Raw genomic sequence first — 72,089 nt, 5'->3', positions numbered from 1 at the left:
GTCACCATGGGGGTAGTGAAGGAGCAGTGCTGACAGTCCCTTGGGTATGGACTTGAGTCACACTGCTACCATGTGGATGTTAATGGGACTGGCATTCCACATCACCCTTCCCGTGCAAGGTGTACACCCTTTTGTGTCACACACCAACTCTGTTTGCTGTCCTGTCTGTCTGCAAAGCTTCCTCACCTTCCCAACTTACCTCCCCCGCATGTATCTGTGTCCCTTCCCCAACATTCGACTCTCACCTTTAAAAAAAATGGACAACTGTCCCAAAAAATATCATCCCATACATAGCTCTCCATTTTGCACATGTCCATTGGACACAATTTGGTCTAATTGGCTTGACAATGCAGTTTGGTTGTCATCACCCCTCTCTGGGGGTGACGGTCCAAATTCAGCTAAAGAATTTGCACAGTGCATAGTTGGTGATAAAATAGACAGCTATGGTTATTTCCTACACCTGTCCTGCACATCCCTACCAGTCTTTCACTAATTTCTTCTCCTGTTTGTACCTGTTTTCACCACTGTCCTATCTCCCCATTTTTCTTTAAAGATTTTTTGTGCAATGCAATGCAAAGTGACGCATCACTTAGCTATGCTAAATGGTGCTATACTGATATGTGCTTTTGGAACAATATTAACTGCATTCAAAAAGTAGACCTACACCCTATTTTGAACCCACAACCATCCAACCTACAGAATAATGGATAATCCCTGCAAGCCACACAGCTGCTAATGAAAGCAGGTGTTTTAAGCAAACCGTACTAATGCTGAAGTTCTGCTCATTAAGCACATTTAGACGGTGCTGTGCCTCATGCCGCACCACTCAAATCAGCTAACAGAATTATACAAAAATAGTACTGTAATTGGCACTCTAGTACACAAATACATCACTATAAAGGCAAACACATAAGCTTAGATGTAAGTGAGGTATCTGATAGCAGGTAACCCTGCAATTATGTCTATAACATGAAAGAACACACTTGATAACATATTAATGGAAAATAGGATTTTAACTGGGACTCTGGTATACAACTTCAGGACTATAAAGCCATACACATAACAATAGATGTAAGTGTGGTATTTAACAGTAGGTAACTGTGGAATGATAACTACACCTTGTAAAACTTCACCTGCTTTAACTGTAACATTGGAGTTCAGTCTGTAAAAGGCATTGACAACCTAACTTTTTCATACACAAGGTCTTGGATTCTAGTACAGCTGAGTCTACCAATGAAAATACATGTATGTGGCCATCAGTGTTATAAACTGTGATATGTATGTCTGTCTCACCACCTATTTATCCACCCAAAGCAGTACAGTTGGAATGTCTGCATCTATATAATACAGGGCAAAGGCCTGCAGATACACACACACACACACAGTTGCCAGTATTGAGATTAGACCCCCTGCCTCTCCAGTTATGTATACTACAGTATTATCACACACACCACAGAGTTTATAGGATTTAACAGTGTCACAAGGTATGTCTAAGGTGATTACATCGAGAGACCTTGTAAAGTATAACAATGGGAAATGTACTGGGTGGGAAGGGCATCAAAATACATTACCCTACAAACATACATGCTTACAAACACCTTCACACACACACACACACACACACACACACACACACACACACACACACACACACACACACACACACACACACACACACACACACACACACACACACACATACACACACACACACACACACACACACACACAGTTGCCAGTATTGAGATTAGACCCCCTGCCTCTCCAGTTATGTATACTACAGTATTATCACACACACCACAGAGTTTATAGGATTTAACAGTGTCACAAGGTATGTCTAAGGTGATTACATCGAGAGACCTTGTAAAGTATAACAATGGGAAATGTACTGGGTGGGAAGGGCATCAAAATACATTACCCTACAAACATACATGCTTACAAACACCTTCACACACACACACACACACACACACACACACACACACACACACACACACACACACACACATTTGCTACAGCTGAGAATAGAATCTGCCTAACTAGTTGTCTGTACTATACTTTTAAACTTAGTTATTACACATGCCATGGAACTTACAGGGCTGAGTGCTTTCCAAAAGTACTTTAAGCAACATGACATCAGCAGGACTGCTAAAGTAGACACTGGAAAGTGTTATGGGTGTGAAAGTCCTCAAAATACTTTGTCCTACATAAATACACACTTACAAATCCTTGTACATACACTTACACACACACACACACACACACACACACACACACACACACACACACACACACACACCACACACACACACACACACACACACACATACACACACACACACACACACACACACACACACACACACAGACGACGCACACACACACACACACAAATACACACATTTGCCAGACCTGAGACTAGAACCCTGCCTATCTAGTAATTTATATTATAGCATTAAGCAGTTATTGCATGTGCAGAGCTTACAGGGCTGACAAGTCCCCAAAGGTACTTCTAAGGTGAATGACATCGGCAGAACTGCTAAAGTAGGGCACTGGTTTGTAAAGCCCTCAAAATACATACTTATAGAGATCTCTAGTACACTATTATGCATTTCACCTGTCTAGAATGTGATTAACTTAATTTAATGGTTCTACTTTAGTGCAGTGCTGCACATCATAGCTTATACACATTAGTAAATATTCATTGACAATGCCTGCTTTCCATTCATTGCTGCCTACGTCATCACTGTCACATGGGTGGTGTGCCACACAAATATGCTCAGCTATGCACCATGCCATGTAGTATAGGTTACACAAAAGCCAAAATCAATAGTTGAATACATACTGTTGCCTACATCATCATTGTGAACTGGGTGGTCTTTCCGTGTGAACACTCTCAGCTATGCAACGCACAGTGCAAACACTCACACCAGGAATTAAGCAATCCTAAAAGTAACTGGACACACCTCCACTGGGAACATGGTGTCGGAACCTACACGAGGTGGCTATGCAAACACGATTACTCCATTTTGCTCTTCAAAGCATTCACTTCGTTTGCATACATATCTGTGCTGACAGCCTGGAAACTACATGGTTCAGAGCTGTATGACCTGGGCAACAGCACCAATGCACCATTGTATGGCACAGATGCAGGGAGCTATAGTACATGTCTGACATACATTGTAAAATGCACATTTTTTATTTTATTTATTTATTTTTTTGATTAAGCATGTTTGCACACTGCAGCACGCAATGCAAACAAGATGAGATTATTAAAGAAAATAAAATATTATTTTAACTTATGCACTCCCTCTTCCTGACATCCACAACATTATTTTTGCACATAGCTGTATGTGGTCATGGGTCCCCCAATAGAATTTCAAAGCTGAAAACTTTGAAATTCATATGCTCAAAGATCATATGATCAAAGTTTTAAAACTCTGAAATCCTGAATGGAGATCAGCAAACAGTGCAAAATAGGAGATTTCCCTTTTCCTCACTGTAGTGCGATCTCGGAGTTGGTATATTTGAGTAGCGGGGGGGGGTGCAGGGGGCTTGTCCATCTGCAAAAACATGTTTTGTGATGTGTTGACTGCTTTTTGGGAGGGTGGGGTTCTTAATTTCAAGATCCCAAGATCTTGAGGTTCTGGATTTGATATTCTGAAATTCGGTATTTTGGTCTTTCGAAACTGAGAAGGGAATTCCTAGTCATACATTTTTAGTGGATGTATGTCCACCGTTCTTCTGTTTTACATCCACTTTTCTCTGTGTAGACCGCTGTCTGCAGAAAATTCTATGTACACTATGGAGACTGCCACGGGGTCCACATGGATGCCTTTTCACGTGTTGGATTGCTCAACCTACCTCATTTGCAAAAAATTCACCTGCTTATCAAGTAATTTGCATTCCTCGATATTTTCCCTGTTTGTCCATGTGTGCATGCTACTAAGTGGCGCTTACTGAATCTAACATTGTTCACACTGGTGTATGCATCACGGAGTGATGCATACATAGAATAAAAAAATCATGTAGGCTTTACTGAATTCCCCTGATAGTCTTCTATAATTGCCCATAAAGTTCATATTGCACTGTATTAAATGCTTTATTTAAATCTCATATCAAGATCTTGGTTTCATCAGTCCTGTTCATAATATCATTAACAATTCCTGACATCTTTTTCCCTTTAAGCACATACGTACGCATATATATATATATATATATATATGTATATATAATTCTCCTTTATAATCATGAAATACTAAAATCTCGAATTTCAGTATTTCGCGACCATAAAGGTGAAATCTTCAAATACCGAACTTTCACAATCCTAAAACTACAAATCCCGAACACACAGCATAAACCACACCACACATAAACCACAACACCACACTGCAAAACAAATAAAAACACAAAAACAAAACTCCACACATCCACATACCTACACTACACATAAGCAGGAGGGCAAGCACCCCTGCACCACCCATGTGGGGGGCTGCCCCCCCACACCTCCCTACTTATATATACTAACTCCAAGATCAAACAAACAGTAAAAGACAGTCCACTCACACCCAGACATTCCACAGTCAGACACACACACACACACACAAACACACAGACACACACACACACACACACACACACACACACACACACACACACACACACACACACACACACACACACACACACACACACACATACACACACACACACACACACACACAAACACACACACACACACACACACACACACATATCACACATAGACAAACACCAACACATCCAACAATTACACCCTCATAAGTTCACCTTCCTACCCAACCCACACATATAAGTTAAATCTCGCATTCACTCAAACTCCCACCCAAAACCTTTACAAAACACTCACTTACCTTAGATTCCACGTAAATCAATACACTACACCGAACAACATCCAAACCAAACAGTGCACGTCACATAACGTAAAGCTATAACCTCAAATTTGAAATATTCAAATTCACGATTATGCACTTTCAACATTTTAAAAATTTGCCTTTATGGTCATGAAATACTGAAATTTGAGATTTCAGTATTTCGCAATAATAAAGGGGAACTATATATATATATATATATATATATATATATATATATATATATATATACATACACACACACACACACACACACACACACACACACACACACACACACACACACACTTCTTCCATAATACATATCACTTTCCATTCTCTTCTGAATTATTTTCTTAAAAATCTTATAGTCTGCATTGTTCAGTACTAGAGGGCTCCAGTTTTCAATTTTATTTTTATCTTCCTTTTTCCATTCAGATTTAAGGATACTACTATATAAATCTTTATACATAAAAGCTTAATTTAGCTAGTAAGTCATAACTTTTAAGAAGTGCTTTTTCTGCCAATCCATAACAATTTTATAAAATTTGTATTCTATTCCATCTGGTTCTCTAACTGACTATAAATTAATTTTTCCAAGTACCTTATCTAATTCATATAAGAAAGTCTAATTTTCCATTTTTTTAATTTATCTTTTTGTTTTATTAGTTTTTAACATGCCATTCTTAATATTGTACTTTCTTTCTATCTTGAAACACTTACTTTAGATAATTTATTACAATATTCATAATTTGTTCCTGAGATCTTCTTACCTGTCTTCTCATATTTCTCTCATTATATTAGCATTCTTTAACTATGCTACTCAAATAACCTCTTCTCTTTTATATTATAAGTAATATCTTTGCTTAAATAATAATTCTTTAATTTTCTCTTTATTCTTGTCATAACTTCAGCATTCTTTCACATAATATTCTCTATTATTCCTTTCCAAATCCTTTAAAGCATCTATGCACATTGTTTTATAATTTGTTTTTTTTCTACTTTTCTTATACCTGACTGTCATTCTAAAAAAAAAAACATTTTTTATATTTTTCTTTAAAAGCTAGCCACCACTCAGGCCAGTTTTTATAACACACTAGTAGTAATGTGATCTTTCCATAACTGCATACTTATTTTCTTTCCATTTTCATCCCATCATTTTTCATTTATTCTTTTTATTCCTTTTCCCAATCTGATATACTTCTTATTTCCTGTATCTCTATCAATATGGCTGAATGACCTAAAAAGCCTGTTACAAGTGTCTCTCCCTCAGCTATATTTAAACCTTGTGATACAATAAAATATTTTTGCTTATATATACTTCAGCTATATGCCCACAAATTATTATTCCAAATCTTTAACTTGCCACATTTTGTAACTTCAAAATTTTCTTAACATCATTTCCTCTCTTCTTTTCTTCTCTCAAATTGCAATTAAAATATCCCATTAATATTATATTCATATGAAATACTACATAATCCAGAATTTTATTTAATACATTTTTCCTTTCTTTACCTGTAAGATAGGCATACAATGGTATAATTCTATTTACCTGATTATGCCATCTGAGATCTGCAATAGATAATCTTCCCATCATTACCAATGTTATGTTCAATATTGTCACTGGCTTCCTACAAAGTACAACTGTGCCAGAACATAGTTCTTTTCCTAAGCTCCATATTGTATCTCCTCCCAAAAAGTTTCTTTGTAATCTCTCTTCTTGTGTCAAAAATCTTACATCTTCCAATATTATTATGTCAGCATCAGACTTAGTACACCAATGTGCGATGTCTATTGTTCTATTTATATTTTAATACTATTTTAATACTATTTACATTTACTGAAAGAACTCTAAAATTGTCATTATGTCTATGTTGTAGTTTACCAGAAATAATGTAAATTTGAAGTATTTATCTCATTTGCATTATCCATTTCCTTTCTTTTTGTCTTTTTCAATTGTCCCTTTAAACTTTCTTTTTCTGTTATCTTACTCCTTTGCCAATAGAATTCTTTTTACCTTTCATATTTTCCAGTTTATAGCTTCCTCATCATTTATTTCAGAACCTTCTATAATATCTTGTTTCATTTTTCTTTTTATCTTTATCTTTGTTTTACTCTGATCTTGCTTCTCTAATTTCTCTTTATCTTTTATTGGGACTGTTCTCCATACACTGTCCTCACTTTTTGTTTTCTTCTTGTTTATTCCTTTTCTCTAGATTATAATCCATCCATAAAGGCTCAGTTGCATTACATTATAACATTTCAAATCACACTTTTGTGCATCACAACCTGTTTCTTCACAAATGTAACATTTCCTGTTATCATGGCTACTTATCAAATGATCATTATTTTTCACAGAAAAACATGTTGTCCTTAGTATTTTACAACACCCGTTACCTTCTAAATTATGAATTTTTTCCTTTCTCTATTTTCAGTATAATATGACAGCTCCACCCACCAGTCCATAATCCTCTGTTATCATACACTTTGCTAATGTCCATAACTTCTTTACAAAGTTTAAACATTTTCATCTTGTAAAAACTTCATCAGATGTGAGCATACCAGTTTAATAAAATAAATTATTGTTTGTACAACATATTGGACAACTGAATAAGCATTACAATAATTTGTTTTATTATATACATAAAAATGGTGCTTTTTATTTGGTTTTTATTTTGATTTTATTTTTAAATTTTGTTTCCTTGACAATGATTTATCAGAAGTTGGATATAATTACAACTTTGCTTTTATGACTATTTAAACAGCTATTTTAATATTATGATGGTTGTTTTCTTCTCCCTGTTTTTATGTATAAATGTTATTTTTTGGCTTGTAATAGTGATTGGTTAATTGCTATATTGGGAAGTTTAATTAACCTATATAAGTTAGTTGTAAATTGGTACTCCCATATCTCATGAAGTTTTTACAAGATGAAAATGCGGTGAAAATGTTGTGTTCATGTCTATTTGTTTTAATGGATTTTATCACAAGTATCATTAAAGTTTGGATTTGGATCATGGTTGTCTCTCCAGATGCCTTTTCTTTTATATTTATTTAATTTTAACATTTGGGCACTTTTTATCCACTTAGTTTACTTGGTTTTGGTCTCTACAAAGTTTGCTTAAATGTTTCTTAAAGTCTATTTTTCAATTTTAGTTCACAATTGAGCATGTACTTTTTCTATGTTTCTCCGTGAAATGATTTAACAACATAAGAGTTCCATGCACAACAGTTCTTTTTCTCATACTCCCCCAAAAAACTTTCCATGACAAAAATCAGTCTCAAAAAATGTCACAAAATGTCTTCTTTATAAATAAGAATAAAAGCTTTTACCTCATGAGCCTTCACTCCCAATGAGATTGTTAAATTATCCCAGATACCATACCTGTATATTTCTTTTTCTTCCTTGTTCTGAATTTTTACCACAAATTTCTTTTGATTGCTGACATTTCATTTCCTCTGTTCATCTCTTATCACTTTCCCTGCAGTTTCTTTAATAGTCTTAGCATATAATTTCTTTTTCAGCAATCTTTAAATGACTTCCGATTCCTCTGATTTGATTTTGTTCATAATTTCACCACATGAAACATCTTTCCAACTTTCTGGCTTGCTCTGTAACAACAATTCACACAAAATATTGTCATGTAACCCTCCCATCTGGAGGGTTATAATAAAACATCCACCATTGTTTTGAACATTTGTTTCTGATGAAGCAAGCAAATTTTGCTGAAACAGTTCCTCAGAATCCAGTAATGCCTCAAACACCACACTGGCATTCACCTCTGTGCTATTCACTGTCTTGGATCTGTTTAAGCTCTGTTCTTCTAGCCACCACTGTGCTAGAATCAGAATAAGCACTCTCCTAATAAGGGGAAGTTCCCTGGTATTTTGACCAAATTTCCTCTAGTCAATATGAATACTACCTCAGGGTGTACCCAGAAAAGAGGCCATTGGCCTAGTAGGACTAATCCAGTCAACAAAGTGCAAATAAATAAAACAATAAATAAAACAAAATCCTTCATTATTAAATTTAATGGATTTTTTATAGTACATTCTGATTATATTTTAAGTAATTTATTCATATAAAATAAACAAAAAATCTACTCATCTTTCTATTAAACTATGCATCATCCATTGACTGATATTTCTTTCAGTTATACCATATTTTTAGTTTATGATATATACATTATTCTTTTAATATAAACTGAGTCATCTCTAAAAGTTATTAGTAGCCTATAATTTCGTCAAAGTCCCTCCTGCTAAAGCAAAAAAAGCTGATATTGATTAATCAAATCTTTCCAAAATGGCAGTTCTCTGAAAGTTTTGTAAACACAATCATTACTTTTGCTAAGACAATTTCTTCCTTCTTCTGAACTGGGACAGTTCAGACTTGATCATATTAGTTTGCATAGAGTATAGGTGATACCCAGGTGGTTGCAGGCTCTTGTCCACCACATTTAATTTAATTTCTGACTCTGTTATTTCTTGTGCTATTTCTTTTAAGTAAACAGTACTTTGGAAGTAGTAGTTATGAATATGACATGTACTTATCTTGTTTATATCTTGTACTTTAAGCACCTGCAGTACATTGTAAAGGGCACACACACACACACACACACACACACACACACACACACACACACACACACACACACACACACACACACACACAGATGCACACACACACACACACACACACACACACACACACACACACACGCACGCACGCACACACATACACACACACACACACACACACACACACACACACACACACACACACACACACACACACACACACACACACATATACATGGAACTGAGGATACGGTGCAGCTATCAGTTGTGGTGGACAATACAAATAACTTGCAAACTGTTGTTGGCTTAATAGCAAGTAAAAGGACATTCAGTAATTACATAGAAATTGGTAAAGAGAAAAGCAGGTTTAAAGATCAACTGCAAAGTTTTTTAATTTCTTTTTGTTCTAATTATGCCCTCATCTTGTAAAGTGGGCTTTCTTATTCTAAAATACTTAGTTTTACTTTAGTTATTTCAGTGGACCTATATTTATTAAGTTTAATAAACTGGTGTTTCTATTTACTGTATGATGAACGATTATCCAATTAAATCCTGATTCCATGTCATCCAGCCCTACCTCCTGATGATGAAATAGAGGGGTTTGTAGTTGGTAAGCATGTTTTCTTTAATCTTCAGTAGAATTTATTGCATGGAAATCATAATGCAGCACAGTCAGTTAGTCAGGCAATAAATCAATAAATAAACAGCTATATTCAAGTGAAAAGTAACAAAAGTAAGATGGAACATGATAATATTCTTAGTAAGATGTATAGTGCTTGGTGTACATTGTAATAAAACAGATGTAAAACTAATAAATCATTGTCTTCCAAAGGACTGACGTGTGAATCCCCTGAATGACAGCCTTACTGTAAAGGAGTTCATTTGTAATACCACAAGGAATTAGTGCTGGAAAGAAAACATTTGGAATAATTAAAACATTAGTACAGTTCACTGTTTCAGAGTTTGCAGTTTCCTTGGAACTGTGGTAGAGCATAAAAATTGCCTACAAAAATGTCCAAACAAAAGTGATGGTCTGCTATCACAAAACCACCTCAGTATTCTTTTCTTCTCATAAATAACTATATGTTCTCATTGTCTGTTTTGGATTTAAAGTGATTCAAGTCAAGTTTATTGATTCAGTTAGTTATTTAGTTAGTTCAGTGGTGGTCAGAGGTAGGAAAGCTCCAGCAAAAGTAGCAATATATAAATAGTCATTTAACATTTTTTAAATTAATACATAGGTTACATATAGGTTTTAAGAATTTTTGAGGTAGCACATTTCATTTCAATTATAAAAGGATTGATAGTTTTAGCAGCATTGATAATTTTTGAAGTATAGAATAAATAAGCAGTGGAGAATTTAGGCATACAGTTAACAGTCTACCATTTTACACACAAAAAAGGATACATCAATGTATAGTGTTTGTAGCTGAAAAACAGCCTATCTATAGCTGTACAGCTACATTTCCAGCCTAAGCTGATGTGTTTCTTTAGTGCTAGGCCAGTAGTTTGTGGATGTTTTCACTTCTGGGAGATAAACTAGGTTGTTCCAAGACCTGGATAAAGGACTGAGAAATGAGTCCCTATGCCAGTTACTGGGGAGTAGGGGTTTGATGAATAATTTGTTAGAAGAACTAAATTATTGAAGCAGGTTGCACAATTTAGCAGATAATGATGAGATGGATATTTTTCAGGATTTGTAGTACACCATGTGCTATTTTTAGGACATAGAATGTTACTTTATTGTCTATTTCAAGCCAGTTATTAAATCTGAGAGATATGTAGTGATGGATGGATTTTATATGTGTGACTGGAGGCTGTGGTGCCCCTGCACTGGCCCATTAATCAAGGAGCCTCAATCCTCACCACTAGCACCAGCAAGGGATGTGCACATTGGGAGGATAACAAGTGCACACACAGTAAAGTACAATTTCCCTTAAGAGCACACAGAGATCACAGTCAGTCTGGGGCTGGTTTCTCCCTCTTACTCCAGATCCCCAATAAGACTCCCCACTGGCACAGCTATAGGGTTAAGATCTCAGCTGAGTGGTCAAGCCAAAACCTCCAGCACTCTCTCTGTCCAACCAGTGCTTCGTGTCCCTGCCCAAGTAGCTGACACATGCACACACTTTGATATTTGATTTATATACAAATACACAGACACTCCTGGGGAAGGCTGGTACAGGTTCACTAACTATGCCCCCTTCTGCCCGACTATAAGGTAGTACCAGCTGCCACCAACCACCCTTACTTATCAGCTACTATAAGGTCCTTACCAAAGGGTGACCAATTCTACTGTGTAATGTACTATTATCCAAATGGTAAGTGTGACCAAAACTTTTAAGGCTATTTAAGAGTGGTCTGTACAGTGTCACCAAATGCATATGCAAGTGCTCTAAGAGCTTAAATATCTCTAAATAAACCATCCAGATTTAAAAGGTTTAAATATATCCAATAATAAATAATAAAAGCACAAGACAGTACTCATTAACTCAACACAGTGACAACAGAGTTCAGAATCACATGAATTATTTTAAAACAACATTGCAGAACAGTCTCAAATAAATGCAGAAAACATCTAAACTAATCTTACTATATTCTTATCTATCTCTAGGAGAAATCAGTATAATCTAGTGCTTACTATTAGCAAGGCAACTGCAAGTGCTGAATGGATGTTTCTAGGTAAAAAGACTAATACAAAATGCACAGACTTTCTCTGAGAGATAGTTCTTAAATTACTATCAAACATTTCTGATGGGTTGTCTCAAATTAAATCATTCTTTTCACCTCTGCTTTTAGTTCCCAGACTAACAGGAACTTAAAATATAACACATCTGTGTTAAAAATACTTATCTGACAGAAGTTTTGCCTAAAACTGGAAGTTAAAACTGTTAAAGACTTTTACCTTAGAAACCTGTAATTATTTCTGTTTCCAGACTATAGAAAGAATTTCTAGCTGCAGACATTCTGTCTCTAAGCTGAAACTGAGAGCTACCACAGTCGTAAACAATTTCAACTTATTTTCTTAGAGTTTTGCAAGTTAACTCTGTATTTTCCAGCTTCTTACTAATGAAACATACATTTGCATAGGCATATAGTTCATATATATTTATGTTTTTTTGCAGTAGGGTACACTGTGGTGGGTCTATATCATATTGTCGAAGTCTGACAACTTTGAAGCTCTTAAGGTCGAACTGGAATGTTTGAAGTGTCAGAACTTTGAATGTAAAAAAAAAACAAACATTTAAAACCCAAAAACAAAACCACTCTATGCAGGGGAGCAAGCCCCCCTGCACCCCACACATTCCTTGCTACTTAAATATACCAACTCCGAGATCACACTATAGTGCAGTAAAGGGAAATCCTCCCTTCCAGCACTCTATGGAGAGCTACGCTATATGTTTTGAAGTTCTAACACTTCGAACGTTCAAGTTCGACTTTTAGTGCTTCAAACTTGTCAGAGTTCAACATTATGATATAGACCCCACTATGGTTGCATTCTTGAAGCTCAGTACATAACATACAGTTTAACATAACATATGGTTTTCTTACATTTGTAAGATAAGCATACAAACCATATTACTATTCACACATAACATAGAATTATTTACAAAATTCCAGCTAGCTGGGCTGGCAGCCTTCACAGAGGCAACAAGGGATTTGAATCAGTCGACTTATTTGAGTTTACCTCTCAGCTGCTATGATTTAGGCATATAGCTTTGGTTTTAGTCCTCAGATTTAGCATTATTTCTCCTAGATTTATGATATTCCTCATAAAAATCAAACCTATTTATGGGTAAACACATTATTAAATAAATAAACTACGCATAAAAAACATTTACTACTACTAACTTTATATGGTCTAATATAGCAAAAACAGTATTGTAAAAATAAGAAAGTGTTCCTCTTTTTGATCTTTTGCTATGATCTTTGAAGGCTATTGCAGAGTAAGAGTCCATCTTGGGATGTCAGGGGTTGACATACAGTATATTACACAAAAAGCCTAGCTTTCACTTATCCTTGCATGCCACTTTGGTGGCCAGATTTTATCATGGAATCAAATGTAACCCAAAGTAGTTTAAATTTTTAGAATAACTCAAGGGGTGACTGGTCCTCATCCAGTATGATTAGTTCAGTTGAGCTTGTTGACTGCCCTAGACATGGATGAAAATGATGAGTTTATTTGTTTAGACTTTTTGTGAATCTCAGATTCTCATATTCAAGTCTGTATGAAGCTAAAAGCATTATGGATTGCTTGTCTGATATTATAGTGAGTGCTGTAAAATGTAATGTGGTATCTTTGGCACATTTGATGACAATAATGGAGCTGCAGACTGTGGGAATGTTACTTACAAATATAGTGAATAAAATGGGACTAAAAGTTGAGCCTTGAGAGACTCTATGGTGAATCATTTGAGCAGGTGATCTTTGGGTAAACTGAGAAAGTTGGAGAATCAGTTCAATGTGGGAATAGTAAAACAGAGTTTAGAGAAGTGAGAGATAAGAATAATGTGCTTTATTTTCTAAAAGGTTTTGCTGGGCCTACACAGATGGTATTGACATACTGATTATTGCTGAGCTGTTATCTAACGTGATTTGTGAATGTGAGTTAGGCAGTCTTCTTTCCATAACTTGGCCTAAAGGCATGTGACTGTAAGAGCTGATGATTGATTGCATTTTCTCTGACATCAGTAAAGTATGAAATGATTGCATAGTGAGGTATGAAATGATTCCATTTGGTATGTATTGTCCTAAATTAGTGGATACACTACCTATACTTAAATGGATAATAACAGAAGACAAACAGAAAGCAGAGACATAGCTTTCTTGCATTCATTTTTTCACTGGTATTGAAACCGAACAATTTCATTAGCACTAAGTTTGAGATAAGGTAGGGGATATTATTTGAAGACAGTGAAATTATTTTGTGCTTTTTTTTCCATTAGTTTTCAAATTATGGAGCTGTTCAGTTATGAGAGATTTAATAAAAACTACAAGAAAAAAACAGCCAAGCTAGAGTTTTCACTGTGTGATTCTGTAAACCTCCTATAATGGAGGCCCAAGGGATATATGCAAATGACCTCTTACGAACATTGAGTGTTTTAGCCACATGGCGTCTGAATGTCCCTGACTTTTTTTACCTTTTAAGTGTTTCACACAGGCCTCCATTACAGGAAGTTTAAGGTATCACACAGTGAAACATCTAGCTTGGCTGCACTTTTCATGTACTTTTTACCGAATGCTTTGCCTGTGTGACCTTTCTATCCTTTGGTTTGGATGTTAGTTGTGGTATCTTGCAGGCACTTTAATGTTTATGGGCATCGGCCAGGTTTAAAGACTCTGTCTTTCTGAAGTATAGTCAAACTATCCACTTATGATGTGCTAATGAAGTTAATAAAAAGTCTGAAACATGCATGTCTTCGGCTAGTGAGGTTTAGCTTTATTAGCCTAAATGTAACCATAAAGACTTTAAAAAGTTAAAAAAGGTCTGGACATTCAGGAGCCATGTAGCTAAAACACTCAATGTCAAGGTGTAATTTGCATATATCCCATGGGCCTCCATTACTTGAATTTTAAGGTACAACACATACCTCTCAATCTCTCAGCAGAAAAAATCTGGATGAAGCCAGAATAATGGGGGACAAAGGCCCAAAAATAGGAATAGATTTTAAAAATTGCTTATATAAATTTAGAAAGCTGCTAGACTAACAGGCTGTGAATTACTTTGTATTTTCTGAAGGATATGAAGTCTGAAACTCAAGTGTGTGTCATTATTTAGTATTATTTAGCAACTTCAAATCTCAATAATTTGCTAGAAAACCACAAAATTTATGAAGAAAACAAAAACATGAGGCAAAAATATGGATATTCTGCAAAACTCTAGGCAGTTGAGAGGTATGGCACTACATAGTGAAAACTCTAGCTTGGCTTGTTTTTTCTTGTAGTTTTTATTGAATGGTTTGTCTGTGTGAAGTTTTTATCCTTTTGGTTTTAATGACAGATTTAGGGTATTTATGTGAACATATTAGTCATTTATTAATATAGGTAAGCATAGTGATTGAGGTACAGGGGGAATGGCAACAATTGTGTTGTAGTAATGAATGGGATGTCAAATGGATAGGGGTTTATCATATGCCATTGTCTAAGTGATGAGGGAAATGTGAGTTTGTCATAAAGTATTTCAATTGTGCTAGCAAAGCCTGTTGTTGAGTAATGTAAAGGTATTTTTGCTTTCTGATAACAAGGGATTTGTTACTGATAAGTATGTACTGTCATCAGTCTTTCTCATTTAGAATACAAACAAAAATTAAAATTGTCAAGTCAAACTAATTCAGAGTAGCTTCTGTGTTGACGGAAAACTAGAAGAAACAGAATTATTCAGATTCCATTTAGGCATCTGATGAATGCTGCAAAGAACATACCCTTCAGCTTTCTTGACACATATGGCAAGCAGTAAAATATTCTGTTTATCACAGATGGCCACAGGCAGAATCTAAAAACTCACTTTGGTCAAAAGAAAGTTTCAGAAAAGGTACAGAGAAAAATAATCTTTAAGGTTATGTGTTAAAAATGTAAATATTAAAAAAAATGCAGTTGTAATTAGCTTAGTGCTATATTTAGTTTGAGTAAGCTGGTCATAACTTGAAAGTCATTTCTGTCTGACAAGTTAATTTTTACCTGAAATAACAGCATGATCCAATACCATCTCACTTTAAAAGATCATCTACTGCTTTGTAATGCATTTCTGGTTTGGCTTGGTAACAGTGAAAAGACTTGCTGGACTGTGTGGTTATTACTTTTCATTACAAATTTACTCAAATGACATTTTGACTTTCAATGAGAACAGAAATAAAATCTTCAGTTGCATCTTTTTTATCTGCTACATCACCTTATTAAATTTGTTTATGAGGTTGTGTCCTTCTTATTTCCTGCTTGAAAACATCTTTTAAGATACTCCCATAACATTTATGCAGAATAACTGCAAAAGATGGCCATTATTGGACAGCAGTCTTTCTTTTAAATATAGATCATGACAACAGGTATGAACCACTGTTACCCACCACAGACAGCTGCCGTTATAATATACTTTGCATTCGACGTACTGAAGGATAAGATTAATATGAAGCAAGATATAGTATAATGGCTTCTGCCTGGGTTGTGTACAGCTGTAGTTCTTAATCCTGTTTTGTGCTGTCTTGAATGATTCTACTGTTCTGAACTTACTACATTTTGTGGGAAGGCTGTTCCATGTATCTGCAGCCTTGTCAATGAAAAACACACACACACATATATATATATATATATATATATATATATATATATATATATATATATATATATATATATATATATATATATATATGTATATATTATATATATATATATACACACACACACACACACACACACACACACACACACACACACACACACACACACACACACATATATATATATATATATATATATATATGTATATGTGTGTGTGTAAATCTGCCTAAAGTCAGCTTCCCTGTTTTTTTCAAAATGTTCCCCTTTTTCCTTATGCAGTTCCTCTTCCAAATGATTCTGTCATCCTGCTGCAAATTACTAATTATTTTAAGACATTTAAAACTCTGTGTTACACCTTCTCTTTCCCTCCTAACCTTGCATTAAAAGAGAACCTGTAAGTCACTTTATTTGTTCCTCTTGTGGCTTCTGGAGCAGAAACACTGTAGCACTGCACTGTTTTTTGAATCACTCCTCATAATTCACTGAGCATTCGTGCTTGAAACAAGATTGTGCACTATGTTACCTTGCTGGCGTCCCAACAGCAAAGAATTCCATATGTGTTTTAGAGGTTGGACTTCACTACTGTTTACACGTTTCATGTTGTGCTTTCACCCCTTATTTGTATTGAGTCAAAACATGAGGAATTTATTTTCTAGATCCCATATGATACCGTTTCATTTTCCCCCTACTATTATGTAGTTAATAGCAGGAGCATGAAGAAGAAGCAGAGCTAACACAGCATGCAGAGAAGCAACCACTTCAGTTACAGAATGAGGCAAGACATTTGGTGCAAGATAAAACAAGTATTTGTCAATGTTAAATACTGACTTGAACTGCTAGTAGGCTGTACAGATTACAGGCATTAGAGAATTGGAAACTTGTACATCACCAAGGGTGGTAATGCGCAGGTAATGTCCACTGAAAAATGAGTCAGCTGTGGAGATAGGACTGTAACTGAGATAAAATCTGCCATTATTTTATGCTCTCTAAACAGTGTTTTCAATTAAAAAAAAAGAAAAAAGAAAATTAAAAAAAAATCAGTGTGAGTGTGTGTGTGTGTGTGTGTGTGTGTGTGTGTGTGTGTGTGTGTGTGTGTGTGTGTGTATAAGTATGAGTGTGTTTATGTTTCTGTAGTGTGTGTGTGTGTGTGTGTGTGTGTGTGTGTGTGTGTGTGTGTGTGTGTGTGTGTGTGTGTGACAGAGATATATATATTGATTGAGCAATGGATGCAAGTCTTGAAAGGTATGCATACCTCTCAACCTCTTATCTCAAGAAATCTGGATAAAGCCAAAAATAATGGGGGAACAAAGGCTTAAAAATAAGGACAGATTTTAAACATTGCTCTTATAAAATTAGAAAGTTGTTATAATAACATGATTTATGTTAACATGCATTTTCTGTTGGATATGAAGTCCATATGTCTCACCTGACTCCTGATTTGAGCTCAAATTGTAGCTCTGCCTCCCTTAATCCCTCCTTAAATTGGGGACTTTTGGAGAAAAGGTAGTGAATTACACTTAATAAACAATGACAATAAATAGAGTTACAGATTTTTTACTTTAGAAAATGTATATTAAATCACATTCTCTTATTTTGTCAATATCTCACATTTGTATTATTAATATTTTAAAAGTGTCCCGGATTACTTCCTAGTTTGTCCCTGATTAATTGAAAGCTATGATAAAGTCTGAAACTCAAATGCAACTCATTAATTAGTGACTTCATCCTCAATGATTTACCAGCATACACTACAGCAAGTTTGAAACAGTAGGCAGAGGAAGTATTTTACATCAAAATTATTCAAAATTATTAAAAAGTATATATATATATATATATATATATATATATATATATATATATATATATATATACATATAGCTAAAAAAATACAAAACAATTGAACAGATAGCCCATTCTTCAATTGCAATAATGCCCTCCAGAGTGTGTGCTATTGTGCAAATAATTCTCTTCTGGGGGTGTAGAGGTCCTATGCCTAGGGCATTGGGCCTCATAACACCCCCAGGTGGACGTTATTTACACAATAACACACACCCTGCCAGGCATTATTGCTTGTGTATTATGACAGGAAGAGGAGAGGATGAAACTGAAAGATGATAAACTATGTGTAGCATCTAAGAGACAGAATAGAACAGTAGCACACAGCAGAAAAAAGCATCCACTTATAAAAATTAACTATTTGGTAGACTTTGTTATGCAAATGGAATGCATGAGTTTTATTGACAAAAGGTTGAACTAAGTACTGCAGATTTACCCCTTGCCATGGTTTATTTCCTACAAAGAAGATGAGTTCACAGTTACAGTGCAAGAAATGGGGGATATTTAAAGACATTATCACTGTGGCAATACTAGTGCTTAACTAGTGATCTCTAGTAATGCTCCAGTGATAATAAGTGACTCACAGACATAAAACAGGTGGTCTTGTTAAGCAAAAGCTCATTAGTGACTCATTTCCATGTCTTGGATTTAAACACTTGTTAAATGTTTCCCCAGCTACACGACAGATATACATAATGACATTGATACAAAGTCACATGTACAACTCACCCTATACAGTTCCACACATGCACACACACACACACACACACACACACACACACACACACACACACACGCACACACACATACACACACGCGCACTTGCGCGCGCACTCGTGGACACAAACACGCACAGCTTTGCAGTAACCTACTGTACTACCAGGTGCACTGCTGTCATTGACAATAGTGGGTGTACATTCCTATCACTTTGCACTAAAATAGTGTAAAAGAGCTTGTGATGCCCCAGCACTGGCCCAGTAATCAAGGAGTCTCAATCCTCTCCACTGGCAACAATGGGGAATGCACACACTGGGAGGATGACAAGTACACACACAGTAAAGTGCAATTTCCCTTAAGAGCACACAGAGATCACAGTTAGTCTGGGGCTGGTTTCTCCCTCTTTCTCCAGATCCCCAATAAGACTCCCCACTGGCACATCTATAGGGTTGAGATCTCAGCTGAGTGGCTAAACCAAAATCTCCAGTACCCTCTCTGTCCAACCAGTGCTTCTTGTCCCTGCCCAAGTAGCTGACACACACACTGTTTGAGATTTGATTTATATACAAACACACACATGCACACACACACATAAACACAAACACACACACACACACACACACACACACACACACACACACACACACACACACACACACACACACACACACACACACACACACACACACACACAGTCCTAGGAAATGCTGGCACAGGTTTACTAGCTATGCCCCCTTCTACCCAGACTATAAGGTAGCTCTGACTGCCACCAACCACTCTTTATCAGCTACTTTAAGGCCCTTAACAAAGGGTATCCATGCCTGCTGTGTAATGTTACTATTAATCCAAATGGTAGTTTGACCAAGGACCAGGCTATTAGGAGAGCCTGTACAGTGTCACCAAATAGATATGGAAGTACTCTAAGAGCTTAAATATCTCTAAACTGACCAGCCACAATTGAAAGATTTAAATATATTTAATAATAAATAATAAAAGAACAAGACAATACTCAGTAAGTAACCAGTTACATCAGAGTTCAGAATCACAGGAAATAATTAAAACAACATTGCAGGACAGTCTCAAATAAAGAAACATCTAAGCTATACTTTGCTATATTCCTATCTGAATCTAAAAGAGTTACTATACCCTAAAACGTGCTTACAGCAAGGCAAGTTGATGTTTCCCAGCTAATGCTGTCAGGTCAAAGACAAATACAAAATGCCCCCCCTCTCCGAGAGAGTTCTTAAATAAATATCAAATATTACTGCTGGGTTAGCTTGGATGACACCATTTTTTGTCACCTGACTTTAGTTCCCAAGCTAAACCCCCATTGTCAGAAACTATCAGCATTTTAGCATCTCCCTGTGAAAAATATATATCTCTCAGATTTTTCCAACTGCTGGAAGAAATAAAATAATAAAACACTTGCAGAAGACACCCTAGTTCTAGACATCCTGTCTCCTTGCTGTATAGAAACTAACTTTTATAGCACAATCATAAAACAATTTAATTTCAGCAATTTTTTTAAGTTTTGCAAGTTAACCCTCTATCTTCTAGTTCTCACTGTTAAAACATATACATTTACACAATTACAGCAGCTTATAAACATTCCTGTTCTAAGCCAGCAGGGCATGCTGTGGTTACATTTTAGCTCAGTACATAACTTACAGTTCTGACACTGTAGCACAAGCATCTTACATGAAGCATGTTGACATTCACAAATGACACATAACCACTTACAAAATTCCAGATAGCTGGTCTAGCAGTATCTCCTTCTGTCACACTTCTATATACATTATATTGTTCTTCTTTCGGCTTTTCCTGGTTAGGGGTCACCACATGGTTGGCAGTAGATTTTTATGGTGCCAAGATGCCAGCTCGATGCCCAACCTTCAACGAAGGCATGCCCATTCATTCATGTCTTTCGAATGCCACTCGACTGCAGGGAGGACATGCAGACTCCACACAGAAGGCACTCCAGTCGAGAATCGAATGGGAGAACCTCTTGCTGTGAGGTGACAACACTACCACTGCACCACAGCGACTTCTATATAAATCGTATTAATATTCTCAAATGGCATATACTTATTTACAAAATTCCAGAAAGCTGGGCTAGCAGTATCTCCTTCTGTTACATTTCTATATAAATCATATTAATATTCACATTAATAGTCACAAATGACATAGAATTATTTACAAAATTCCAGCTAGCTGGCCTGGAAGTATTTCCCTTTGTCACAGAGCTTGTGTTTGAATCTCTCTGCTTTGTTATTTCAGTCACTATGTACAGTTCCATAGCAGAGAACATGGCTAATTCACATTAGCTGTGCCCCCAGATTTCCAAAATGTACACGAGATGATATCCAGTGAAACCATTGTAGTACTATTTAATGGGGCCTTCATACCACTGAACCACTACAGTATTCTTTGAATCACTTCCTCATCGTGCTTTGAGCAATCATGCTTGGAACAGGATTGTGCAGCATATTATGTATTTCTCAGTTGTCCCTAATGTTGTCCATCAAAAATCACCTTTTTGAAACAGAAATGTGCAGTGACAGTGCAACTGTTCACAACATGAGATTCTGTTGATAGAATTTTGTGTATCTGGGGTTAAAATGCAGAATTTCAGTACATTTACAAGGAAATGTATGCCAAATTAAAAGCAGACGCATAGGTTTTGTACCATGAAGTCACTGAGGTCCCAAATATGCCATTTTTCAGTGTATGTGTAAAAATGCTCAACATTTTTAGAGCTCTAAGGAAACAATCATCAACTTGAATAGACTCTTCACTCTGTTAGTAAAATTTCAGGATAGAACTATAATTATATTCATTTTACATGTTAAATATTGACATCTGATGTGTCATTGGACATTTCATCTTGAAGGGTGATTTTTTTAGTTACTGTGTGAAATAATTTTACTTGTCCAAAGTCAAAGTTTGGGATAAAAATATGCAAGAATAGTGAAGCTTGTTCATGAGTTGCAAGCATACCTCTCAATCTCTTATCACAAGAAATCTGGACAAAGTCTAAAACAATGGGTAGACAAAGACCCTAAAATAAGGACACATTTTAAATATTGCTCTTATAAATATATTGGGCAGTGCAGTGGTGCAGTGGTTAACATTGTCATCTCACAGCAAGAGGTTCCCCAGTTCGATTCTTGGCTGGGGTGCCTTCTGTGCAGAGTCTGCATGTCCTCCCTGCATTTGCGTGGGTTTCCTTTGGGTACTTCGGTTCCTCCCTCATTCCAAAGACATGCATCTGGAGCATTTCTCCCAGGGCCTCTGCTGAAAATAGGCTCTGTCCTAGTCAGACTTTCACAGTCAACAAATGTTAAATAAATAAACTTAGAAAGTTTCTAGAATAATGGGGTTTTGGTTAGCATGCATTTTATGAAGGATCTTCAGTCTGTAACTCAAATTTGTGTCATTATTTAGTAACTTCAATCAGCAGTGAATTGCCAGAAAATTACAAATTTTATCAAGAGCAGACCAAAAATACAAGGCAAAATCTAGACATTCTGCACAAATCTGGATAGCTGAAATGTATGGTTGCAAGGTTATAGCTTGCAAGTTGCAAATTTCCTGTAAAATATTAAATTTTCCTAAAATTACAGGGATGCTCACCAAATGAAATACAAATACAGACTCATCACTCTTGATTTACTCTCCATTGTGCTTGTCTCAGACAAATAAAAAGAGATAGAGAATAAGTTCATTCTCTTTGCTGATGACACAAGTAGTGGTATAGCAGTAGAGGATTGTGGTAGGATTCTAAGAAATGATCAAACCAAGGCACTTTTTTGGAAGTTGTGGATCCGATCCATGGCTCTGACTTCTCCTCTACCCACAATTCTCTATGTTTCCCCAAGGTACCTCAGATCTTATTTGTTGCTTCTCTCAGAAAGAAGTGGTCTCTGAGAGCTCTGATCTACTTTGGAAAGATAGGTGGTATCCTTTCTGTTTTGCTGCTAGGTTTGTTTCAGGGTTTTTCCTATATAGTTTTCCTCTAAACTCCTTTAAATCTCCTCCCCATGAAAAAAAATTCTTTTCAGGGGACTTCTGTCTTTTTGACTGGTACTGAGCAGCTAGTTTGTCCTTTGCTGTAATTGTCATTGTTGTAGTTATTATTTGTGGTCTTAGTGTCACCCTAAGATCCATTCTGCCTTCCTGCAGGAGAGGCATTCTTCCTGACCACCCTCAGTGGCTTCATCCATGAGGTCCATCCATTCATCTAGGAGCCTTACCAAAGTGGACACTGACAGGATGATACAGAGGTTCCTCTTGATTTAGATTCAAATGAAGGTCTTCATGGTGCCATCTCCTTCAGGCACTCTGGATTTAGCCTTATCTAACCCTCCACTGGTGTCTCTAATTCTGATCTAACCTTTAGATCTGAAGTCAGAGGATCTGAGCCACTTCTCAGACCACCTATGTCAGAGCCAGTATTCCTTTCAACTTTGACCCTGACTGTATTCCTTACTCATTCAAATTTGATTTTGTCAGACTGGGACAAGTCCCAGAGCCAAAGCCTCAACAAGGCTCAAGGGGTGAGATCAACTTCAAAGTTATCAGAGCTGTCTCTCCTTTATGTCTTTGTGCAGCATATCTTGGCTCCACTGTCAGCATCAGCTCTGGGGCAGATGGTGCTCCACCTGTCCATTTTTTGGATAGGAGGAGTGCTTCTTCTGCTCCTTTCATGGCAGCAGCTTTTGAGGCATTTGAAAGGGTTCTGTCTAGACTGAGAGAAGAGGTGTCTCTGCTATGGTCAGCTGTATCCCAATCCCCCCAGATACTGCGACTGAGCTCCTAGATCCTGATTGACAGGGACAGTCAGTCTGTTATAGCTTTGGGGGTACTCGTCATATGAATTCCCAGTCAGATTTTGATCCTTCTTTGGAAGTCTAAATGCATTAGAGTCCTAGGAAACAGACATGTGAAAGGAAACATTTGAATTCCTCCCCAGAGTCAGTCACAGAAGACACAGACTTGGATTATGTTGAAGAATCCCTACAATCTCCACTGGAAGGCATCACTTTTTGCAATATTCTGGAACTGATGAAACAGCAAGGAGGTTGTTCCACTGATATGCTATCATAGATCTGGTGACTCAGTGGGCACAGAAGGATCCTGATGTGGTGGAGCCATTTCCAAGGAAACCAGACAAGATCTTGGTTATCCCAAAGGACAGAGAACATTGGAGCAATGGTTTCCTGGTCATGGCAATGGACACAATGAAGGAACTATCAAAAGAGAGTACATCTGTTCATCCACTTAACAGGGAGTCAAGGGCATTGGTCAGGACTGGAAAATGGATGCATGCCTCAGCAATTTTTGCACTTAGAGTACTGAGCTACCTTCCTCTGATGACATATTTTTAGCGGCACCTGACCAAGGAGCTCAACAAGTCCCTCTTGGGTAACTTACCAGCAGACATCCAGAAAACAGTGGGGTCCTAGTTGTCTATCTTATAATTGATATCCAATGTATCCATATGTTGTTTTCTAATGCAGCTGATGGTACGGTTAGAGCAGCAGGCACCAGCATAGCCATCTGCTGGTATCCCTGGATGTGATTATGTGACTTTGTGGAAGGCTTCTACATGTTCATCCTTAATGCCTCTTTTGACAGTTCAACAATCTTCAGACAAAACATTAATGACGCTGTCATCGGGAGTGAGCAAGATGGTAAGACCTTGTCTGTTATTGGGATCTGTTTCTCCGCCCTTCAAAGAACCTTTTCTATGAACAAGAACAGTGGGAAGAAGATGTGGTTTTGGAAATAATAGGGTTTTATCCAGGGTGCTTCTGTGGACAAACCCTCCTGAGGCAGAGGATGGGGCAATTTCCATGGACATCGCCCTAGAAGCAGGAGGACCACAGAAAATGGATTTCATGGTTCTTTCACCAAGATATCCTATTAGTGCTTCTGAAGGGGTGCCAGACTGCTGCACTCTGAAGGCAGTCAGGGAGCACTTATCCCTGCATCCTCAAGTCTGTCAGGCCATCACACAAGGCAATTGGATGCTTGGGACAATCACCAGAGGCTATACTATTCCTTTTGTTATCCCTTCTCAGAAAAAGAAAAGGATTCCCACCATACCACACAGTCAGTTAGAATCTGCAGCAGAAGTAAAAAGGCTGCTAGAAAAAAAAGTCATCCAGCATGTCCCCACAGACAAGTTAGGATACAGAGTTTATTCCAGATTCTTTTTAGTTCTGAAAAAGACAGGGGGCATCAGGCCAATTTTGAACTTAAACTACCTAGATAAATTTATAAAGCAGTAGAAGGTCTGGATGGTCACTGTTCAATCCATTCTGTCTGTTTTGAGAAAGGACAACTGGATGTGCTCCTTAGATCCATAGGATGCCTGCTGTCATAACAACAGCACGGTGATCCAGGGGATTTCTCCATTTCCAACTGCGGGACAATCATTTTTCAATTCAGAGCACTGCCCTTTGGCCTCGCCACAGCCCCTTGGGTGTTCACAAAAATGCATGACAGTGGTAGCAGAGACTCTCAGACTGCTAGAGTTCCAGATGTTCCCATATTTAGATGATTGGCTCCTCACTGCTCCAAATAGTGGTCTTCTAGTCCAACAAAGATACTTCTAGCTCCATTTTGCCCAATGACTGGGAAGTAACAGTCAACCAAAAAAAAAAAGTCACTTGACACCTACACAACAGATAGAATTCATTAGATGCCACCTGAATATGATTAGTCAAATGGCCAAATTTTCAAAGTCTAGGATATCATCCCTGCATCAGGTAATTTTTCAAGTTCTTCACAACCCATCTCCTCCAGAAAGACTCATTCTCTGGCTGCTGATGGCCGCAGCAATCAAGCTATTTCCCTAGAAAGATATTACATGATAGTTCTTCAGAAGACCCTGTTGATACAATGATCCCTAATATTACATCTACTACCTGCTCAAACTTGCATAACACCCTTCTGCAATATGCATATCAGGTGGTGGTTGACCTCCCCAGTGGTGTTGTATGGTTGTCCATTCTTCCCAACACCTCCAATGTGAACAGTAACCATGGACCTTTCCTTAATGGGGTGGTGGGGTGGCGGATTTCAAAGGGAAGATGTTCCAAGGTCCTTGGTCACACCCATGGAGACCATTCTTCACATCATTATCTTGGAGCTGAGGGCAGTCCTCCTTGAGTTGCAGGCCTTTCAGGACTACCTTCCTGAAAGTGTGATTTCTATCCAGATGAGCAACATGGCAGCAGTCTGGTACGTCAACAAGCAAGGAGGAACCTGCTTGTATCCAATTTGCTGGAAAACCACAAGAATGTGGCAATGGGTGATGTCTTCCACTCACCTTCTCATAGCAATGCACATCCTAGGTACTTCCAATTTTCTAGAGGATAAGCTGAGCAGGTCCATTCTTCTGCTTCACGAGTGGTCCTTCATCAGACAGTAGCAACTCAAATCTTCAGTCACTGGGGCAAACCTTTCTGTGGTTGGTGGTGCATGGCCGTTCTTAGTTGGTGGTGCTTCTGTGAGGTTTTCTTCATTCAGAAACTGATGGAAATGCTCCTTTATCATACTTTGATGTCCTGTGGACTGATAAGGAGGTTGTTGCTTTCATCCCTTATGAAGGGTGTCTGATGACTATCTTCTTTATATTTCTGTCTTTGCTTTGCAACCTGACAGAGCTTTTTGTGCCATCTGCTTAGTCACTTTCCAGAAACTGGTAGAGTGCCTATGATTCCTTGTTCTTTGCTATTGCAAATACTTTCTTAGCCTCTTCATTAGCCAACCAGTATTCCTTCTTGGCCTAGTCCTGTCTTTTCTGTTTTGCTCTTTTTCCTGCACTTCTTCCTTCTTTTGATGACTTTCTGGATGCCTGCACTCCCCTACCTTTCCTTAAGTACCTTTCCATACCTGGTTCAACAGCATATCTGCTCTATAGTCCACACACATGCTGTTTTGAGGTACTGCCATTCTATTTCCTCTTCTTTTTAAGTTGCTAAAGAAGAAGAATATTTCCTTGAAATGTTGTGTTTTTTCTTTAGTAAACTTCCAGGGCTTCATCCTTGTCTCTGTCGACCTTAGAGCATGCTTTGATCACTGCTTGAAGCTGATTTTGGCAACCAGTGATTTATGCTGTTGGCTGACTGTTTCACTGGGAATGACACTGCAATCACTGATTCTACCAAATGTCCTTTCCTTATTAGGAGGAGGTCTGCATGAGCTGCATGTTGGTTAATCTTGCTGAACCATGTGTTGGTCATTATTAAGCCATTTCCCAGACAGAAGTCTAGAATGACCTCTACTTCCTTATTCCTTTTGCTCCACCAATGTGGACCCCACAGGTCCTCATATCCTGTTCTGCCTGTTCTGATATATGAATTTAGGTCTCCCATTAATGGCACCAACTCATGTTGTCTTGCTTTATCTAGTAGGTCCTGCAACTGCTGCCTGAATGCAGTATTTTCCTCAATATCACAACTCTGCTGTGGGGCATAGGCTGAGATTATTAATACTACCCTATCCTTGCAGTGGAGCCTGATTGCCATAAGTCTGTTACTAATTCTGTTAATATCCCTTATTGTTTTCTGAAGCCTATCCCTCACCGCAATTCCAATACCACTTCTAGTATATCCGTCCTCTGAATAGTAGACAGTGGATCCCATGCCATCTGGTTTTGCTGCACTGCCCTTCCATTTTGTTTCCTGGATACAGAGGATGTCCAGCCTCCTCCTTAACATCAAGTCATGCACTTCCAAACTATGTCCTATCAGTGAACATGTATTGAGTGTTGAGTGTAACAATCCTTTGTTCATGTTTGTCATGTTGTCTGGTTTTACATCCATCTTTCACTCATCACAGCTATCCCAGAAAATCCAAGCTGGTCAAACTGGACATTGGCAGCCAGTAGCTTATTGACCCAGGTCTACTGGGCTTTAAGGTGAGCACACACTGGCCAGTAGGGGCATAGATCTGTCTCACTGTTAGCATGGGTTTCTGGCATAGCTAGGAGTATGCTAGGTCCTCAACTCACGTATCACTGAGAAGTACATATGCCCATTTTTAGTGATATTAGTCAATGTGACAAAATCACCTAGAGGCAATCTTTTACACCATCTAGTGGCTAGCCCTGATACAGCAAAGCAGTCTGTGATTTATGTTCTCCTATCTAGAAGATACGGTATGTGATGATGTGAGGTATTGCCAGGAGAAGTAGGGCAGCGGATGTGTAATATATGCCAGCATAGCTATGAGAAGCTTTGTAAAGAATTACATATCATTTGTATACCAAGCTGATTTGGATAGGTGCTTGTGCTAAAAATGTATTTGTAATGCTGCTTGTGTTAAAAAATGTACCAACAGTGTGTCTTGCTGGACAGAAAAGAAATATACACCTATATGTCAGACTGTATTATAAATGTTAAAATTAATATTGTAACAGATGATTCTGGAAAAGAAGAGGTTAAGCTCAGCCCCAGCTAACATTTAGAAAAATATCCTGAAATTAAATTACCTACTTTAGGCCATAAAGATTGTATCTTACAGTGCTGATTGCAGCCAGAGACAAAATGTCTTTGAAAACAAGGACTAGAAATCCTGCTGTATTCTCTTTAGTAGTGAACTAATTGCTACCCTGGAAAAGTGGAAGTGCTGACATGGTTTTATGGCTTCCACATGCTATAACATATCTTAGCAAATCTCTATCTGTGTGTATGGTAACATATATGTGTGAGATTCTGGTTCAGTTAATAGTAAAGGGTATAGTATGGGAACCAGAAGTCAGATGATGAGATGTATGTGATGTCATTCTGTAATCCAGTACAAAAATGATGTTTTAATACTAAATGAGACTGAAGTCTCAGAGCAATCTGTTTTGCAATGTGACAGAGAAGGATCTCTCATCCACTTCATCTTGCCTTGCTTTAGTAAGTAACCAGAGAATAGTAATTCTTTAAATCAGTGAGGAAAATATAGTGAGATTAGTTAAGTACTGTTTTCTGTACCTGTATGAATCTGTTCATCTGTGTTATTTTAATATTTTTAATATTTCATGTGATTGAAACTCTGGTGTTTATTGTAACTAGATATCTAATATTTCATTCTTTTATTCTTTATTATTAAATATATTTAAACTTATGTGAAAACTTTTGATTGTAAGTGAATATTTTAACCTTTGAGAATACTTATATTTATTTGGTGACACTGTGGCCACTCCTGAAAGCCTTACTGCATTAGTCAAACACTACCATTTGTATTAATATTAATTTCTCTCAGTATATTTGAATACCCTTGTAAGACACTTAGAGTAGCTGGCTTTGGAGTGTCTGGTGGCAGTAACTACCTTATAGTCTGGGCAAAAGGTAGTAGAGTGAGTAAGTCTGTGCCAGCCTTTCTCAGTTGTGTGTGTGTGTGTGTGTGTGTGTGTGTGTGTGTGTGTGTGTGTGTGTGTGTGTGTGTGTGTGTGTGTGTAAATCAAATCTCTCAAAGACTGTATGTGTCAGCCACTTGAAGCAGGGACACAGAGCACTGGTTTCACAGAGAGGCTGTTGGAGGACTTGGCTTAGATACTAGGCTGAGGACTCAACTCTACAGCTGTGCCAGTGGGTAGTCTTATTGGGGGCCCAGAGATAGAGAGGGAAACACAGACCACAGACTGATTGTGTTCCCTGTGTGTGCTCTTAAAGGAAATTGGGCTTGATGCAGACAGCTGCATCTGGAAATAGTGTGTGTATCTATTTTTGTTCCAAGTGAATGTCCATCACAGGTGTCCGTGGTGAGGATTCAAGCTCCTTGATTACTTGCCCAGAGGTGGGATGTCACATATTGATGAGATATGGTGTGGATATTAATTGAACTTCTGTAGCATGTAAGCAGTTGTAACTGAAGCTGTGTGTACTCTCAGCAACCACAAAGTAAACATACAGAGTTTCATTTTCACAACAGTTTGATTTATTTTTTGTTAGTTTAGTTTAGTCACGGAAAGCAGGCAAAGATATCAGCAGAGGATTATGGCAAGCTGACAGTGAACCAGTTGGCTAAGGTGTGCAAATCCAAAGGACTGATGTATGCCAAGCTGACTAAAGAGGAAATGATTTCAGCCTCAGTTGCAGCTGTAACCCACACCAGAAACTAGGAAGATAACCAGATTGGTGATGGGGATGTGCATCCCTCACAAACAGGACAATTCACCTTTTTCTCAGAGGACTTAAAAATCCATCTGGAGTTAAAGAGACTTAAATTGGAGGCCAAACATTTGGAATTAGAATCAGCACAGAGAGTGTGGCATTTGGAAGCTGAAGAAAAGGAGAAACAGATAGAATTCAAATTATCAGAGAGACTGCAGCATTTGGAGGCTGAATAAAATGAGAAGCAGCGCAACATGAGAAGAAGGTGTGGACTCTTCACCAGGGTCAGGGAGGTAATGGGGAAGGGAATAACTAAATCCCAAAAGCAATAAAGGTCAGTAAATTTCTTCCACAATTTACAGATGGTGATAATTTTGATAGTTTTACTCATATATTTGAAAGAATATGAAAACAGTATAATTTTGAAAAAGGGTTCTGGGTACAGTTTCTGACCCCCTTACTCCATGGTAAAGCTGTAACTGCTATTTCTAAATTGTCTGATATTGATTGTTTAAACTATGATAAAGTAAAACAATATTTACTAGAACGTATTAAGTTAACACCTGAAGCTTACAGAAAAAAACATTTCGTGAGCATAGATGCAAGGCACATGAAAGTGTATGTGATTATATTGCTGAGTTAAGTACTTATTTTATAGGTGGGTGAGTGGGTGCCAGGTTATCACTTTTGAAAGGCTTGCAGACCTTTTGGTGAGGGAACAAGCCCTTTACACTTTGACTGAGGACATGGGAATCTGGTTGGCAGACAAGGAGTACAACTCTGCAAATAAGCTGGGGGAAAAAGGGGATTTCTACTTAGCAAGCAGGGCATCACAGAAAAAGAAGGGGATACCCAGTGCTGCACATGGATATAAGGGAACCCATGGAGGGAAGCCTAAACCACTCCAACAGCATCCACCAGTAACAGAGAAGCCACTAGTGCAAGTACATGGCCAGGATCAACAGTTTGATATTTTAAATATAACCAGTGGAGCTATGTATCATATAGATGTCCATAGATGCAAGGTGAGGAACAAAAGGTGTCGGAGCCAGCAAGTAGAAATAATAGTATGCCATTGGTAAGTTGTCTAGTGACAACAGGGGTACCAAACTATCATCAGAGTTTGTATTATATCTTAGTGGATGGGAAACAGGCTACTGCTAAAAGTGAGACAGCCTCTTATGTAACCATTGTGAAGCCTGCAGTGGTTAAAGAGGAGCAGTACTTCCTTGGGCAGTCCATTCCAGTCAGAGCTTTAGGAGGGACCCCATTCCAAATGCCTTTGGCCAGGGTTCACCTTGACTGGGAGGGTGGAAAAGGAAGCAAGCAAGCAGGTCTGTTTGAGAATATCCTAACAGATGTCTTACTAGGGAATGGTTTTGATAATGCAGTACCTTGTGTGCATACAGTTACACACAGTCAGGCTTGAAGACAGGCATATGGGTCTGGTAGTCTGGGAGAGACCCATACAGACCCACACATTAAGCCAAGGCTGCTGAGGTGTCTATGTCAGAGAGGAAGCTGCCCTGTAGCAGTGACTTGAAGGTGAGCCTCAGCTGCTGGTAGGTACTGATGATCCCTTGGATGGAGTGACTGCAAGAGCAGAGGTGAGTGGTAGTACCCAGACTGACAGTGAGGAACCACTGTCAGAGGATATCAGACTTCTTGTGGAAAAGGAGCTGAGAAGAGTCACAAAGACAGAGTTGAGACAGGCTCAGCTTTTGGACCCCACATAATAAGGGGGTAGCTAAGGAGGTGCCTGATTCTAAAGGAAGAGGGGAGTCTGTATACTGCAATAAAGGGTTACTGTATATAGAGTGGACAGTTAAGGGATGGCTAGAGGGTGAGGTAATACAGCAGTTGGTAGTGCCTACAGCCTACTATCTGGCACTTCTAACCATAGCCCACGAAATTCCTTTTGCAGGTCATATGGGCATAAAGTGTACCAGTAGAGATATTAGGCAAAAATGTATTGGCCTGGGATTGCAAGGGATATAACAGGGTACTGCAGAACCTGTGACCAGTGCCAAAAAGTAGGCAAGGCAGGAGACAAGGTCAATGCTCCTTTGATGCCTCTGCCTGTGATTGAGGAGCTATTTCAGAGGTTATCTATGGATATTGTAGGGCCTCTGAGTACCCCAAGTTCCACAAGGAAGAAGTATATCCTGGTGGTAGTAGATTATGCTACTAGATACCCTGAAGCAGTTACTCTGTCTTCCAATGAGGCAGAGAAGGTGGCAAATGCTTTCTTAGAGATTTTCAATAGGGTAGGTTTCTCGAGAGAAATACTTACTGACAGAGGTGCCAATTTAATGACAGACTTCCTGGCTTTTCTGTGGAAGTGCTGTGTGGTGAAGCACCTAAAGACCACCCCTACCTCCCCCAGATTAATGGTCTTGTGGACAGGCTAAACTCTACACTAAAGACCATGCTACAGGCATTTGCAGACCAGTTTAAGTGAGAGTAGGATAAATATTTGCCCCATCTGATGTTTGCATAGAGAGAGGTACCCCAGGAATCCACAGGGTTTTCACCATTTGAGTTGTTGTATGGGCATAGGATGAGGGGGGCCTTTAGATCTGATTTATGATGAGAGGGAGAGTCAGTGTGAATCCCACAAGGAGTCTGTTATGGCATGTGTCCTAAACCTCAGGAAAAGGCTTAGGGAGCTCATAGACTTGGCCCAGGAGAACCTGATAGGAGCCCAACAGCAGAAAAAGGTGTGGTATGACAGGAATGCCCTAGCCTGAGAGTATGTTGTGGGACAGCAGGTTATGGTGCTCGTTCATGTCAGACACAATAAGCTTCAGGCAGCTTGGGAGTGACCTTTCAAAGTAGTAAGGGAGGTCAGTAATGTTAACTACATGGTAAATCTGCTAGGCAAGAGGCAGGTGCACAAGTTGTACCATGTTAACATGATGAAGCCTTACCATGATAAGTAGGCTCTGGTGCTGTGTATCTGTAGTGGATGGCAGGAGGAGTCTGAGGGGTTCTATGACTATATTGAGCCATCCAGCAAAATACCAAGTTACTAAGATGGAGCCTAGAGTTACAGGCATATGACATAACAGTGCAGCACCATAGTGGGATCAGCAATGCCAATGCAGACAAGTTTTCAAGACAAGGTATGGGTTACTGTATTGCTGACAGGCTCACTTCTCTCAAGCAATGTTTCTCCTGGGTCACTTGAGAAACTAGTGTGAGTCTTCAAAGGGGGAAATATGTGACAAAGTGAGGAATTGTCAGCTATGCCAGGGGAATTAGGGCAGAGGATGTGTAACATATGCCAGCATAGCTAGCTGGAGTTTTGTAAAGAATTATAGGTCATTTGTATATCAAACTGATTTGTACAGGTGCTTGTGTTGAACATGTATTGTAAAGCTGCTTGTGTTAAAAAATGTACCAACAGTGTGTCCTGCTAGACAGAAAAGAAACATACACCTGTATGTCAGACTGTATTATAACTGTTAAAATTAATATTGTAACAGATGATACTAGAAGAGAAGAGGTTAAGCTAAGCCCCAGCTAACATTTAGAAAAATATCCTGAAATTAAATTGCTTAGTTTAGGCCATAAATATTGTATCTTACAGTGCTGATTTCAGCCAGAGAAGAAAGGTCTGTGAAAAGAAGGACTTGGAATCCTGCTGTTTCGTCTTTAGCAGTAAACTAATTTCTATGCTGGAAGAGTGGTAGTGTTGAAATGGTTTTATGACTTATACATCCTATAACATATCTTAGCAAAGCTCTATCTGTGTGTATGGTAACACATATGTGCAAGAATCTGGTTCAGTTTCTAGTACAGGGGTAGTATGGGAACCAGAAGTCAGATGACCAAATGCATGTGATGTCATTCTGTAATCCAGCACAAAAATGAAGTTTCAATACTAGATGAGGCTGAAGACTCAGAGCAGTCTGTTTTGTAACCTGACAAAGAAGGCTCTCTCACCCACTTCATCTTGCCTTGCATTAGTAAGTAACCAGGGAATAGTAGTTCTTTATGTCAGTAAGGAAAATGTAGTGAGATTAGTTAAGTAGTGTTTTTTCTGTATCTGTGTGAATAGTTAAGTAGTGTTTTTTCTGTATCTGTGTGAATCTATTCATCTGTGTTATTTTAACATTTCCTGGGATTGAAAGTCTGGTGTTTGTTGTAAATAGATATTTAGTATGTTCATGTTCTTTTATTATTTATTATTAAATATATTTAAACTTTTTATTGTGGCTGGCCCTTTAGGGAATATATTAATCTTTGAGAGTAATTATGTTTATTTGGTGACACTGTGACCTCTACTAAAAGCCTTACTGCATTCGTCAAACACTACCATTTGTATTAATGCTAATTTCACTCAGTATAATTGGGTATCCTTGTAACAGCCTTACAGTAGCTGCCTTTTGAGTGTCTGGTGGCAGTGACTACCTTATAGTCTGGGCAAAAGGTAGCAGAGTGAGTGAATCTGTGCCAGCCTTTCCCAGGTGTGTTTGTGTGTGTGTGTGTGTGTGCGTGTGTGTGTGTGTGTGTGTGTGTGTGTGTGTGTGTGTGTGTGTGTGTGTGTGTGTGTGTGTGTGTGTGTGTGTGTGTGTGTGTGTTTCAGCTACTTCAAGCAGGGACACAGACCACTGGTTTCACAGACAGTGTGTTGGAGGACACTCGGCTAAGGACTCAACTCTACAGCTGTACCACTGGGGAGTCTTACTGGAGGACTGGAGAGCCATAGAGGGAAACCCAGACCCCAGACTAAGTGTGTTCCCTATGTGCTCTTAAGGCAAATTGTAATTGACGCAGTCAGCTGCATCTGGAAATACTGTGTCTATCTTTGTTCCAAGTGAATGTCCCTCACCAGTGTCAGTGGTGAAGATTCAGGCTCCTTAATTACTGGCCCAGATGGAGGGTGTCACACTGCACACCACAGTTGGTGTCCAAAATGGTTAGTCTATACACCTCTTCCCCCCAACAGGCAAAATGTAGAGTTTGTGCTGCTATCCACAGCTTCATTCTTGGGTAGGTGTGTGGTGAAACACCCAGCATGTTTTTTTTCATAGGTGAGAGAATCCCCACAGAGACACAGGGACAACACATCATACTCCAAGGAGGCATTGGGAAGAGGTCAGGATCAAACCTTTCGATATATGTTTACACTCTACACAAAAAAAAAATATGTACGTGCATAGAACATACGTGTAATATATATATATATATATATATATATATATATATATATATATATATATATATATATATATGCAACACATACCTGCATTCAAGTGTATAGGTTTTCCCTATAGGAAGAGCTGGCAGGTGCCTGTAAGATCTACCTGGTTAAAAAAATAAAATAAATAAATTGAGAAACAAGGCTCAACAGATTGCAGAAAATATCAATAGAATGTTTGGAAGGTGAAAGATTCAAGTATAAGGAACTACTTTTTGAATGAAACAGTTGTTGTGGTCCTGGAATGGTCTTTTGCAGTGTGTAGCATGTCCCAAGGGAGCATGGAATAGGTAGAAGATGTGTTGACAGGGAAAAGGGTAGGATAGATACATAAAGCCTAATATCTTCAGTAGGGCACACTTGATAGACCATTGGTCTTACATCATCAGCTTTTTTCATGTTTAGGTATAAGAAAATATTCCATCTCTGTATGTATCTTATTAAGTAATTCTGGAAATGTGATGTTACAGCATGACTGCCCACTGGTCGAATGTATCCGGTCTGATACAAGGACTGTTTTCAATCATGAGCAAGGCCATTTTGGTAAACACAAACACAGAAAGAAAACAAAGCAATGCCATCTGTAATAAATGTTGGTGATATTGGCAAATATCAATACAGAATGATAAAGCAAGGTAAAAAAATGCAACCAATACTTAAGATGAATCACCACAAATTGTACTCGAGTAAGAACATTTGTTCTAACTGTTCATAATACAATAGTTAGTTAATATTATAAAGGAAATCTGTATATACCAATAGAATAAAATTATGCTTCAAAAGAAGGATCTGTATTTTTCTTATCTCTGCCAGAACTGAATGGAATTTTAACAGACACAAGCTGGTCAAAAGTCCATTCCATCAAAAATACCAAACTCTGTTTTTTTTAAATGAGGCAAACAACCCCACATGCAAAGGGCTATGCTTTTTGCATCATTGCTTCTAAGTTACAAATATAATCACCCAGGCAGAAGAAAGTAAACATCTGTCTTTGCAGTGACTGACACAATAGTCATATGGTTCATTGCCATAAATCTGGGCTGTGATCCAAAAGATTTATGATACACTTACTGTAAGACATACATATTCATTTACTCAACCTAAATCACCTAAACAAGCCAACTGTGACTCTGAGTGTAATCATTTGTTAATTATTAAGGATGACACTACACCAGTGTAATTTTTTTTTGCATTACAGAAAGTTTTTATTGTCTTTAATATGATGGTGGCCACCTGTGACATGAATGCCTCATGTGACATATCAGCCTTTTTGGAACACCCCTTTGGCCTAATTTAAGTAGTTAAATTGATATTGCTAATCTAGCTGCACATATGTCAGTTTTATTCAGGGAATTTTTACCTGTACTAAGTATATGTTGAAGTTTAACCAGACTATTTAAACATTGCATAAAATATGTTTTTTTTTTAATATACGTTGTTGCTAATGGTGCAGTGTTGATAACACTCAAACAGAAAATTACCAACATAAAATTATAACGTAACCCATGCAAGCACTCAGCAACATACAATTAATAATGATTTGTGAAGAGAATATCCATTGTTTGTAGAGGTGATTGTTGATCTGAATAATCATATCAAACCATACCATTAGTTTGAGCAATACACCACAACATTTTTTCTTAGTGTGAGATGTTTCCTTTCACACAACATAAGTGCTACATTTTCCCCTGCCAGCAGCACCTTTGGCTTTCTTCATATTATATGGCAGTTCTCACCTGGTACCACCTATACTGCTAGTAGAAGGTTAACACTCACACTTGCTCTTCAGTACTTTCTATTTGCTAAGAAGAGAGCTCAGAGAAATTCACTAATTTTTGTTAACATTAGGCTATAAAGCTAACTGATTTTGTAAATATAAATAAAACTTGTAATCATTTCCATATTATTTGGAAGTCTGGTGTCATTTTGTGTGGTGAGGTTGGCCAGAGATAGGGTGTTTTATAGTCTGTGGCCCTTAAGCTATCCATATGTCTCACTGACACAGAAAAGCTGGCAACTAATAGTTTAATCCAGTCTTAAGATCTCTTCATATAAAGAAAACATTGTGTAAGTATCTTTTGCTTTATCTCTCATCCTTTTGTTTTTAAGTTTGTAGTCTCGGGGCACATTTTTGGTCTGCCTGAGAAATCCTCCATTATTTAATCTCTTGTCTCATCTACAGCCTCAGAGTGTCACTCTGGAAACCACTGTGTGGGGAGGGATGCTACTTCAGACATTTACAACTTTAGCAAAGCTAATTTGGTCACTGCTTTCATATGCAAATTAAAACATAGTCAGTAAAGGCTGTGTAAGTAATAGTGCTTTGCAAAGTTTTAAGGGCATCACTTAGGGATGTCTACCAAATGCATTGGTTCATAGGACAATTGATACCTCAGCTGTAGAGATTTAAAAAAGGCAAGTCATTTAGAAGCTCCTATTAGTACATTTAGAAATGATTAAATGTTTATTTAGCAGTATACAAACAGATGAATATGTTTATTTAGCAGTATACAAATGGAGGGTCAAGTCAAAATATATACTGATTCTCTTCACAGAACCTCAGTGAAAATAAAAATTCAGATTACCATTGTAAGTCAGTACAAAGACAAAGCAACAACGGCCTTGCTGTCATTTAATTGGACAGAGGTTGCATTGTGAGAAGATAGCCAGGCTGTAAAACAAAAGCAGATCTTATCAGGTCAGCTTGAGAAGTAATAAAGTACAAAAATAGTAATAATTATTTAATGCATTGCAGAGGCTTTGCTGCTGCACGGAAGATCAAGATATGAAAGTATATGTTTTTTGTTTGCTGGCTGGAGATGATTTTTAATTGTCCAGTCCATTGATTCATTCTTTGATTACCTACTTAAAGGAAAACTCCACCTTAGAATTAAAAAAAAAATCTATTTTTTCACTGTTTGTTTTCTGAGCTATTTTAACACATCAAAATCATTCATGAGTGCTTCTCACAGAATTTTATTGTTTTTTCACAAATGGTTGCAAATGGGGTTTAACATATCAATGTGAACTTGTTTTTCCTCAACCATTTCTCTTTCCCAAAATCCATTTCAAGTATGCCTTATATGAGTCATGCTAGACTTAAGGAAGTAGTGGTGTATTCTTATCCCATTGACATATAATGGGATTAGTGTCAGTCACGGTCATCTTATATACCTTCTGTAACAGGACTGCTTCTTTGTTTTCTGAAATGACCTTCATTTATGTTTGTCTCAGAGCCTACTTTGCACTATACTAAGGAGTTATACAGCTGCAACCAAAAGAGTAGATGAATTGCAGGCCTTTGTTTAAAGTACCCTTTTACAGCCAAGATGAATTAACAGTCCTCTCCCAACTCACTATTTCTAAGGTGACAAAACTATCACTGCACTTAGAGATCCATATATCCTGAGGCACAGATGTCTTGTAGCATCACATTTTTTAGTTTTTCTTGTCTGTCTGTTTATATAGTGATTTTCTGCAGCACAGATGTCTTCTAGAATTATATGTTTCTCTTTCCAATCTTCAACAAAACTGACTCCTTGATAATGATAAAAGTACTGCTTATGTTCTGGACTCTGTAAGACTTAAAAATTATACTGTGTAGTTTTGCAGGAAACTGCACTTCTGATGGTTACAACCATCAGTGAATTAAGGCATGCAGCAACCCGTTCCTGTTTCTCTACCTGAACTTGTTATAAGTCTGGCAGTAAGTTCAGAGGACTAAAGCTTTGCTTCCAGTGCTAAGAGTATACAGTTTGAATCCTCAAATGTGAAAATGAAATTTGAATCTTCATTTTACAACTATGTGACCTTGAGTAATTCACTTCATGAGGCAATGCTTTCAGGCAATTGGGAATTTGAGCTTGACTCTCTAATGGTCCCATGGACTACATGCTTAGCAACTCTGTATGAACCTATGAGCCTATCCCTTTATTCCTTTTCTGCAGTACACATCACAACTATCACAGCACTGTTTCTATGTTATGCTTATTCAGTCTGTTATTAGCTATGGTGGCTGTGGGTTTCACTAAGTGTCCAAAGAAATTCTTATTTTTTCATTCTATGTTAATCTTTTCTGTAATGTTTTCTTCCTAGTCATAATTGCAGTGGCTATCTATCCACTGGTGTAAACACTGGCACTAGATGATTGTCACTCTTGAAGTGACACCCCAACCCCATGTGCAAAAATGGGAAAAAGGGATTGTGGATGGATGGATGGATGGATGGATGGATGGATGGATGGATGGATGGATGGATGGAACTGCAGTGGTGATGTACAAAACAGTGTCTTCTTGCTACATTTCATTCCATTTTCAGTGGACTTCCCCACATTTGACTATACTAAATCACATCAATTATATTTTCTTGCCCATGTACTCTTTTACATTTGTTTGTCATCTGTGTGTGTTTTGTACTTTGCATGGTTCCCCAGTTTACTGTCCGCCTAGTAATAATCTCTTGTGAAATGATGTGCATAGCTACTTTAGGAATGTTTACAGATACTAAATAGGGGCAGCCTTCTGACCACTCATTAATATGTCTCTCTACCCATAGAAAAGTCCACAACTATCAGAGTAGAAAACAAGAGTTGGGTGACCCACATTAACACAGACAATGCCAATGAAACAAGCACAAATGGATGTCAGATAAAGATGCTCCATTCACAATATGGTACACATATGTCTGCATTTTCTCTCATACAGTGGTAAAAAGGCACAGCACAAATTCAAGAATGTCTGCTCATCGTCTATTTTGTCCATCAGTTGCAGTCTTAGGAAGCATGGTATGTTAATGCACTTGCTATTTTTAAGAAGCACTGTAGTAGTGGTGCTGCGGTAGCGTTGTTGCCTCACAGTAAGATGTTTTCCTGTTCGATTCTCAGCTAGAGCATCTTCTGTGTGGAGACATGCGTGAATGGGCACACCTTCGTTGAAGGTTGTGCATCAGGGCTGGCAACTCAGCACATAAAAATCTACTGCCAATCATTAGCGGACCGGAGTTCCACTGTAGTGACCCCTAACCGGGAAAAGCCGAAAGACACAAACAAACAAACTGTAGTTCACTGCTTTGTCAAGCTCATTTTCTCCATTGTTTTCCCCAGTATTGCACAGGAACTGCTGCATTACCTTGACTCCTGCTTTTCATGGACTTTAGCCACATCTTGTCTGGTGTTTGTGTTGTGCTTTTCCCATTCAGTTCATATGCGAATTGTTTTCCTTATGCATGAATGCCACAACGAAGGTCCCCAAAGTTAATAAACCGATTAATGAAAAATGGAGTTCTCGGTTTCCTTGTGTCATTGCTTCACTCTCTCTTTGTTTGGTTGTTTAGCCATACTCTGTCTCAGCTATATTTAGTGCTGGATTATGTGTCCAGTGAACTGAAAACTATAAGTGGCCTATTTAGTGTTTCAGTAGCACAGGATTTCATACTAAAGTGGAAATAGAAACAGCTGGCTTATTTCATATATCTGTGCCTTCAGCCCCCTCACTCCCATTGTTTATTTACTTACTTATTTACATTTTACCAGGAAAGTCCAACTGTGAAATAATCCCCGTTTGCAATGGATATCATAGAGGAAAGCTCCATGATTACATATACAAAGTTATTACAAGACTGTGCAAAACATCTATTACAGGAAATGCATTTATAACTGTATAAGAGAGACATCTCAAGATTTAAAATAATGAATTAACTGCACTATGCAAGATACATACATACATTAAAGTGAATATTTTACACCAAATTAATAGAAAGACAGTTTTGGTGGTTGCACTGTACCATACAGACACTTTAATGTTACCTAATCTCTGGACTGGGAAGTGAAGTATCATTAGTTGTATATGCATGCTTTCATGCACGCATGCACATATGTAATCTATTCCTCCATTATGCACACACTCATATGTTTCTACACATACATGTAAGATGTGTACTACACACACATAGTTCATCAAACACACACACACACACACACACACACACACACACACACACACACACACACACACACACACACACACACACACACACACACACATATATGGTTTACCATAAGATTGTCGAGGTGCATATCTGCGACAGCAGATGTGCGAAAGGATGTTTTCAATGGTTCGTATTAGTGAACAAAAAGATGTTGAAGACACAAAACAGCAAATGCCAGTCTGCATTCGCAGTTTTGTGAGTTTGGCATTCTGAGTGGAGATCACACTACAGTGGGGATCGGGACATGTACCCATTCCTTCATTGTAGTGCATCCTTGGAGTTATATATAATTAGCGGGTGTGGGGGTGCAGGGGCAAGCCACCCTGCAAAATGTTTTTTGTATGGCATCGGATGTTGAGGTAAGTTTGAAAAAAATGTCAACAGTTCGAATTTGAATTGTTCACATTTTATTGATTCGTTCCTGCGATTGTTCGCTAATGTAAATTTCAACAATGTTTTTCGAGTAAGTCATTACTCGCACAAAACATTTTCGAAATTGTGATAGTAAAAGCCAGGGTACAGTTTGGCTAGGCTTATATAGGCCCAAGGGCCAATAGCCTAGTACCTACCTATGAACCTATATAGATATATATATATATATATATATATATATATATATATATATATATATATATATAGATAGATATATATATATATAAAATATATTATATAGATAGATGGTTAACGTACTTCTGATTTTCTTTTCCAAATGTTTAATGAGAGGGCACATGACATATTCATGCGAAGTAATTTCAGCTGTATATCATAGTTACCACGAATGATTAAATTTTTTTTGTTGATTAGAATGCAGTAGCTAAAACACTATAACAGTACAATATGTGTCCATTCATTTAGCACCAGTAAAGGATATAATAATGTAAATATTATGCTGGAGTTAAACAACCACCATACATTATAAGACACATTTTATCATTTCACTCTGAAAAGCGAATAAAGGCAGAACAACTCCTAATGTCTAAATGGGCATGAGTTCCAGGGAGCTCAGGTAGACACACTTAAAGCTTTTGCACTAATATGCAGTGTTACAACTGGGATTGTCCGGTGAGATGTGATGGAAAAAGAAAGGGTTTTACAACACGTGCCTAAATGAAGGATCTTATATGTTAACAAAAGTAGTAAAAGTTTAGCTCTATGGCTAATAATAAACCATTTAGTTTATATCAGGTGGATACAATGATGTTGCCTCACTGAACTTGTAGATGAACATTTTGTGTACATTGCGGAGACTTAACGCTGTCTACAGGGGAAGAAGAAGAAATCCCTGAAAGCAAATATGCAACAGTGACTCAAATGCCCCTTGCAAGGGCTGACTGAGGTTCTGGTGTAAGGTATCTTGATACACTGAAGTACGTTTTCAATACGGCTTTGACTTTAATGGTCATTGTTTAGTATAAGCAGAAAAAAGAGAGTAATGAGTCAAGCCATGCTCCAAGATACTTAAAAGTCTAAAGTGACTTATTAAAATCTGTGTTATATAGGACATGGGAATTCTAACACATCATAATCTTTTCTGTTTTGCTGATTAGGGTAAACTCTGCCAGTATCTGGTTTATGTTAGAAGGTGAGTTACACATGAGATGTACCTTTATCACTTCTTGTTATACTTTAACCAGAAAACAAAACATTGTTTTAAGTGTAAATCATTTACAAAAAAAAACATTATTGCATGTCATGTATTGGTCAGTATGGTAGGTATGTTGATTGAATATAAAGAGACAACTGGAATCAGTCATAACATTCTGTCTTTTTACTGAGTCAGACTTGCTGGATCCAGATGTGTTCCATGTATTCGAATACACAATAACAAAAGCTGTGTTTATGTGCTGGCAGCTGTATTACCACAGGTGTACTACAATTGCCAGAGGCATTCTGACTTACATTGACCTCTTCTACACCAGCATCACCAGTGAAATGTTAATACCTTTAGCAATTCTGATATAATTTTTTTCTGCAGGTGACATGGAGGAAAAATAATCTTGGATACTTAGTATAAGATGTTACAAACAGCAGATTCTACTGTGAAAGACTGAATAAAAACAACACAGAACAGGGGCACTAATGCCAGGAATAAAAGCACCTGTCTAGCTCATGTCACATTTGTAAACATTTGTAAGAGCTACAGAGAAAGGCTCAAGTGCCACCAAACACTTTCCTGTGCCAATGTTGTACAGAGCTGTGCCTCCTAGCAGCAGTAACTTGTAGAACTCATGTGATGCAGTAAACCTCCAAAGAAAGGAAGAATGGCAATGGAAGGTTTCCAGCATGACCCAGGCCAAAGGTCAAAGAACAAAGCTAGATTCAGTTATATACATCTGAAAATAAAGAATTTAAATAACAATAATTCTTACATAGTTGTCTCATTTTAAACAGGTTACAGCTAATTAATATAGCAATAACCCACGCCTGGGTGGTGTGTAAATTATACCCGGTTGGTTGGGTTGGTGTGGTTTTGGTCCCGCCGCCGAGGAAAGCGAACGCAAAGAAACACCGTTACCCACAGGTAGTACCAGAAGATATTGTTATATTTTATACTATGACATTATTTAGAAAAACTAATATATAATTTTAATAGCATACTGCCCTTCCGCCGTGGCATACTGCCCCAGATGTTCGATGTCTCTGTGGCGAGTGCTGATGTACGCCTGAACAAAAGCTGTAATGAGCAAAAGCGGAGAAGAAATCAAGGAAATCAAGATCTCCGTTGTTATTTTATGTTAAATGAGTTAGACAGTTTAAAAATAAAAAAAATAAACATAGCGGACATCTCCGTTTACTATGCTAAAAACTTCTCTAATTTCAATTATTAAAAACATGTTCACTAACTTGGCCGCTTCTTGTTAACAACACTTAAACACTAGACTAAGCATGGTTGGAAATGGAAAATGAGAGAAGACAAAAAACGGAGCGCGAAACCGTTCATTTTAAAGCTTATATAATGAAAAATAACCAAACCTGACTCCATGGAAATGTACTATCTTCTTTTTTAATGAAATACAAGACTATGAACACAAAACAAATGTGTTTTCACAACTGCTTCTTCAGGTTCTTAATTGGAATTTATTTGAGATTAAGTTTCCATGATGTCTGGTTTGGTTATTTTTCATTGTTTGATATATTTTTTCTTAACTGGACTTTATTTGGAAATCATTGCTGTGTTTTTCATACAGCTAGTTTATGCAGAACAGAGTTGTAAAACTGTGTGCATGGAACCCAACCTAGTATCTAAAAAATTTAAGAGGAGAAATACAAACATAAGTCTGTGTATTTTATCAGAAAAAAGGTGTCCACTTAACAATGGAGTTTTAACTAGGTAAATAAAGGGCACTTGCTTAAATATTTACAGATATGAGTACTTTGAACAGCAAACTGAAGCTAAATCTGGCAAAAAAAATTCATTTAATTCCCATAAATTAATTCCTAAAATAGAAAAGCTATTGTAAAAGGAGAGCCTTACAGAAGAACAGACCATAAGGGAGTTTGTCTTGTGAGTGCTGGACTGTGCAAAAGAATACAACATTTTAAACTGAGGACGAATGGCCTTAGTGAGGTGGTATTAGGTAAGAGAGAAGAAATAGGTAGCAATAGTGCTTGAAATGGGCACAGAAATTGTACAGTAGCAATAATAAATAAAACAGAATAAATAATGAAGATGACATAACGCAAGTGGCCAAATGACCTATTTTAATAGTATAGCAGAGGTGAGAATGTTTTTTGCAGCCCACTAAATCCCAGGTAGTCCTTCATTACAACTTTACTTTCAGTGCAGCTACATGGTGTAATGCTAGATTGCTGCTCTTCAGCCTCTAGACTGAGGTTTATTTGGCAGTACAAGCAGTCAAAATTGTGAATATTTTCTGTTTAACCTTGAAATACATAAGGTTACTATAATTCCCTTCCTATTTGCATTATTTAAGCTTAAATAAGGATTGGGAGCATAACCTGATAAGCTCTGTGATCCCCAGAAGCATTGCTACTGGTCATTTGTCACTCATTGTTTGGTGGACTGGTTCTCCACAAATTCACATCCTGAGAAGCATTAAAAGTGGTTTGATATCTGAAAGTACTTTGTGAATGAGTCTCAGAGATCATTTGTCTCTTTTTTTGGCTTATCGCTCCATAAGGTGCATGTGATGGAAAGTATTAGGAATGGTTTGATATCTGAAAGTACTTTGTGAAGGAGTTTAACAGACTATTTTCAAAACAAGTGCCAAAATCAGTGTCTTAAGTAAGATTTTTGAATGAGGATAATTACACTGGCTAATAAGCAGCATGTCCCTAATATATATATATATATATATATATATATATATATATATATATATATATATATATATATATATATATATATATATATATATATATATATATATATATATATATCAGAAAATGTAATTAAGGTAAGTTACAGCAACCTTTCAGTGGTTCGGCACAATTAGACAAAACCATACTGTGCAGTAACGTTAATAACATTAATATCTGTCTAACTGAGACTGCATCCAAAGTTTTAGTAATAGGCGATTCAGACATATGGGCACCACACTCACAAGGCTGGATAAGAATAGGGTACCAGTTAACTGCCTTTCTGGAGCCAGGATCCAGACTATAACAAGAGCTCTTAGATCCCTGCAATCTGATAAACAGGATTATGACCAGTACCTCTCAGCTGTACAGATTTTCTCAGAATTTCCCTCATATTTTTGTCATGTTCCTCAGAAAATGTGTGGTTTTCTGGAAAATCACTAAGGACTAAAATCACTAAATAATGGCACACATCTATACGTTTAGGAGTTTACTAGGTAACGACCACAAGGGCCTTTTTAAGCCTAGCCATGCATCCCAAATCTCTGACATGTTCTGATACCCTCGAAAAGTGTAAGCATGGGCCTGGGAGATGAACCATTTGCAGGTTACCTGTTTGCATCAGAGACATAGGTGCCAAACCAGGGATGAATTTCCAGTTTCTCATACAATTACCCAAGTTGGCCTTGAATTAGATTAAGGAGGAGCTCTGCTTCACATGGACGAGGAGCCTGTTACATAGACAGGATAGTCTCTGGGATACATACCTATCTCTCCAGTGGGTTCTATTTATATCACAGGCAAGGTTTAAGTCTTTAGAACAGGTAATTCTGGTACTGTTTGTTTTGTGGATATGCAGGAGGTCCATCAGAGTGGGGTCTGACAATGCCCTGTATGCCAGGCATAGATGTCCCCTCAAAAGCTTGTAGGAGACAAAATACAGGGATTGGGTCTTGAATTTGAATTTTGGACTTTATTTTCTTCAGCAAATACACATTAAAATGAAACCTATTATCCTACCATTTTCTTATTTTTGTAAGATCAATACTTAAAATGTGTCCCTATTTTTGGACCTTTGACCTCCAATTATTTTAGGCTTTGTCAGATTTCTTGAAGTAAGAGGTTGAGATGTATGTTATGACCTGATAGTGTTCTGCCTGAGTGTGAACAGTTTTAGGTGATGTACACAGAGGGATGTGCAGACAGATATGACTGAGCTTGCTACTCAAGTGTCTAAGTCAGGAAAGACACTGGTTTTGAGTGGTGTTTTGTCATCACCCGGAATAATGCGGAGATTCAAACACAAGATAATTAACTTTAATAATTAGCTGTGCAGCTGGTACCATTCTAGAGAGATTCAATTTGTTTCAGCTTGGTATAACTGACTAACAAGCCATTCAGTTTTGCAAGGGCTGGTCTTCACTTAATTTACCAAGGTTTTCTTATTCTGGCTAAAGCCTTTGCTGCCCTCATAGTGCTCTTTTTAAATAAAGTCCATCTGATGGACTTTTCAGCCAAGTAAATTCTAATATGGAACACATTAATGTGGCTAAATGCCAGGATTATTAACCAAAACATTCCTGAACTTGAGGATTTCCTGCAATTTGAACATATTCATATATGTGTAGTTACAGAGATGTGGTTAAAGGACAGTGAAAACACTATTTTTCTGATATATTGATTATCGTGTCATTAGACCTACTGGTAATTGTGGGTAAGTATCAGTATTTGTCAGGGATATCATCACCTCATGACAGATTCTATGAACTCCTAGATGTCCAAATCACCATAAACAAAACTAGTTACCACTTCATAGCTAGTTATGGAACTCCCTGTATGTCCCCTTCTTAGTTATCTTAACACATTAGCTGAAATTAGCAATAAACCCTACACCTTTCTACTGGAAGAAATCAACTATCCATCAATTAATTGGCTGACCTACATTGCCAACGGTCAGCATACTTAACACTTTCTTGGCAATATTAATGCTAACTATCTTCTAGAAATGGTTAACCATCCTATTCTAATCATCACAAATACAGCCACGTCTTGAACATCTCCATACATATCATCCTACTTTGTTAAATCAGACCATAAATTACTGACCTTTTTCTTTAAAACTGGTGGTACTTCCCCGATAAATACTCTGTGTTTAGTTAAGTCTCAAAAGCAAACCTTCTTCATTTACTTGATGACCTTAATAAATTTTGCTATAATCCTTCTCCAGTGGATCCCATTGATAAAGCAGTTGCCTATGCCTCTGACTTCTACTCACACTTAAATATTTATATTGATAAGGCAGTCCCTATCTGCACCACATATAAGGAGAAATTTAAAAACAACCCCTGTGGTGAAATATCCATATAAATGAATTACATAATAACATAAAGAAATTGTTTAATGTTTATAAGAAGTCTCGTTGTACCTACCTTAAGAGAAGACTTAGGCAAATGAATAAGGAGCTTAAAGGAGACATTGTGAAGCTCAAAACTGAATGTGAACTTAAAATTGCCACTAAAGCCAAAAATAACTACAAATCTTTCTTCAACTATGTTAGGAAGTTAAAATCTAATACCCACAGTGGTTGGAGCTAGTCTACAATAATACTGTACATCGTAATCCAAAGGAAATAGCTAATGTCCTAGCTAACAAATTTAGTTAAATTTTTACTCCACCCACAGTTGGAATCTTCGAGAAGTTCCACAATTCCAGCCACTCCCTTTAATTACTGTGGAACAAGTTCTATTAGCCCTATAAAAAGCTATAAACACCTCAGTGCCAAATATAGTCTAGTTGAACTCCTACTTAAACTTTGTAATCTAATCCAGAACTCTCGACTGTCCTCATTTTGTAGGAATGTTCCTATTTTCAGACCTGATTTACCCTTCCACAGGATATCCCTATTTTTGGGGGTATGTCCCTATTTTCAGTCTTGATTTAGTCCTTTGCAAAATGTTATGAATCCCTTTCATCACGTGATTTTTTTGAAGCTGTCTAGTATGCAGACAATCAAATTACATGATCAACATACTAGTGGGAAAAATAATGTAAAGAAAGGGGACACACATCTGCATAATGATTGACCACCATGTGTTCACAGTGGTGAGAAAGTCCTATGTGGCATAACTCATAAGTAAGGGCATAGTATTCGGATCAAAGGACATCATAATTTCATCGTACTTGGCCCACATCAGGCCAGTAATTGAGTACAGTGCACCGTTTTGCATGTACCTCACCAGAGGTGTTATGTGTGTACATATGCTGCTTCTGAACACTTGTTTGACAACCTACCTTCCAATCAACTCATTCCCGCACTGCTTAGCGGGAGTCAGACCTCTTCTCCAGCTGCAGCATGATTACTTGAACTGGTCATGCTGGCTTTACACCTGCTGTACCTAAAAAGAAGAAACAGTGCAATAAAATGCCACTGCTGTTACTGTAGGCTCAGACAGTGTCTCAGCCATGGGTGAGTGAAGCTGTAGTGGCCAACCACATCAGACCACTTGCTTGCTTATTCAGGTTCCTCTGGTGTAATCCTTTTAGTCACCATTTACCAAGGGTCAGCCACATCCTCTTTGGCTATTCCAGTGCCCAATGCAGGTATGGGAGAACAATCTTCTTTGTGTCTGGAGACACTCCAGGGGATGGTTCTTGAGGTAACTGGGGAGAGGGACCTCTTTACAGGGCTGAAATACCATATTTGAGTTGGTCTTCTTCCTGGGTATTACCTGAAAAGAAAAAACATTGTTCATTTGAAGATATTGTGTCGATTTGAAAACATGATTTTATTACCTTAGTTGGGTAATTACTACAGGCCGTTACTCCTACTGCTCAGAAATCCTTACCTGAAGGCAATATCACTAAAGAAATTCCTGAGGAAAATTTGTCAGGGGATCCTGACTTAGACAGAGACAGGGCTTCTTCACCTGTAGATTCCCAAGTCCATAACTCTGATTATGAGAAATCCTAGTCCTCTACATATCATTTAGATGAATTTTCTTTTTCTCAGACTATTTCCAGGATAAATGAGGTATTTTTGTGGTAACAGATGGATGTTCCTCCTGAACTGAGGAAATATTATGATATATTGCAAGTGGATATACCTCATTCTATACCCATCCCTCCCATTTTGACAGCCTTGGAGGATGTGTTTAATGCTGACTGCAATAATCCTGACTCTCAACATTTAATCCCCAAAAAGGTGGACAGACTATATAAAGTACTCCAAACTAACACATTTTTGTTTTCTCATCTTGGGTCAGATCCAGCTGCTATAGCTACCTCTTCAACAGCGAGAAGCAAACTTAGTCAATACCAATCCCACCTTGTGAACAAATAAGAGAGGGTATTTGACAAATCTGGCAATATAAACTTCTCTTTTTCCACTCTAGCTTATACAGTTCTTAACTATTCAGCAAATACAATGACGTTTATCCTGTTTTGTGCAGTTTGTGGGAATAGTCTGCCTCACTTCCTTCAAAGAACAGCTCCTTTTTGAATCATATTGTCTTTAATATTTCTCAAGTGTCTAAACATGCTTTGAAAAGTGTGTATGATTGTGCAGATACTGTGTCCAGGATCACTGCAACTGCTGTAGTCTTGAGCAGATATGCCTGGGTATGCAACCAAAAGTTTTGCTTTTGAAGTAAGCTTGGAATGTTGAATTCTGCATTAGCTAAGGAGGTTTTGGTTTACCCTTCTGCTATTCGGGTCCTCAAACAATTTCATGAAAGAGGGAAGTTAATTCAGGGAGTATCTAAGAATTTCTGAAATCCTCTTTTCTCTTTAAAAAACAAGACAAGCAATCCCTGCCAACTGAAGGCAAACAGGGAGCAAAACAAGAGATGGCAGGAGGGGGAACAACAAGAAAGAAGGATCTTTTCCAAAACAAGGAACAGTATATTACTTCAGAATGACCATGCCAGTATTCTCTCCCCCATGCCCCCCCTGCTGCTGTCCCTCAAATATTTGTCCCAGAAACTGGCTCTTTACATTCCCCTTTGGCAACAGATTTTTTCAGACATGCTCTGGTGCTAAAAGTGGTTGAGAACGGTTACAGTCGGCACTGAATACAAATATCAACTTTCAGGGGAATTCTTCCCCAGCCACAGAATCAAACAGAGCTTTTTTCCTCAGGTTCTTTGACACTTAATCATTCTAGAAGTCATAGAACCAGTGACTTTAGATCAAAGGGGCAAAGCCTTCTATTTCAGAATGTTTCTGTTACCACACAAAGGCCTTTCATAGAGACCACTTCTAGTTATTTGCTTTTTCAATCTGTATTGTGACAATACCAAAATTAAAAATGCTGAACCTTCAAATTATTTTACCTCTCATTCTTCCTTTGTGAATCATGGTAACATTAAACCTAAATGATGCTTATCATCACATTCCTATAGCTACAGGCTTCAAGAAAGTTTTCATTTTCTCTGTATCCGTGGTACACTGTCTGTTCTCTCCATTACGTTTTGGGCTATCTACAGCTCCAAGGGTGCTTACAAAGTGTCTAGCTCCAGTGATAGCTTATTGCAAATTGCAGAGCATTCACACATTTCCTTATTTAGACAACTTCCTTATCTTTACAGAGTCATTTCCTATATGTCAATATACCTTAACATGGATTTTATCTCTTCTCACCAGTCTGGAATTCCAAATAAATGTACAAAAATCCTTCTTGACTCCAACACACAGGGTTTGGGCTGCTTTCTATACACCTCTCAGCAAAAGGCTATTTTTCCAACAAGAAAGGGTGTTTTTATGTCTGGAAACTTTTCTGAGCTTCTCCATTCATTCTCTGACTTCTACAAGAGAATATTTCAGGACTCTATGGTTCATGGCTTCCATGACTCTCATGATTCCTATCACAAAATTACATATAGGGGAAATCCAGTAGTTGGTAAAAAACATATGGACCCAATATATTCAGCCTCGGGTATTTCAGATTGCAATTCTGAGCTTTGTCAAAAAGGAACTGCACTGGTAGAGACAGCAAATGGCTCTAAATCCAGGTCTCCCCTTTTGTCCTCAGATCCCAAATCAGTCTGTAACTACAGGCACCTCAGATTTTGCTTGAGGAACAGATTCTTTGGAGATTAATGAGCAAGGCCTGTGGAATACCTCAAACAGATCAAAGGTTATAAATGTTAAAGACATGTTGATTGCGAACTATGCCTTGAAATCTCTTCATCATCTATGGTCTCCTGGGACCTTTTTGGATGATTACAGACAAGACAGCAGGTGATTTGAAACATAAACAAGCAGCTGGCACCAAGCCGTACCCTTTGTGTAGGCTGGTTGTGATGGCTTGGGAGGTAGCTATACAGCATTTCTTAACTCTCCAAGCATCTTACACTCCATCAGAGGAAAATGTAGTGGCAAACAACCTGAGCAGGATGAGGATAAACCATTATGAATGGAAATTGAATCTAGGGGTCTTCCAGGAGTTGATGCAGATGTGGGGAAAACCTCAGTTAGATCTCTTTGCCTCCATTCAAAACAGACAACTGAGCAAAATCTGTTGCAAAGCTCCTTACAATCAAGCCTGGAAAGCAGAAGCATTGTCATTCCAAAGGTCAGGAATGTTCTTTTATGTATTTCCACCCTTATCATTGATATCTGGGGTAATTCCAAAAATCCATAAGGATTCTCAAAAAAATCATTGTGGTGACTCCCTTTTGACCCAAGCAACACTGGATTTCCCTTTTAATGAAATTGGCCAAGGGCAATTACCTCAAGCTTCCTCACACAAGACAGAAGGAGTTTGATACACCCCAGTCTCAAACAGCTTCAACTAACTGCCACGATGATTCAATTTTAATTCCTTTTACGTACCTTTTATGATGAGAATATGTAGCAGGTACTAAAGGAGCTAAGAAAACCTGCTACAAGAAAATCTTAATTGGCAAATGGAAAAGATTTTCTAATTGGTGCCTAGCCAATAACCAGGGCCCTATCAGGCATTAAGTACAACTGTTTTTTAAATACTTATGTCAGTTACTTTCCTCTGGCCTGTCTTACTCCTCTATCAAGGTACATCTTGTGGCCATTTCAGCATATTTTTCTATGGATCCTCCCCTTTTTTCCCTGCTTTTGGTATAACAGTTTCTTAAGACAGTTTTACAGATTAGGCCTCCTAGAAAATGGAAGGATCCTTATTGGAATCTTAACTAAATTTGTGCTAGAAAAATTAACTGTCTTCCTTTGAATTAGCTCATCAGGTGGATTTAAGGTTCATTATATGTAAGACTGTACTCTTTACTACTCTCACATCTTCAGTAAAACTAACTAGTAGGTGAACCCTATCTGATCTTCCATAGAAATAGGGTGTTATTAAGAGCAAATGCCTTATTTATGCCAAAAGTTGTTGCAGACTTTATTTTGAATCAAGCCAATAATCTCCCTGTGTTCATCCAGAACCTCAGAACCTGAGAGGAGATATTCTCCATACTGTGGAAGTGCATTGGCAGCTCAGGTACTATCTTTAAGAACATAGTCCTTTAGAAAGCTGATCAGCTGTTTATTTCTTATTCTGAAACAAAGAAAGGATGATCTACGTCAAAACAGACTACTAGGTGTTTGTCTTCAGCTATTGCCTTTTGTTATACCCACATGAAATATCAGTTCCAAGCACTATCAAGGGGCATTCTACCAGAGACTTGGCATCTACGATAGCATATTGGAAAAAGGTGGACTTTATTCCTATTCTAGAGGCAACAACTTGGTCCTATGTACATACTTTTACAAAGCTTTAGAAACTGGATTCCTTTTCCCGGTCCAGGACTGGCTTACCTAGGACCATTCCCCAAGGTCTCTTGGATCCTTATCCTTCCTTCTCCCAGTTTGGATAAGCTTTGGTAGTCAACATATACGGTCATAAGGCTACTGCAACAGTGGGAATGGTCAACATACTACAGTTGTGTAAGTTACACTTACCTTAACAGTAGATGTTCAAATTCCTCACTGCTGCAGTAGCTGTACCCACCTGCTATAACTTTAGGTTCAGGATGAGTGAACTGTTTCCTTCTTTATATACAAGAAACACAAGAAAGCCCTGAGGTTTCCTTCACTCTGACTTCTGACTTCTCACATATGGGCTGACCAGCCAGCAGTTAGACTGAAGGTGTACTGTGGGAGGGAGCCAGAGCTTTCTGAACCTGGTCAGTTATTGTATCCTAGGCAGGATACAACCCGTATAGCCAAAAGGCTACTGCAGCAGTGAGAAATTCACATCTGCTGTTACTGTAAGTGCAACTTACACAAATGCAGTTTATTTATCATTTAACCACCATGTCTCCACAGTAGTTCAGAAAGCCTTCTATCTAGCTTATCTACTTTCCAAAAGCATCTCTACCAGATCCAAAGAAATCTCAATTCCCCTTTACTTGTGTCTCATCAGATCCATTACTAAATATAAAGCACCTTTTGGCTTTTATTTGTCTATACATATCACTCACCTTGTGAGACCTCAGAGATTCATAATTAAAAAGAATAGTGGCATCAAAAATCTTGGTTATCAGGACAGACTGGATGTCCTCTTCCTTTACTTAATCTCTTATAGACTCATCTGTGGAAATCTGTGTTTAGCCTTTCGAGCCATGAGAAATCCTATCATCTTTGACCTTCTATGCCTGCATAGAGTAAATTATATCTCAGATACCTTGTTAGATAAACTAAATTGTCATCACCAGTTTAATAAGACACATTTGTAAGGTTAGATCATGGTCAAATTGTGTCCTAGACAGGGTAAAGGACCAGGGCCACCAGCCCGCTGCCTTCTCAGTGTCACATTAATTGGTTCTCTTTCCCTCCCATTACCACTGTTCAAACCTTTCAGTGTGCGTACTATTTTCTTCTTTACTTTTACAATGATTATAGAGATTTGGATTTAATTTAAAACTTGTATTTCATATTTCATAGCACAAACATGGATGCCGATTTGTTAAACAAAGTAAAACAGTCTCACATTGAAAACAGATTTACTATGAGCAACCGTAAACTTCTCTTCCCTTGTAACTCGCATTCTTTGAAAATGCATTGAAAGTCACATTCATTGAAAATGTATCTGGCCAGTGGTGGATTAAGTCTGACCTTGGACCCTGAACTGTTTTCAAACCACGGTCCCCCCACCCACATTTTTAAGACTATGCATAAAAACATGTGTTCTTTGATTCACCTGATAGTTTTAAATTACATTTATTGCTCAATACAGCAATATTTGTTAGTGTGTATTTTAAATTTGTAATCTTGAACATTTTTCCACTAAGAGGTAAAACAAAATGTATGAACCAATAATGAGAAAAGTACCCATTTGAAAACATTTCACTCATAAAAGTCCACTCGAACTACTGCCATTATGATCCAATATCTGTACGGTCACTATTAACTATATATATATATATATATATATATATCACATGTCTGATTGTGATAAAAATGACCAAAATAAAGTAGTCCAATTTTCTTTACACAAATGTACACTAGTCCAGAAAAAAGAGACTTTTTAATTTTATCAGCTCAGTAGGAGCAGACATTTTTATCTACAAACATCCCTCAAACCCAAAAATTATAGTTACATTATTGACTGCATTTTTTTCAGATGTCTGTGTCAAAAAAATAATAACAATAACAATGATCAAAGTCATATATTTCAAATTTGTTTCACATAAACATAGTAGCCAAAGTATTTCAACTTAATAGACACACATACAAACACATTAATTTTGCAAGGCTAGATCAAAGACTATTTAAAAATGACCAGGTAACAAGTACTTTTATCCACACAGAGCCCCCCATCCCCACCAACAGTTATATCCATTTTGATGACTGTGTACACACCTTATTTTCATATATAAGTAATTACATGTACTTTATTGGTAGCTTTGGATAAACTACATGAAAATGCATAATGATCAGTCACATCAGTTTATAAGGTACAGCCATCTGTAGCACAGTTTAGACAGAAGAGTATTTATGACAGCATAAGAAATATTAACCACCTGATAACATGATGTCAATATGCATGATCTCTACATAAGTAAGAGTTATCTGAATAATTCCATATTAGAGAGAACTATTATTAATGCAGAGTTTGCTGCTGGCAAGCAACTTTGCATTTCAGTGCTTCATCTATAAATGCAGTGCCTGCTGCCTGTGAGGAATAAATTGCCTAGGTTACATTGACACAAAAAGTGTTCTGGTGATGTTGCCATAACATTTCCTGAACTAGATCAGCTATGCAATAAGGAATAGCTGTCAAGTAATGACAACAGGTTCATAGTTTCTAGGCATGCAGTCCTGGAGACCATTAAGAAGTATATACCAAATTTCCCATTTGCTCTAAAGCACTGTCTAGTTAAGTGAATTGCTCAATGTCACACAGTAGGTAAATGAAGGTAGAAAGATTCAAACCCTGCACCCTTACCACATGAAGCAGCTCATTAACAAGTTAGAGTGTTAGTCCTCAGTGCTAAATGCTAGTGTACCTGTGTTGAACTAAATGCTGAAATTCTTTACAATCCGATCATGTAATGAAGACTATCACAGTGACATGCACCAGTGAAACAATGACTAGCTAATAGATGCTGAAGACGGCTCTGATTATCACTCCAAATAATGCAGACTACATGACCTGACAAATCGCAACTCCTTTGCAGTTGCTGGAGGCTGCAAAGAAGGCAATGCAAAATATATTAAAAAGCAACATGTTTAGACTACTAAAATGCAACACATTTAGACTTTGTTACACAATCCAAACCTACTAATGAATTATAGGTTCATAGGTTCATAGGTAGGTACTAGGCTATCAGTTCAAGGGCCTATGTAAGCCTAGCCAACAAGGTTCCCTGGCTTATGCCACCCAAGAAAGTTATTTTCCTGTGCCACTGTTGAGCAGAGACACAGAAGTGATCTCTAGGGTGTAGTATTTACTATTTCCCATCCACTCATCAAGATTTTTCTTGAAGAGTGCTAATGAAGAACTTTGCTTGACATAGATGGGTAGCCTGTTCCAGGGTATGGGAAGTCTCTGGGGCAGGAATCTATCCCTCCAGCATGTCCTGTTTATTGTGGTGAAAAGGTTTAGGTCCCTAGAGCGTGTAGCTTGGAAGGATTGGGATTTCTTTCGGTGTAGCATGTCCAACAGCTCTGGGTTTGACATAGCTTTATATGTTAGGCAGATTACCTCGGAGTAGGCGATATGCTACGGAGTAAAGCTGGAGTTTTTTGAGGCAGTCAGTGTAGGGCATTTGTTTGAGGCCAGTAATCCTCTTTGTGAGGTACTTCTGTGGCCTTTCCAGCTGCTGCATATGTTTTGTGAGGTACATTCCAAAAGGGGCATTGTACTTTATAATGGGTCTAATCAGTGTCGAGTAGAGGGGAACAATGACCTTTTTTTCCTGGATGAGAGGTGTGCCACATAGAAGGACTTCCTGACTACTGTGGCGATGTGACTATCAAAGGAGAGACTACTGTCCACCTGGGTCCCAAGGTCTCATATCACACATTCTGTGTTAAGTAGATTGCTGCCTATGTGGTAGTTCATGGGTACAGAGTTTTTACCAAAGGGGATGACACTACACCTTTTGGCATTGAGCTTGAGGCCATGGCTCTGACACCAGGCATCTGTCTCAGCGAGGCCCTTCTGTAGGATGTCCACATCATTTGGGGACTTGACTATGCCTCCTAATTTGCAGTCATCTGCGAACTTCATTAGCCAGAGGCCTTCTGTGTTAGCCTGTACTTCAGAGAAGTAGATACCAAACAGGAGAGGTCCCAGGACGGAACCCTGTGGTACTCCACTTGTCACTGCTTTGAGGTCAGATTTGGAGTCTGCAACTTTTACGGTGTGGGTTCTGTCAGTGAGCCAGTTGGCAACCCATCTTGTGATGTAGGGATTTATACCTAGTTTAGTGAGTTTAGCTATAATTCCAGAATGGGGGATGGTGTTGAAAATCTTGGCGAGGTCTAGATAGGCTGTGTGAACCACCTTACCCTCATCTACGGCTTTGGTGACTGCCTCAGAGAAGTCGATCAGGCTCAGGAGGCATGATCTGCCTTTCACAAACCCGAACTGGATGGGATCCAGAGTTTGGAGGTTACCAATGTCTTTATTTATGAGTTCCATGATGATATGTTCCATGGCCTTGCAGACTAGGCTCATCAGGCTTATAGGTCAATAGTTCCCGGGATCAGTGGTGGCTCCCCCTTTGTGGAGTGGGATAACTGTTGCTGTGTGCCATTCAGTGGGCACAAAGCCTGATGCGAGGCTATTAGTGAACATGGTGCTTAAGTAGGTTAATTAATTCTTTACTGTAATGAAAAAAATAAAACAATTAAAGACAATATAAATACTACAGCAGCTTTAGTTCAACAGCCTACAAGTCATACAAAAATCAAAAATATTACTGCAAACATACTATATTATTAGATATTATTATATTTTGGGGAGGGACATGGGTTTGCATACTTGCAAGACATCTACGTATCATTTATGACCTTCCTATGTCTTCTCTGTCATCAAGAATAGCTAGTCCATCTGACATCACTCAGTACAAGTCTAGCCTACTTGAATGGCTAATAATGCTGTATTGTTGCAGTATGCACCTTCAGAGTCAACACATCTGGATCGTGGACAGATATAGCCCTATGTAAGGCAAAAAGTCAGCCCCCCCCCCCAGCCATAACAATATCCCATTACTTGGCTGTCTCCCCCCATTTAACATAAACATTGTTCAAACATACATACATATTATTTTCTTCATTACGTGTACAAATTGGATTATATTTATACATTTTATTTCAAATTTTTCAGAAAAATACTGACAGATATTTTCTAAATAAAACAACATACCCTCACATTGAAAACAGACTAAGAGTGAGAAACGGGAAACATCTTCCGCTGAAACTCACATTTAGTGAAAATGCATCTGCCAACCTATTAAACTAGAAGAGACATGCTGGGATTCATCCTCACATAGTATATAGAGAAGTAACAATTGGTGTCTATGTGAATGGTGCAAAAATTCAAAAGACGAATGAGTAATGTAATTGCTAACAGCCTGATACAACACACTTGACACAAAGCCTTTTTTCGAGAGCAACCCAGGAGTACTGTTTGGTGAAGTAACATGGTAGACTCACTCAGAAGATGAAGGTTAAGGAACTACAGGAAGCATGTACTACAGGAAGCAGCTCTTTAACAGCTCCTGATTGCCTTACTCCTCTGCACTAACTGCTGGATACACTATTGTAGCCTAAACTACAAAGCTATGTACTGACGTTGACAAACTGTAATTCTTACTAATTTATAAAAAAAAAAGTTAAAAGATGCATGGCAGTTGGTGTAAAGGACTAAGGTTCTTGCCTTCCATACCTTAAGGTTCAGGGTTTGACCCTAAGCAAATCACTTAACTAGAGTGCCCCCTAACTGGGGCAACACACACCTCAGTTCCATTCCATGCACTCACATGAAGCTGTTGCACCTGCACCATTCCCTGGATGAAATCTTAATTTCATTAAAATCCCCTTGTAGCCTCCTGAGAATCTCTGATCTTGTTTCATCAAAGCATCAGCAAAGCTCAGATCGCCAGTGCTGTGATGCTTGATGCGAAAAAGGGTAATGTTCTTGCATGCTTTAGTGTGAACACATTTTTAACAGTGACACGCAAACATTTTTTTTTAATTTTTATTTTTAAAAGCCATCTGGGTCCCAAAGCCAGCACAGGGCCCTAAGACACATTGTGCTGGATCTGGCTCTGCACATTGGTGTGATAGAGTCATATCCCAGCATATCATTCACCTGTGTATCAAACTTCCTTTGCATGTCAGAGTAACACCCTTGTTACCTTCAAGATAAACCTAGGTAATTGTATGGGCAGCCTTAAATTCTCCCTTGGTCTATCTTGTCTTGCCCTCTTTGAAGCTGGAGGAACTTTTGAATACTTTTTTTAATTTATTGGCTAGGGTTGTACTGGTCCACAGAATGATTGCACAGTACTAACCTTGAACCTAAAATAAATCCATTACTCAGCAGTTCAACAAAGAACAAGGACTCCACACAGAATTTGTAAGGCATCTTGCATCAGCTTACCAAAACAAAATGAGATGGGGCAATCTTTTTCATGTGGTCTGAATGAAATTGACAGCAGGAGTAATTGCAATCAAACTCCACTCAATAAATAATACGAAACAGGAAATAATGAAAATTCAAAAGTTCATCTGTATCTTTGGACATGAGTAGATTAGATACCCCACCCTGTTACACCCTAGCAGTTCACATAGCTTCTATTTGAAATACAGTGAATTTCTTCAGTGATTATATTTGACAAAAGTAAGCAAACGTTAAAAATGCACGGTTTCAATCACTAACTAACTGGTTCTATACACATACATTCTGGATTTAATCTTCAAATTTTACAAGAAAATAAATAAATACATAATTACATAGTATAATTTAACTTAGCTACACCAGGTATGTCTACTTTAAGTGAATAAAGCATATGTAATGATACTGACCCATTAACATATATATTTAGGTGTTATACATTTTAATGGATATTATAATACAATGTTTTATTAAATTCATTCAGTAGTTCAGTTCAAGGATTTGGGGAGTTTTTACAAACACATCTGCAATTAATTTATTATGTAAATAGATGTGATTATAAGAATAACACTACACAGTTGCCAAAAACATGTATATAATTCTTTTTGACTGTCATATTTTAGTTATGCAGGTGAAGTTCAAAGTCTGACAGCTTCTTGCTCCTGCCTCTGCTTCTCTTGCTAACTCTCTAAAGGTAAAACATGAGGTTTAAGTGCATGAGAATCCCCGTGGGCACTGGTACCACCAGAATATTCCAAGACTGCAGTACAAGCTCTGTCTACAGCTATCCAGACAGTGGAACCTTCTACACGAGGTCATTTCAATGCCACCACACAATAGCTCTCATTTCTTCTTAGTAGCTATGGGCCTCCAGAAGAATGATTTCTATGTGTATGTCTGTGTTGATAGTACCCCCAGTGAAGCAAATGAGTAATATCACTTTGCAGAAAGACAGAAGTGTATATCTTACAAGAGGAAATTCCGAAGCTTGCTCATATGCCCTAAAGTGGAAAAAAAAAAACACAGACACACACACACACACACACACACACACACACACACACACACACACACACACACACACACACACTCACTCACTCACTCATGCACACATAAAGTCACTTTTCTGGTTTCTCAGATAAAGCTGTGCAAATGCAATAATTTAGCATATTTTTTTGTGAGAAGGTACTGTAATAACATTTTAGCTGAGTGGAGTTATGTGAATTCATGCAGTGTTCCATATATTACCCTCATTAGTTCTTTACATTGCATAAAGTATCGCAATAGTTTATGTTCACTTCCTTCAGGTTAGAATGTTTGTGATTTGTTAGCCCAAACTGTTTTGCTTGACAGCTTTTTTGCTTGTGTTCTGCGTTCACTATACAGTGTAGTCATGTTTACAGGATTACTGCTTACTGATGTACTCTTAGTTAACTTCTAGTCAGAGGTTACTTGGTCTTACAGAAAGAGCAATAATTTCTCCAAGGCACAGTGACCTCTAATAGAGAATAAAACAGTAAAGGGGAGGGGAAGGAGATGCTAGGCTTGCTTCCTCTCTAAAAAGATTTATTTGATGTTTTTGTGGTGTATGTTTATACAAAACTATTACCATTTTAAGTAGTGCAGTAGCAATGCTTTATGAACAAAACGATTACCATTTTAAGTAGTACTGTAGCAATGCTTTATGAATTTGAGATAATATTTTGTTTTTACATTTCTGTCCAAGCAGATGTGCTTCAAGGGATTAAGAAATTAAATATTATAGTGAAGCCCATCACAAATGGCATTTTTGGGAGGCCTCTTTTGAATAAATGTATTTTTGATTAGTGTCTTCTGGCATTTAAGCACTCTTTCATCAGTACCTAAAAGTTAAAATGTGATGTTAAGTTGTCAATCTCGCCTTCATTCTTGCTGGATGGGTTCGGAGCCGATACTCGGCTCCGAATCGGCATTTGCTAAGCTCGAGAGTCACTTTTACCAGCTCGAGGCAGCCCCATATCCCATGATGCAAGGCGGCAATTACCCAGATCTCGTTTGCCGCTTCGCTAATGAGGTCATCTTTTTTATCAGCTCCTGGTAAGTGATATTTTCTAGCTATTTGTCAGGTTTTTAAGAGCTCAAACCCTAATTGTTGGTCCCTTTAGTATTCATTCTATCCTCGGTGTATTTTTCTTAGCTCCATACCCCTTTTTGTCCTAGTTCTTCTAGTTAGTTTTTCGGGCCTTAGGCCTTTCCCACCCTCACAGTTCCTGTCAGGATTCCCTCAATGAGTGTGTGTGTGTGTTGTGTCACTCTACTTAATAACTAATTCGTTAGTTATTGTTAATATTTTTTTTAGTTGTTAGTGTATTGGTTGGACTGATTGGGTGTGTGAGTGTTTAAGCACCTAGATATGTCCAAGGATACTAGGGTCTCAGGTTTCAAGAAGTGTGACTCGTGCTGTCAGAAAATGTCTCTGACAGACAGTCACACCTCTTGTATTTATTGCCTGGGACCCCTACACCTGCAGGACTCCTGTGCTATATGTCATTCCTTCAGCCAGAGAGTCCTGCAGGAACGTAGGAATAAGTTGATCCTTAGGGGTCTACTTAAACCAGAGAGCTCCCCGGCTAAAGTCGGCTCCGGGAAGCCCTCTAAACCTTCCAAGACCCAGGCTTCGGTGTCCAAGTCTGTGGTCTTGGTTCCAACTCCGCCGGAGTCGACATCGGCTCCGTCCGGAGCCGATCCTTCCTTGTTGGAAGCCACTGTGTCAGCGTCGACCATTATCGGCACCGGTACCTTGGATTTGGCACCAGTGTCGGCTCTGACTGGAGCCGACACCCCAGTGTCGAAGCATGTCTCAGCTCCGGCTGGAGCCGAGATATCTTTGTCTCCTCTCGGAGCCGACAAGTTGTCGGCTCCGTCTGGAGCCGAGCGTTCCTCGGCTCCGATGGCTCCATCCAAGAAGAGGTCTAGATCTCCTTCTTTGGAATCTATTCACTCGGCTCCGGCATCCCCCTTGCTCTCGGAGCGGAGCCATCGGAGCCGATCATCGAGGTCTTCCAGGCTTTCAGACCACGATTTAGAGAGAGTGGTAAGTAGGCTATTGAAGTCACAGGCACTAGCCCAGATGCTCCATAGCCCATCTCATCAGATGTCAGCTATCATACATCCCCCTGAAATTCCTCCTTCGACTCTCCTACAGAGCTCGGAGCCGGAGAATATTGGTACCGTGACTGTTGCTGCATCAGAGCCAATACCACTCCTTTCGGCTCCGTCGTCCTCAACTCCTATCTCCTCCTTGAGACCTTCCCTGGATGGATCCGGGCGTCGGGCTTCCCTGGTTGGCTCTGAGGGGGCGAGTGGCATCGGACCCTTGTCCGACCCCGTTCTCCCTCTCGGAGCTTCGGCCTTGGTGAGCTCGGCCCCGACATCTGCTTTGGAGCCTTCCCTTTCAGTGGGACCAGGGATCCCTGTTTCTTCGGAGTGGGATCTCTCGGTTCTCCCTGGGAGGAGAGCCTTCGAGGTGATGAGGAGTGTGCTAGCCCCAGAGCTTAGCCAGCAGTCGGTTCCTTTAGCTCCTCCCTCTACGGTGCCTGTAGATGCCTCTTCCCGTTCTCTTGCTCCCAGACCCAGAGATCCATCACCCCAGGTCTCCCCATTGGGAAGAACTTCCTCTTCCGAGATTTCTCCTGATCCTTCAGGTGAACCCCCGCGTAAGAGGACTTGCAAGAGGAAGCACTTAGACTTCCCTGAGTCTACAACCTTGGATACCGATTTAGATGAGTCAGAGGGGTCCCCAAGATCCCCCTCTGAGGATGTCTCCTTTTCAGACATCCTTGAGCTCCTGAAACAGAGGGGAAACTGGCCCTCCATTAACCCCTCCGAGGATGAATTGGTATACCTGGAGGCTTTTGGATCTCAACCCTCCACCTCCTGGGTGTCTTCGCCTTTCGACCCTCTTATGGAGGTCATAGCTCGAAAGGCGTGGGCATCTCCTGATTCGGTGGAACCAGTCCCTAGGAGACCTTCAAAATTTATTACGGCCCCCGCAGAAAAGCAGTTTCTTACTAAAGGTGTCCCGGTTGATGCCATGGTGGTGGCGGCCGCCACTAAGAAGGAACTTGCAGATCCTTCCGTACCAGTCCATCCTCCTAACAAAGAGTCCAGGACTATGGACAGGTATGGTAAGCGGATGTTCTCCTCAGCGACCTTTGCTATGCGTTCGCTGAATTATTTATGTCACTTCACCAGACTTCAAAGGGACATCCTTAAAGAATTAGGTGAAGTACTACAGGACCCTTCAGCAGCAGGGGCTCAGGAAAAGATTGCTTCTCAGCTGGGAATCCTTAACTCCATAACCAACTCCTCCATGCGGCTCATTTCTTATGCAGCCGATGGGGCGAGCAGAGCTGCAGGCACAGGAGTGGCTCTTAGACGTCAGTCCTGGATGCGGCTCTGTAATTTTGCAGACCCCTTTAAGGCGTCCTTCACAAACTCTCCCTTTGATGGGTCAACTTTGTTTGGTCCTCAGGTGAAGGACACGTTGACCAGGTGTGAGCAAGATAGTAAGACTCTGCCGTAGGAGTCCATTTCTCCACTCCTTCTAGGCCTTACCCCAAAGGTCAGAAGGGAGGGAAAATGTGGTTCCGGAAATCACAAGGAGTCACGCCTGACATACATGGTCAGTTTACCCCCAGAGGCAGAGGGGGTAATAATAACAGACGCCACCCTAGGGGCAGCGGGGGTCCGCAGAACCAGGGCTCCAGAGAGCCTCTCTCTGACAAACCCTTCCAGCATCCCTGAGGTGTTGCCCGACTGCCCACCCTTGGAGGCAGTCGGGGGAAGATTGTCGCTGTACCCAGAAGCCTGGCTTTCCCTCTCTCAAGACAAGTGGGTACAGTCGATCATATCCGAGGGTTACAAGATTCCCTTTGAGGAAAGCCCCTTCCCTCAAAAAGGTTCCCTTCCAGATGTACCACCCGGTCTAGGGAAATTGCAAGATTAGAGGTGTCAAAGCTTCTAAGCAAAAGAGCCATCCAGCTAGTACCAAAAGATCATTTAGAGTCCGGAATCTACTCAAGGTTCTTTTTGGTCCCCAAAAAGACGGGAGACTGGAGACCAATATTAGACCTCAGCAGACTGAACAAGTCTGTCAAAAAGAAGAGATTTCGGATGGTCACTCTTCAATCGATTTTGCCCTTTCTGGGCAAAGACAACTGGATGTGCTCTATAGACCTTCAGGATGCGTACTATCACATAAAAATCCACAGACGCTCCAGAAGGTTTCTCCGCTTTCGGCTGGGGACCAGTCATTTTCAATTCAGAGCCCTGCCCTTTGGTCTCACTACAGCCCCCAGAGTGTTCACCAAATGCATGGCAGTGGTCACGGCTCACCTGAGACGTCTAGGATTCCAGGTGTTTCCGTATCTCGACGACTGGCTCCTCTCAACCACCACCAGGCATCAACTCATCCGAGCCAGAGACTACATCCTACGCCTCTGCAGTCAACTGGGAATTTCGGTAAACTTCAAAAAGTCCTCCTTATTGCCCTTCCAATCTATTACCTTTATAGGCACAAATCTAGACACTTCTCGGATGTCAGCAAACCTAACAAGTCAGAGAATCCTAGATATCCAAAACCACGTTCGGATCATCCTTGCCAGCAAAAAGGTACAAGCCAGGCTGGTTTTGAAAGTGTTGGGCCTCATGGCTGCTGCCATCACACTTCTGCCTCTGGCCCGTTTTTACATGCGTCTTCTACAATGGATGTTGTTCACACAATGGTCCTTCCAGCAGCTTCCCATGCGTCACAAGATCCTAGTGACACAGACCTGCAAGAACCATCTATCCTGGTGGATTTCCTCTCCTCTAGTCCATCAGGGCAGACCATTTGTTCCCCCGGCCCTGGTAGCCACGGTCACTTCGGATGCCTCCCTGATCGGGTGGGGGGGCATTATCAGGGCAGGATGGTTCATGGCACATGGCAACCGTTCGAATACCACCTGCACATAAATGTCCTAGAGATGAGAGCAGTGCTTTTAATGTTGCAAGCCCTCAACGACTTTCTTCCCTTAGGAACTATTGCAGTTCACACGGACAACATGTCTGTGGTGTGGTACATCAACAAGCAGGGCGGAACCAAGTCCTATCCCTTGTGTCGAGAGGCTCTCAGACTTTGGCAATGGGCGATCTCCTCTCATCGGTTTATGGTAGCAACGCATATCCCTGGGAAAACCAACATAATAGCAGACAGATTGAGCAGAGCTATACTCATGCCTCACGAGTGGTCTCTCAAGCAATCCATAGTGGAAGAGATTTTTCAGAAGTGGGGCCGCCCATGCTGCGATCTTTTTGCTACTCCTCAAAACAGCAAATGCCCAGACTTCTTTTCTCTCTTCCCACTTCCGGGCCATCCCCCCAGAGATGCTCTTACCCAAGATTGGCCCCAGGGACTCCTTTATGCTTTTCCCCCCTTTCCATTGATTCCACAGGTACTCCAGAAAGCTTCCGTTTTGAGAGCCAAAATGATTCTCATTGCCCCTTATTGGCCTCGACAAATTTGGTTCCTGTTCCTTCATCGCCATCTCTTGGTGCAGCCTTGGCATCTGGACCCAGTGCCAGATCTTCTGACCCACCAGTCGGGTCAGCTGCACTGGTCCGTTCCTTCCCTCAACCTCACAGCTTGGTTGCTCCACTTCCTTCCTTAGCCAGGCTTCCTATGATCTCTAACTCTGTTAGAGACATCATAGTAGCTTCTCTTAAGTCCTCTACCAGGAGGATTTACTCTAGTAAGTGGAAATGCTTCTCCCTCTGGGCGAAAGATAAGAACATAGATCCCTTTACTCCCCCGGTTCAGTCAGTCTTGGATTTTCTAGCGGAAATTTTTCACTCAGGTTCTTCCTCTTCCACAGTCAAAGTTCAGTTGGCTGCAATTTCCAACTTTCATGTCGGGTTTGCAGACCACAATATTATGTCCCACAAGCTTTGTAAAGCTTTTCTTAAAGGAGTGTTCCTCCTAAAGCCCCCTGTTAGGGATTCTCCAGCACAGTGGGACCTAAATTTAGTGCTGGCATCCTTGATACTTCCCCCTTTCAAACCGGCTGCTTCATGTTCATTGAAGTTTCTTTCTTGGAAGACACTCTTTCTTGTCACCATTACCTCGGCTAGAAGAGTGTCGGAACTTCATGCCCTATCTGTTTGTCCCCCTTATTTGGTCTTCCACAAGGACAGAGTATCCTTGAGAACCAATCCATCCTTTTTGCCCAAGGTTGCTTCTAAGACAAATTTAAACCAATCCATTGATCTTCCTGTATTTTTTCCAAATTACTCTAACAGGGCGGAACAAAAATTGCATTACCTTGATGTTCACCGCCAACTTAGATATTACTTGGACAGAACGAAGCAATTTAGGAAATCTGATCAACTCTTCCTTTCTTATGCTGAAAATAAAAAAGGTCTCCCTGTTTCTAAAGTGACCTTATCCAGATGGCTATCTTCCACCATTTCTGACATTTATCAACTTAGGGGCAAACAACTCAGCTCAAAACCTAAAGCACATTCCACAAGAGGCCTATCCACTTCTACAGCTTTTCAGGCTAGGCTACCCTTAGATACTATTTGTGCAGCAGCCACTTGGGCCACTCCTCATACCTTTGTTTCTCATTACAAATTGGAATTGGCCTCCAGGGACAGGGCAAGCTTTGGTTCCACAGTTCTCAAGAGTCTGTTCCATTGAGCCACCCAGGATAGAGGTGCTAGGGATGTGGTCCCATCCAGCAAGAATGAAGGCGAGATTGACAACTTAACATTTAGAAGTTATGTACCTACCATAACGTTCCATGTTAGTTGTCTTCTCTCGCCTTCTTTCTTGCGTCCCTCCCTCCTGTCCCCCTTGCCTGGACAGACCTTGATCTCCTTTTTCTCTGGAAGATTTTTCTTCCTTGGACACCAGTTAGTTGGCCTTGATTACCTGGTTTCCCTTTACAGCCTTTAGGCTAGTTGTTTCTCTTTCCTTAGTGGAAAGTTTTTTGGTAGGCAGTTTTCCTCTAGATACCAAACGAGATCTGGGTAATTGCCGCCTTGCATCATGGGATATGGGGCTGCCTCGAGATGGTAAAACTGACTCTCGAGCTTAGCAAGTGCCGAGTCGGAGCCGAGGATCGGCTCCGAACCCATCCAGCAAGAAAGAAGGTGAGAGAAGACAACTAACATGGAACGTTATGGTAGGTACATAACTTCTAATTTAGGAACATTGTGTAAATATTATTTAAACTCTTATCAATAGTATGGGTAAACATGGGGCACCGTGAAGAACCTTGGCACCCAAAAAGTATAAAATGACAACCATTTCAACACATTAATTCTTTGGGTGTACAGCCCTGTACCAGTGCAAGCAAAACATGAGGAAACATACTACCACACTGGTCAGAGAGTCTAGAGAGGAGCAACATCGCCTTATTTGTCATAGCAAGCTGCTGCAGTCAAAAATGCATTTGCCTTTCTTAATCTCTTTAGTGACATTATACACAATCCAGCAGAAGAATTTTGCAGCCTTTTGATTCTGCTAAAACTGGGCTTGACAGTAACAGGACCAATCAGTTTTGATCAAGTGAAATGTCTGTTAGCTTGCTGAAGAAACAGCTTACTAAACTATGTTACTATCATTAACAGGCAACATTTTGCACACAGGTGAACACATTTTTTCTTAGTTGAATTTTAGGAATTCAAGCGCTACATATCACCTTTAGAGCTATTACATGGCTAAATTAATGTGATTATTTTGTAAAAATACAACATATTTAACATTTCTATACATACAGGGGCAGTGTTTTTGTATTTTTGTATTTGCTTGTAGCAAAGGAAAGTTTATTTTGACTTGTGAAAAAAGCTGAATCTCTTGCATCCTATAAACAATTTAAGCACTTATACGTGACATTATTTACAAGCATCTTCTATTTATAATGTCAGTGTGATGGCCTCTCTTTATCCTGAGACAATAATCAAGGAGCCTCGATCCTCACCACTGACGCCGGTGAGAGATGGTCCCTAAAAACACGAATGGATTTACACAGTATTTTCAAATGCAGCTGTTTGCATCGAGCACAATTTCCCCCAAGAGCACACAGGGAACACGCTCCAGACTTGGGACTGGAGACTCTGTCTCTCCAAATCCTAAACAAGACTCACTTTGGAGCATTGTGTCCCATTTCCAAGTAGCTTTCATACCTACACCTAAATATTTGATTTACACACACACACACACACACACACACACACACACACACACACACACACACACATTCCTGGGAAAGGATGGTACAGATTTACTAGCAGTGCCCCTTTTTCCCAGACTATAAGGTAACCTCATTGGCAGCAGTCAACTACTCCCAGGCTCTTACAAGGGTATCTGTTTGTCCTCAGAGGAGTGGTTAGAGACAGCAACTGACAATTCATTGGCCATTTTGGGTCATTTCCTGTTTTTTTCCAGCCCCCTGCTATAAAGCACGCTTTAGCGCGGAGTTGCCACAGGAGCACACAAGAGCAGCGGCGGTTAATCAAGGTTAAACTATTCGGGCTACCTAAAGTCCACTCTTCAAATTTTCCCTTAAAACAGCCTTCCCTGAACTGTACTGCTGATCTAACCAGCGTATTCTATATCTAAAAAGCTCAGCTCTACTTGATTCCTAAGTAGAATATTCTCTATCTGTAAAGCCTAGCACTTGCTCCTAAAGTACTTTTTATTTGATATAGCACTTTTATTATACAGAGTACCCCACCAGCCAAAAACGCCACTCGATCACCCACATCCCCCAGAGTCTTTTAAAGTCCTTGTCTGTTCCTTCTAGCATGTCGAGGGATCAGTTGTTAGTGTCCTCTCCTGCTCAGCTGGTGAATCTGGGAATATTGAGGCAATGTTACAATTGTCTCATGTACACGGACAACCCTCTCCTTCTCCCACAAAACACAAATACATGCGAGAGATGCAACTATATAGCCAAACTGGAGGCTGAGCTCTCTCAACATAGGACTGGTAAGACCAGACAGGAGGAGAAGGTAACCACACACACCACAAACCCAGTCTCACATAGTACTATCACAACTTCAAATCATACACATAAATACACAAAGACATATTCGGAGGCTCTGATCAAAAATCTACCAAAACAGCAGAGGCCACCAAAGCAGACACCCAAACAACTGCCACCTCAGGACAAAACACATGCAACACATAGACCACATAGTCAGTGTGCCAAGCAGTCACAGTCCTTAAGGCCAAACACAATGCCAGACACACTCGTCATTGGTGACTCCATAGTAAGACACACTGACGTCCCGCTCACCAGATTGAACAAGGAAAAGGTTACAGTAAGCTGCCTGTCGGGCGCTAGAATCTGCCACATAACGCAAGCACTCAGGTCTCTCAACAGTAGGTACAAGTACGACTCTGTCATTGTCCACGCTGGTGTGAACGACCTGAGACGTACCTCCTTGGACTACATGAAAAGAGACATAGAGGAGCTCTCTGATTATGTAGCCCAGGCAGGTATGACCCTGACCTTGAGCAGTATCCTACCTTCACCAAGAATGATGCCACAATACAGAGACAAGATGATCAGCTTTAATAATTGGCTTAAACTCTGGTGTCATTCAAAGGGGATCCAATGTCTGTCTGCCTGGGATGACATGCTGGACAAGCCACGCTGCTTCGCAAGGGATGGCTTGCACCTGTCACCCTGGGCTTCGGATATTGGCAAGGCTCTTGCCACCCCATAGTGCCTTTTTTAGGCAAGGCTCAAATTCTAAACCTACCACCCTAGAACACAAAAAGGAAAAAACTAAGGGTAATGCTGCTCAATGCCAGAAGTCTCAACCTCAAGATGCACTTTTCGAGGCCCTTCTCAGTATGGAGAACATCGATGTCTGTGCTGTGACTGAAACCTGGTTCAAGGCTCCCGAGAGCACCCCGGCACTATCAGGCTTTACCTCATATCATGCGTTCCGGCCCCAAAATCCGGACAACACCAAGAAAGGAGGGGGGGTGTCTATATTCATCAAGAACAACCACACCTCAAGGTTGGTGGCAACGCACGATGCATTGGAGACCATCCAGGTGCAATTAACCATAGGCAAGACTGCTCTGCAATTTGTAGCATGTTACAGGCCACCCTCTCAATCTCAGGAACCTCACATAGCTTTCCTGATACCATCATACTAGGTGATTTCAACTACCCGAATATAGACTGGGATCACTACTCAAGCCCCAACACTCTAGCCCAAAGGTTCCTAGAGTTCATAAACTCAAATGCCATGGAACAACTAGTCACCATTCCCACAAGATGAGATAACATACTAGATCTCATCATCACGAACATGGGGTCACAATGTTCAACACCGGAAGTATACCCTTCACTGGTGAGATCAGACCATAAACTAATCTCACTGGAAGTCCACATCCCGCCCCCACCTGAGATAAAAAAGACCACAGTGAAGAACTTCTCAAAAGCCAACTTCACACTTCTAAAGGCTAGTGTGGTCTCTTTTATGGCCCCGAGACTGCGGAAACCATTACTCAAGCCGCTGAATCACTTACAAATGCCTTCTACCAGCACCTACAGGACTGCATGGATCAGGCAATCCCAAACAAAACAAAGACCCTTTGTACCAAAGGCAAGCGTCCAGTTTGGTGGACCCCAGCCATAAACAAGCTCTACAACAAAAGGAGAAAGCTACTACAAGATAGAGCAAAATCCTTAAAAGGAAAACACCCTTGATCATTATAAGTAAAAAAATTAAGATCTCTCATAAAATCATCCAAGGCAAATTTTGAGAGAAAAGTCGCTAAGGACTCAAAGGACAATCATAAGGCCTTCTTTAGCTATGTTAGAAACCTGGGAGGAAACTCCCAGATATGCTCAGAATTAGTTCAAAATGATGTAAAAATTACTGAACCTACAGACATTGCCAACATACTGGCTGACAGGTTCAGTGCAAACTCTCCCCTCCCAAAAGGTGAGATATCTATACCAGAGAATTATAGCCCCCTAAACATCTCAAACGCTCAGGTGAGAACTGCTCTCTCCAAGGCAAAA

The sequence above is a fragment of the Protopterus annectens genome, chromosome 4.part0 (genome assembly GCF_019279795.1).
Source record: "Protopterus annectens isolate FY-2018-M chromosome 4.part0, PAN1.0, whole genome shotgun sequence".
NCBI lineage: Eukaryota > Metazoa > Chordata > Ceratodontiformes > Protopteridae > Protopterus > Protopterus annectens.
Note: the sequence above shows the minus strand (reverse complement) of the source record.